General features: G+C 55.2%; 1 protein-coding gene and 1 pseudogene across 1 annotated transcript; one reads left to right on the top strand and one right to left on the bottom strand.

The window, feature by feature from the left end:
* Positions 1–29,503: 29,503 nt before the first annotated feature.
* On the bottom strand, positions 29,504–57,653 carry Eif4e3 (eukaryotic translation initiation factor 4E family member 3). Its single transcript, XM_047534820.1, has 7 exons — positions 57,448–57,653; positions 47,330–47,402; positions 39,665–39,759; positions 38,800–38,860; positions 36,529–36,595; positions 33,746–33,901; positions 29,504–29,762 (listed from the first exon to the last, which is right to left on the bottom strand). The coding sequence occupies exons 1-7, from the start codon at positions 57,618–57,620 to the stop codon at positions 29,716–29,718; spliced, it is 672 nt and encodes a 223-aa protein (XP_047390776.1). The 5' UTR covers positions 57,621–57,653; the 3' UTR covers positions 29,504–29,715.
* Positions 57,654–59,269: 1,616 nt separating this feature from the next.
* On the top strand, positions 59,270–59,962 carry LOC124970982 (60S ribosomal protein L29-like; annotated as a pseudogene).
* Positions 59,963–70,364: the final 10,402 nt, after the last annotated feature.

Here is a 70,364-nt window from a genome sequence, read left to right as displayed (position 1 = left end):
CGAATTTTAAAACGCACTGGCAACTTCTCTCGCAGCTTTCGGAAATAATGCTTGACTCCCGATCTGCCTGGGGACGGCAGTGCCAAGACCCAGCACCACTCCACACTGCGCACGGCTACATACACAGGACGGGAGAGACATGACCGGACGTGGTGTGTCACCGCCAGGCTCCATCAGCACGAGAAACGGGGGAGAAGGTTCTGCCTCAAGCCGGGCGTCAGGAGGGTGCTCTGAATCGCCAGCCTATCATTCAGATCCACACGGTGGTGTCCGGAGAAGAACGGGGTTTCGGGAGGAGGTGAAGTCACAGCCACCAAGATGAGATTCAGACGGCGATTTATCTTCCACCTGCAAAGGTTTTCTACACAGGAGGGTCTGTGTGCCAGATCCCAACGATCTCAGCTTAGTGATCTCAGGTCTGTAGGAGCGGCAGGTCCTGAGTGGCAGCCTCCTGGGGCGTGTTTGTGTGGGCAGGACCCCCGGGCACATCTGACACATGTGGCCGTGTGCAGGCACGGGGAGTTTTCTTTGGGGATAACATTGCACTGTGTATCTCCAGCCACCAGGCCACCGACACGGAAATCTGGGGACGGGAACTTGCTTGGGAAGACCCACAAGTCTCCGCCGTGCATCACTTTCTCCCGACACCTGCCTCCCATGGTGCCTCATGTGCCACAGGTCTGTTCCACAGGGGCCATGAACACAGCCCTAGGTCCAGCCGAAATGGCCTCCAGTATAATGAGAGACCACGGAGCGCAACACAGAGAGGCGGGAGGTGGGTGGGCCGGTCCTCCCGGACCCCGGTCTCCACGGTTCACCGGAAGTGAGACCTGCTGGCGTCTCAGTCCACCTGTTGCCTGTTGCTGGTGGAGGCTACAGTATCTGAGTGTGTCCTCAGCACAACTTCTAGAGACCCAATCGTTTCCACAGAGCACATGAGAATTCCCACTGACTTGAGTTGGAAGTTAAACTTGGGAAGCTAAAAGATATTCGCCCACTTCAAAAAAAAGTTGAAAAGCTTGATAGGGTGGTGATCCAAGGGAGAGGTGAATCCACCTCCTGCCCCAAATGTCATCAATGGGTGGGGAACATCCTTTTAAAATCAGAGAGAAAAGGCCCAGTCTCTCTCTACTCCATTCATTAATATCGCAAAATATATTCAGGATGGATTCCATGAACTGCTTTCGTAACCTGGTGCCAAGTCGTTACCCACATCCAGATCTGACTTTCTTGGGGTGTGTGGGCCTCCGGCCATTTCCAAACATGGCAGGGAAAAAAAAAACGACTCTTATTACTGTTGCATTAGGAAAAGACTTAGACAAAAATACGTGGTAAAACTACCTGCTTCTGGGTGTCGGCAAGATGCACAGGATTTTCACTTCTGACAGTCAATCAAGAAAACGAACGTGGCCCTGGTGAGGTACCAACAGCTTTCTCCACTGATTTCCACTTAGAAACTGAGAGTCGGAAATCTTTTCTAACAGACAAAATAATTTCACTTGCCCTGAGGTTTTTGAAGGAACCATATATTTGATGTAACACCATATTTCGGTAATGTGTCTGATTTTTAAACCTGTTTTTAGGTGATCATGGCCCTATTAAGCACTGCAGATGGCCACTATTAGTGGGATATTAACCCTTGGCGTCACCCGCCACGGGGCTGGCTCTATATCACAGTCCATTATCAACTGGCCCCTCTCGGCCACACGAGTTACTTTTAGTTGGCCAAGTCACACAGCTTCTTAGGGTTTTCTCAGGAAATAATGCAATAACAAGGTTTTGAATATATTTCAAGGCCACGAACTCTGCCCCCATTTTGTTTTTGAGAGTTCATACAAGGCGAAGAAGGTTCAAGAGATCCACGTTGCATGTCGCTATCCAGGACCTGGTCAGACTTTGGAAACTGTACCTTGGCCTCTGGGCATTCCAGCAAACTTTCAGTTTAGATGACAAAAGGAGGAACACAGGTCCTTCCTCAAGTGACGGGAGCGTCCAGTTTATCAGACGTCCAGTGCGCACGGCGTGTGGGGCGGAACCTGAGACATGGTGGGCCAGGGCTAGGTGGCCTGGTAAGAACAACCAGGTTCACCTGGAAGGCCACGCGGGACCACTGACCAACCAGCGTGGCCACTGCTGGCTTTAGAATCTCATTCCTGGGAAGACCCGAGGGACGGGAGCCCTAGAGATGGTGGCACGGCTGGGACGGGGTTCTGTGCAGACCCTGACAGTGGTCACAGGAGTGGAGCGTGGAGAAGGAGGAGACTGAGCCAGCACCCAGCGAGAGGAACGGGACTGTGGCTGCTGAGCAGGTGGAGATGAAGGAGGAGGCCCAGGTGTGGCGAAGGAGCAAGTCGGTTCACGAGGAGGAACCCGGAAGGAGTCTGTCGGCTCGGTAGTCACGAGTGTGGCTTATTCCCCAGGGTCAGACTAGGAGTCAGAGCAGAGGACAATATCCAGAGGACCCAGCACTCCTGACTCTTCCGAGAGATGGGCGGGAAATGACAGAGGGCCTCCGGGACAGCGAGGGGCATCCTGGGACGGGCCTGATAGGAAGGGAGCAGAAGGGCAGGCGCGGGCGGGGCCAGGGCCTGGGGTTTTGCTGCACGCAGTGCGCAGCTGGAACCCTGGTCACGGGCGTCAGGCTGAGTGGGGATGCCGTGGAAGCCACACGGAGAAGGCAGAGGCTGCCAGGCCGGGGCAACAAGGCTGCTTTGGGTTGGTGAGGAGGATGAGCCACGCGTACGGCGGTTCTGTTTGCTTGGGTGTTTGGGGCCATATATACCAGAACCACAACCACAGGTGAGATGTTCTCCATGGGACTTTTCAAACACTGACTTTGAAAATACTTCATTTGAAAATCGTTCTTCCTAGCTGGGTGCAGTGGCACACGCCTGTAATCCCAGTGGCTTGAGAGGCCGGGGCAGGAGGATGCCAGTTCAAAGCCAGCCTCAGCAACTTAGCGAGGCCTAAGCAACTTTGTGAGAGCCTCTTACAAAATAAAAAGTAAACAGGGCCGGGGATGTGGCTCAGTGGTTACGTGCCCTCGGGGTTAATCCCTGGTACCAAAAAAAAAAAAAAAAGTTCTTTGATTATCCTTGATCAACAACATGACCCGGGGCGCTTTCCACTTGGCAGCCATTGGCAGGCTCCTCTGGATGGAGCAGGTGCTCTCTCCGCCCCGGTCCTCACACCCAGCACGCACAGGTGCCCACGTCCTCCGAGTCTAACTCTGCACTTCGCAGCCTCTGAGGCACCAGGCCTGCTCACTAGAGGTAAGCTCTGTCTTACCCAGGGAGGCCTGGGTGGTGGGGGCTCTTTCTAGAGTTCACGGACCTCCTTTGCTGCAGAACAGGAAAGCATCAGTTACAGGGAACACAAGACAGGGTGCCCCCCACCACAGCACCTTTGTACAATCCCCCATCCTAGGTTCTAGCACCGAGAGTTTGGGCAGGAGGTAGGAGCCTCAGATACCAACTTTCACGTGCTCATGGACCAAGACTCAACTGGCTCCATCCGAGAGAAGCTAGGGTGCCGCGGGCGAGGGAGGCCTGAAGCACTATCTCAAGAGGCGTTCCCGAAGACCACTGATGATGCAGGGGTGTTGGGCCCCCCATGTAAGTAGCTGGGACCCACGTGTGCTCACAGAAGGCAGAAGGCACGGGGCGTCTCTCTTCCGGCTCCCCAGGCACCCGGCTCTCCACGGTCCTTGCACACTCGAGGTAGGCTTCTCCACGCCGGGGCTCCTCCCGGCCCTGCTGGGCTCCCACGGTCCCCTCCACTCCGCACTGCACAGACTCTCAGCAGGGGGCTTGCCGGGCCACCCAGTCAGCCTGTCTTCTCCAACACTGCGCTGACCTCACCCGAGGGCTGCCCTCTGGCGTCTGCATCCATGGGAAGTCCAGCTCTGCGGGCTTCTGAGACCACGTGGCCCTGCAAGGGCTTTCTGGATGGTGACACCCTGGTACAGCTCTGGTGGGACTTGGACCCCAGTCTTCAGTTTCTTGAAATTCCCTTTATTCTCTGGACTAGCTTGGCGGGAGGAACATCCTCAGGACGGGGAGACTGGTAAAGCTCAGGCATAAAGCCAGGCCCCAGGCGACCTCCTCTTAGCCAGCTGCGGTTTCGCTGCTCTCGGGGACCGAGCACTTCAGAAAGCCACCTCCCGTTCCAGCAGCATCCCGGCCCTCCCGCCCGAGCACGTGCTATTGAACAGGGCCCAGATACCTGCTTGCTAAGCACAGGAAAGCACGCACCTGGTTCTCTGCCAAGCCAGAGAGAGTACCCGCTTGGTATCACAATAGCCCCAGATCTCCAAGAATCTGTGATTTTTTTAAAAAAGCTTTTCTGTGAAGCCAGAGAATGTGCTGGCAAGCTTGCCGCCCTCCACGCACCTGAAGCTGTGGAGCCCCTACAAAGGAATCTGGATGAGGTTTTCCTTCCCTTTTTTGCTCTTTAATCTCTAAGGAATCGCCACCAAACTAGGGTCACATGGGCAGCAAGGCTGATTCCTTCTGAGACCAACCAGTGGGGACAAAAGACACCTGGCTCTGCCAGTGTCCCTGAACATATACACATATTTTAAATCCCCCAATGCCCATCTGTAAAGGGCACTGCTTGCTTTGTGACAAACCAGAGGACAGATGCTGGCCCGCCACAGCCAGGCCCTGCAGGGTGGACAATTTACTGAGAATCTACACGTCCCCTGTCCCGATAGCCGAGCCAGGAAGAAGAGGACAGCACACAGCTCCGGCCGGGCCCCAGCTCTCCTGTGCCTGAGATGGAAGGAGAGTGGAAACACCTTCCATGTTTCCACCTGGGGTAGGATTTCTCTTTTCCTTATTATTTTAAAGATCTTTCCTTTCAGGTTACATTTGAATTCCTTTTTCTCTGAAAAATAGTCAAAGGGCTGGCCTGCACCAGATTCCCGGCCAGCAGCTCCCTGGTTTAAGTGCAGCGAGGATACAGGTGGTCACAACAGATCTGCCACCTCCGGGGACATCATCCTGAACGCTCACCTGCAAACCCGGGACACAGCACAGCTCATCCACTCGGTCCTCAGACCAGGGCTGACTGTCCCCATAATTTATGTTACAGTGCCATCTTATGGTAGTTTATGACCACGGTTTATGGATGGCAAAACTCTTCCATGTTTTAAAGAAATATATGTCTTTAAAAAATCATCGTTAATGGATCCCACCAGATAAAGGTGTCAGAAGGGTGGTCTGTAAAGCGGGAAGCTGTTTTAACGGGTTCCCTGAAGGCCACGCACTGCAGAATACGTGCCGTGGTCCCGCCAGCCTTAGAGACCCTGAGGAATTTCTAAAAAGGCATTAGGTTCTCGTTCTGTGACTATCACCGTACAATCCGACATTTCAGAAGCAGGGCTCTGACGTATCTGGGAAGAGTATCAGAGGGAAAGTCGGTTTTAAGTCGGGAATTGGTGGCCGGGAATCTTCGGCTCTGGGTTCTCTTTGTGCCTCATTTCTCCCTCGTCATCTCCAGAGAAGCTCCCCACACAACTCCCAGGGGCCACGTCGAGGAAACCCGGCCCCACTCCCAGGCCCCAGCCTTTGCAAGTGTATTTTGGTCCTAGGCTTACTTCTAGAAGAGTCCTTGGAGGAGCTGTCTTCCGGAAGTCTGCCTGCCAATTTTTGGAGGGTTTAAGGCTTAGTTCCTCTCTCCTCCAGCTTTCTCTCCACCCACAAAGTCAACGTGCATCTCGAAAGGGCCTGAATTTAATTCCTCCGTCCGAACTCGCCAGTTCTGTGGCTGCAACGCCCGTCACTCCCAGGAGCGCACAGGGGAAGATGATTTCAGGGGCGGGTCTGTCTGGGGGCGTCGGGTAAGTGGAAACGAGTTTGTGGGACAGAGATCTGGGAAGGGCTGCGGTGTCAGCAGGGGTTCGTGAGCAGGAAGGCCCTGTCCACCTGGGGACGGCACAGGCGGGCGGGAGCGCCGCCCCTTTCCGCCCCGAGTCCCCAGCCCCGCTCCTGAGCACCAGGGTGAAAAGGCTGCAGGAACCAACCGTGGGAGCTGGGGAGGGCACCTGCAGCCGGCAGGCTACAGGCCCCCCTTTTCTCTCCCTGCAGAAGAGGCAGAACAGGGTGATTCATTTTGAAGGCAGAAAAATTAATATGCATTTAACCAGATGCAAAAGAAGAACTTTGGAACAGAGGCGGTTTTTAAAAAGGCATTTGAATGTCAGATTCTCTCGGGTGCCTCCTGCCCTGGCACAACGGCCATGCTTTCCTTTCTAACTGCCCCGTCTTCAGTAAGCGGAGGCCTCTCCATTCCCAGCGGAACGCCCCCAGGGATCCTCTGGGCTTTGGTGCCGTGCTTCCTGCCGCTGGTCCCCTCCTCCAGCCCCTTTCCCACCCCCACCTCCCGCCCGCCCGAGGCTCCGTCAGTCACCCGCTTACCTCTGCTGGCCTGTCCCCCGCCTGCTCGGGGCTGTTCCCGCTGCTGTCCCTACACTTAGACTCTTCCCTCCGGCACCGTCACCCCCACACCAGCAGGGTGTGCCAGGTGCCCACATCTCCCCATCTTGGGTTGAGAGTGTCTTAGTGTCTGCTCGTCCCCCCGCCTTTAATCAGAAGGAAACCATCAGAGACTCCAAGACGCGGCTCTGTGGGGGACCTGCCTGCGCCCTGAGGACTTCTCACCGTGCGGAGCACTGCACTCCTCGGGGTCTCTTGACAGACACGCAGGTGAAATCGGGGGTCGCCCGCCCCACCCCAGCCCTCCTCCCCACGCGCCTGGGTTTTCACTGCTGCTCTGATTTAGATTTGTTTACCACCCAAAAGGAACGACTTTTCTAATATCCACCCTGCAAACTCCATCTGGGATCCCCCAAACAAGCTGTGCTCCTCTGCAAGTCTTCCAGGGGAACAGGAGGGAGGTCAGACCTGGGTCCTGAACCATGAGGGTTTCCATGCTTGGAAACTCACGGGCGAGATGCCAAGGAAGAGAGACACGTGCCCTGCCCCGCCAGCCTGCCGATGGGCTGCGGCGCACCTTGGGAAAGCCCAGGGACAGTCCCCAAGACAGCAGAAGTGGGGACAGCTACTCGCATCACAATTATCCTACGATGCTCCTGCCTCACAGGATTACTATCCTTCCAAGCTCGGCCCCGTGTCTTGTGTGAACAGAGAGCCAGATGGGAGTTTTGGGGGCTAAAATGGATACACGGGTTATTTATAGATCCGGACTGAAAACCACATGACCTGCCTTCTGCGGAGTTCCATCTTCCGAGAACAGACTGGAAATAGACAGAGCTGCGGAAAGTCTCGGGATCCTTCAGAAGGATCCTGAAATGGTGGAGTTGAGCCCCAAGAACGCAGACGCCCCTTCCGAAAGGAAGGCGGAGCTGGAGAACCAGCTTTTGGGAATCTCTAGACTATGACCACGGGTCCGACTTCATGTCCTGTTAAGATTCCCCGACGTGCTCCCCCCGTTGGGAAGACCTATACAACCCAACACTGTCACACTGATGCGTCGCCAGCTTTGGGGTGGAGGAACCCGTCCCTGGTGCCTTGGATTTGATGAGCATTTATGGGCAGGATGAGGGAAATAAGAAGGACCTTTGTTATGAGTTCTGAACAGGTGGCTTTGTGTTGTGGGAGTTTTCTTAAGGTCTCCGTTTTCTCTTTCTGACCTTGACATGTAAGCGGGTGTCTAGGAGCCTTGGGCCGGGGGTGAGGGAAGGGCGGCCTCTCTGTGAGGACTCATCAGCTAATGCACTCAACACTCGCGTTGCTTCATCTCATTCTCTCACAACCAGAAATCGCTTCCCTTTTCCTGTGGAATCAGAACCTGGCTGAGAGCGGTGACCCAGCTTGCCTGTGCCCCGCGGCTCCCAAACACTGCCTGCCGGGTCACCATGCAGAACCAAGAAACTCACCTCCTACCAGTGCTCAAAATCTACACATCAGACGGGGGAAATATGGAGAACAGCTGAAGACCTAAAATGTTCCAGGATGCTTGCAATTTCATAAGCAAAAGCCCCCAAACCAAACCAAACAAACAATAAAATCCCACCTTTTCTTCAACACATGGAATCTTCTAGAAAACATGAACGAGGGTCACACGCTAGCTGCAAACTGCCCTCTGCAGGCTTGCCTCTCTATGAACAAACTCATTTGGTCCCACAGCTCCCTAAGAAGCTTAGACTAGAAGGAAAATTGAGAAATGAACTAGACGTGGTGATACCAACACCTGAGTCATGATACTAACTATAGAATTATTTTTTTACTGGTGTCAATTTTCTTTGGGGGGAGTACTAATGATTGAACCCAGGAGCTCTCTGCCACTGAGCTACAACCCCAGCCCTTTTTATTCAGAGACAGGCTCTTGCTAGGTTGCCCAGGCTGGCCTTGAACTTGCGATCCTCCTGCCTCAGCCTCCTGAGTGGCGGGCATGACAGATGTGAGCCATGACACCCAGCGCCGGCATAAATGTGAACACATGTAATTTCACCAAGCAGGTGGGAACTTCATAACTAATTAGCATCCACTCTCTACTTGGAAAAAGTCTTCATTTATCAGAAAGTGACTATTATTTCCACGTCATCAAACTTGCCTGGAATCAAAACAAACGTTTACGTTTTCCTGATTAACCGTCATTCTCAGAAAAGAAAGCGCTCCATATCCCAGCTGGGAAGGGGACACTGGTGTTCCGGCCACCCTCCTGTCCGGGACACACGTAGGTGTCACCTGGGCAGTGCACAGAGAGCGTGAGGATTGACAGACTTTGGGTGTTCTGCTCCGTGGGCTCTGCAGACTGCCAGTGAGGACGGTCGCATTTTCTAGAGTTACCACCAAGCACGCGCCCAGTCACCAATGCTCCTCCCGGGGCCCCTTCCGTCAGTCACCTACAGTTAGAAGCCCGTTTTTACGATGCCCAGGAAAGTGCAGATGTGGAAACACAACCTTCCTGAGTTTTAAACCCCGGAGCCACCATCTGTGCCACAGTGCCCGGGACGTGTGTGCTCCGCCTGCTCCCTGTTCTCCAGGTGAGCCCGCCTCCCATCATCCCGGGCAGGAGAGCAGTCTGCCTCCAGCGGGCTGCATAATGGATGGGCTCCATTGTGCTCTCTTGTTTAGGAAGATAAATCACCCTGGAAACTTCTACCTTCCATGTAAAATGGAGGCCATCAGTGCCTGTTCTGCTTTGCCCTCCTGAGTCGGTTTGGCAGGGTGCCTGAGGCTGGGAAGAACGGCCAGGGGTTGCCAAGCAAGGGCTGTTTGGTTCTGCGCCCGTTCCTGGGGGAGGTAAGTATCCTGCCCGGGAACCCCCACCCACCCGGAGCTCCGGGACCGCGGTGCACACGTGAGCTGGGCGGGCTGGAAACCAGGAGTCACCGCGCCTGCGGCCCCCGTGGGCACCAGGGAGACGGAGCCCATGGTGAGCCGCCCTGAACCAAGGAGGAGCCCCTGTGCAGAAGTCGGGCGCAGAGCAGGGCGAAGGAGCCCGGGAGTGACCGGCACCGCATGGCTCTGCAGAGCCACGCCGAGTAGTGCTCCTCGGAGGTCGAGGCCACGGGCTCCAATGAGGCACTGGGCCCCAGCGCGGGCGGGCAGGCTGGGAGGCCTTGGGCAGCTGGCTTCACAGGCCGGGTGGGGATGGAGCAGTTAGAGGTCTGGAATGATCTCACGCCGCATGGGCAGCAGCAGGCGCCTGCGTCCTGAGGGTCACCCCCGCACCGTCCTGGCTGGCCCAGCCCCTCTGCATGAGCCACCCCATCTCCGTGGACCACTCCAGGACCAGGAACAGAGGAAGGGCCTCCAGGGTCCACCCGGTGTGAGAGCCGTTTGCTCTCCTTGTTGGGCCCCCTGTAACACCACTGCTGGCCAGTTGTGAGGACTGTCCCACACAGGCAGGTGGAGTCTAGACCCATCATGTGACAGGTCCCGAAGCAGCCACCTCAGTCATGCCCTTGTACCGGTGGGCAGAGCGAGGCCAACCTGAGTCAGAGAGAATCCGAGTGCCTTGGACTCAGGAGCTCGAGTCTGCCAACCTGGATGCAATGGGAGAACCACATAGCCCGCTTCACAGCGGCAAGAAGGGCTTCCCTCCCGGTGGAACCTCTGCACCAAATAGCCTTCAGCCGCCCAGCTCCGCTTTGCCGTCGCTCTTGAGGTTTCGTCAAAAGGCATCCAGGATCCTGCGCGGCCGGGCACGCCTGTCATCCCAGCAGCTCAGGAGGCTGAAGCAGGAGGATTGCGAGTTCAAAGCCAGCCTCAGCAACGTAGCAAGGTCCTAAGCAACTCAGTGAGACCCTGTTTCTAAATAAAATATAAAAAGAGGGCTGGCAATGTGGTTCAGGGGTTAAGCACCCCAGGTTCACTCCCCAGTACCAAAAAAAAAAAAAAAAAAGGCAAGCAGGCCCCAGTGGCTGGCTGATGGGAAAGCGGGCGTCACACTCACCACAGGGAAATCCTTTTCCTGATTCTGAATGGAGCAGTCCGGTCTCAGCCCAGGGGTGCAGTTTGGCAGGGCACGGTTTGCCCACGGGAGCCTAAGCTGACGTGATGCTCTGCCCGGGTGCTGAGCTGTACCTCTGAGGTCCTGTGACCTCGGGGGGCCGGAGGAGAAGGACACGCAGGAGAAGAGTCACCTCACTTCACGTGGCCACCACCGCTGTCTCTTTAAGAGCTTGTCCAGGCAGAGCATGCCAGGAGGACCCACTGGAAACCACAGTGGCCCGGCCAGCAGCCAGGTGAGCCTCACGCCATCGCAACACAGATCTACACCCCGATCCCTCCGCAGACTTCCGAGCGCATAGCCTGCCTCTCCATCCACTGTGAGCACTTAGTCTGAAATCCTCACCGGGGAGAGGGGAGGAGGCAGTTCCCTAAGGGAACTAGGAAGAGGAAGGACCTGACTTCAGGCGGCCAGAGGGTAGGTCATTTCAAGGGTGATCTGGGACCGTGCTGTTTGATGTGGGCTTACAGACCAACGGCACCCCTGCAACCTGTCAGAGCAGAATCCGAGGCCCAGCCGGCCCTGCGCATCCTCATCTCTGTTCTAACCAGATGCCCCGGCCGTCAGAGAAGCTCTGCTCCCACTCCGGGTGGGAGTGGGTGGGGTGGCGGGAGCAGGCGACGAGGTCCTCGGAGCGGGGAGGGTGCCCTAGTGCTCGCCCAGAGGTCCTGCTGTGCCCAGAGGTCCTGCTGTCTGCTCCGGACACTGCGCAGGCAGCTGCAGTTGGGCAGAGCATGAGGACCATCTGCGTATGAAAAGGGAGCTTGAGAAAAGCAGCAGCCAGCAGCCAGCAGCCCGCAGCCCCGTGCAGGAGAGGCCGAGCCAGCCAGGTGTGGAAGCGGGAAGGCCTCAAGATCAAAGGCAAGCCGACTGTGGAAGAAGGACATCTTACCCGCCCAGCCGGCCGCGGGCTCTGGAGCCTGGACCACCGCTGGGCAGACGCCTGTTCCATAGGCAGATGCCGAAGGAGCCCTTGCGGGCACCCTGCAGGGGCCGAGGGGCACTTCTGTCCCCTGGTGAACGGGCAGCAAGTCACTGTAGCACAGACACCGTGGCCCCAGAGTGGGTTCTCTCCTGCAATGGCCCAGCACGGAGCTCAAAGAGAGCCGGGCCAGCAGGCCCTTGGCGCTGACCAGTCCAGGGCGGTGACAAGGGCCACCTCCTGCAGGCCTGACCCTGGTGGGCAGGTCAGTTTGCAGAGAGGACAGGTGGCCCCAGCGGCCAGCCCCCACCCCCACGTCGCCCGCCAGCACCCAGAGCCGCCGGGCACGGCGTCCCAGCTGCATGTGAGGTCTGCACGCACAGCTGGTCCTCTAATTGCCCCCACAGAGATTTCCATTGATACTTTAAATATAATAATTATTATTGTTATTTTCTTTGTTCTCCCAGCTGCCTCTGTTCCTCCAAGCAGCTCAAAGAGCTGTTCCGAAATCGTCCAATTAGTCGCCATGAAATTCCTGCGAAGGTGGGTGGGAGCCCCCAAGTTCCCAAAGGAGGGGGGGAAAGAGCGGGGTCGGAGGACCACAGAAAGACGGGAACGGTCCCTGGAGGGAACCAGGACCCGTGCGCCCCGTTGGCTCTGGGGGACCAAGCTCATCCTCGTTCAGAGCGCGAGCCCATTCAGACCTGGGCAGCTCCTCTTGGTGAGACGCGGGACGCCATGCAGGCCACACAGCCTCCCCGGGCCTCGGTTTCCCCCATCTGTCAAAAGTTGGAGCCACCCCAGGGAGCTGGGGCGAAGAAAGGGCCCCTCAGAGCAAGGCTCCCTGTTGGGTGGCACGGCCTCTGGAATCCATTCCCCAACGGGCTCCTTTGGAATTTAAGCCCTGGGCAGATTTACACAGAGCAAGTGGCCATTCTGGCATGACAGTCCAAGAACAGGCTGGGAAGATGGGCAGCCTGGTCAGAGGAGGGCTCAAACACCTCCTCAGTCCCGGGCCTCGGCCAGGACACTCCACCACTCTGAGCCTCTGTTTCCTCCTCTATAAAATGGGGATGGCAGTGATCTAATGAGACGGTGCATGAAAAGGGTCTAGTATCATGTAGATGCTCAGTGTACACAGACGGTGCTCATAAAGGGGGACCCTGGAGCCAGCCTGTCTGTTCTCAAATCCCAGTTCACTGCTCTCTGGCTAAGTCGCCGTGGGCAAGTCAACGGGCCTCAATGGGTTTCCTAGCAGAATTGAGCGCGCTAACACCTCTGACAGACACAGGGTGCGGCACGGAGTCCATGCCTGATAAATGTGATTATTAATTGTATTTTAATCATTGCTTCATTTCTTGCTTCTCTTTTGTCGCGTGGACCATGCGTCCAGCACGTGCCCCATGCAAGGGGTTATTCTGCAGGGTAAGGTCAATGGCAGGGCGTCCTGGCAATCGGGAAGGAGAGTCTCCAGCTCTCCCTCGGGAGGCAGAGGCTGTGGCCGGCCACCTCCACACAGTGGCCTGCAGTGCGGTGGTCACCAGCCAGCGGGGACCTGTGCAGGGATGCACTGTCTTGGGTGGGAGTCTGCACGTGCTGACAGCACGGTGAACCCCGACCTGCGTCGTTTGAACAGGCGGGGACGCCGTACTTTTTCTTACATGGGCTTCTATTTTTTGTTCCTTTGAATCACGAAGGGAAACAAACTTTAAAAGCTCTCGTCTCAGGTAGGAGCCAAAGCAAAGGCATCATAATTTCCGGCAGTGCCAGCATGTGGGGGCTTTGCCACCAACTGCTGTAAAACCAAACCAAACACAGAAGGAAGACATCACCCGCCCCAGGCGACTCCCAGTCACTCCCGAGCGCCCTCCGGGGAGTCTCCCATGGCCCTTGGAGGCCGGGAGGCTCTGCAGAGGCCCTGGTGCAGAAACAAACACGTGGGGAAGACTCAACAGAGGCCGCGGCCCCCGGAAGAGGAGTTGGGGGCAGAAAGAGGAGGAGGATGGGGGCAAGCCGAGCCCCGAGCAGAGCCTGGCCATCTCCCACTTGCTGCCCGGCCCCTCTCGGCTGCTCTCCAGCTTTGCCTCCAGGGCAGCTCCCGGGGTATAGCCCAGGAACACTCAAAAGCAAACTCGAGAGGGAGGAGGGGGGAAGGAGAGATGCCAGGGACCAGAGTGGAGCCGATTATATTTCATCTGCACGATTATGACTATGTCAAATGAACCCCAAAATGATGCATAACCATAATGCACTAATTAGTCCCCCAAAGTGAACTCGACTGAACAAATGCTATGAACCCTTCATTTCTGGTCCCGCAAACTGCTACGTCCATCACAAGGTAAGTGCAGGACCCTGCTCCTCCTTGGGGTAGAATGGGGTGAGCAGAGATGGATCCAACTACTCGTTTCCAAATGTGTATTTCTTTTACATTTTTTTTTTCTTGGACTGGAGATGGAACCACAAGGATGCCTTACCACAGAGCTACATTCTTTACTTTTTGTTTTGAGAAAGGTTCTCACGAGGCTGCTGAAGCGACTGGCCTCGAACTTGCAATCCCCCTGGCTCGGCCTCCAGCGTCTCAGGTATTAAAGGGGCAGCCGCTGCGCCAGTTCTTTCACATTTTGATTCTCCTCCCGAAGCAAATCTCCCTAAAGATGTAGTCAGGGAAATTTTTACCTTGAACATCTTCAAAGCTCTAACACAAATCTTTGCTTTGAGCAAAGTCCATTTGCGGATTGAAATTCTGCTTCTTTGAACCAAGAACCAGCTCATACTTTTGAAATAAGAATTTACTTCAGAACGGAACACTGTCCATGGAACCACAGACAGGAGGGGCAGGCGCCGTGCAGCTGGCAAAACACCCACGCCCACGCCAGAAGCCAGGCCTTGGGGTTTCCCTGGGTGGTGGAGACAGTGCTGGGTCAGCCACCTGTGCCCAGCACTCTTGCCCTGGGCATCTGCAGGGTGCTGGGTGAGGACGCAGCTACTGGACAGAGGGAGCCCTTGCATCCACTGGTCCCCAAGCCCTCTGGTCAAGCAGGCTTCTCCCTGGGGACCTGCCCTTGGGAATTCTTCACGGTCTCCTGTGGAAAAGACCCTGGGCCACTTGCTGAGAGCCTGCAGCCCCGTGGCCAGTAACTCGGGCTCTGCTGACCAAGTCCACTGGGGGGAGTCTGCGCTGTGCCGCCCTTAAGAGGGGAGGGACCTGCAGAGAACAGAGGAGGGGCACCTGGGGGCCGGGGGAGGTGCGGCAGGGAGGGGAGGGCAGGAGGAGACCCTGCCAGAGGCAGAGTGGCTGGGACCCCCCCCAGGAGGCTGCTCACCTGCATGGCGCAGCGGAGGGGGGTGGAGACCCGGGCACAGTTCACGGATGCAGGACAGCCATCTAGAGCGGGTGACACCCACCTGAGGGCTCAATGGGACCAGAGAGGCGGGGGGCCGGTGAGAGGGCCCATTCTCTCTCTTTGGGACTTAGAACTGGGAGGATGTAGGACCAGAGCTGGAGAATAACATGAAGTCAACACAGAAGAACCGAGAAGGGGTCTCCTGGATCAAACGGTGCCTGAAGCCACCCCTCCACAACTTTCTACTGACGTCCCACACAATTTGCTGCCTCTTTGATCACTTGCAGAGAAGCCGTCCTACAGCAGCAGCGCCAAGGGTGTCTCTCCTACTTGACCTCTAATGTCATAAGCTGCTAAGATGGATTTGGTGTTTCATTAAATTCCTGTTTTTTAAAAAACGCATCCCGGTGAACATCTCAAGCATGGAATGAGCTGAGTTTTGAAAATTAAAGCAGAGCAGGAACCCCAGGCACCTGCTGGGTGTGCTTCAGACCCGAGGGACACGTCGCAGGTGTGTGGGGACCTGCGGGTCGGCTGGGCACCCAGCCCTGCACCAGGTCCTGAGCTGCATGGACTGAGCAACGTCCCTCTCTGGGCCGCAGGACCCGAAGGGACCTCAGCTCCTTCCAGGCCACATCCAAGCGTCAGAAGGCGGCTCCTCCCGACTCACTCCCTGGGGGCGAGTGCACTCCTGTCCAGAGCTGCAGAGGCCCAGGGAGGCTCACATGGTGGCATGGGGACTCCCGGGGGTCAGCGGGGCTGGGTCTTGGACCAGGGTGGTGGACAGAGAAGGAAGGTGCGGCCTGGAGTGAGCGAGCCCTGCTGTCCTCAAGGGACACACCTCACCGCCCCAGGGAGCGGACACTCCCGGTCACTCAGTCACCACAGCGCCCCTGACACGTGTGCCCAGGGCACGGCTGGTCCTGGCTGCCCCCTGAAGACTCCAGCCAGGGCCCTGGAAGGTGGCCGGGGCTCCCTGCACGCCACGCTGCTCGGTTCCAGGACGCTGGCGGGTGGTGCACGGCATGGCGGCGTGACTCTGCAGACCCTGGAGCGAGCGGCTGATTTACCTGCGTGGCTACAAGCCAGTCTGGGGGTCCCTGCAACCCTCAGGAGCAGACACCTCCGCGTAGTGGGCCTCTTACAGAGGAGGTGGCGCTGAGGACCAGAGACAGGAAGCCTGGCTCCTAACAGGGTCTCTGTGATGGACACAGGGACACAGTCTGTCCTCGATGCGTCCCTCTTTGAACTAATTAGGTTTTTTTTTTTTTTGGTCTGCAACCTGTGCGACTCTGAGTTGTCTAAATGAGACGCACGGGGCTGGGCTGGGCTCAGCGGCAGAGCGCTCGCCTGGCACACGTGAGGCCCTGGGTTCCATCCTCGGCACCGCGTAAAAACAAGTAACAGATCCATCGACAACCGAACAAACGCGAATCTATAAAAACCCAAACGCACGCAGAGCGACTGAGGCTCGCGCGGTGAGGACGCGTCAGAATCGGCGGTCACGGGCCTTCCCGTGGCGGAACCCAGCTCCCGGCCTTGGGAACACCAACTCGGAGTCCCGGGACCTGATGACGCCTCTGCCTCCCCCGCTGTCCCCTTCCGAGTGGCACTGAGGCAGCTCTGAGGCCTCCACATGGACAGACAGGACAGAGGCTTCGTGCGACAGGATGGCCGGGTGGCGAGAGCCTGGCTCACGCTTAGAGCCCAGCACGCCCACCCGCGGGGGCCTTCAGCTGGGCACAGGTCCCGTCCTGGAAGCTGCATGGCGCGGGTGGCTGGGGTGACCCACGCTGCCACAGATGGAAAGCCACCGACCTCCACGTGGCTGCTTCAGGGCCACGTCTGCCCGCGGGTGTGACGGTAAGGATGCCGCCAGCCGAGGGGCCCTGAGTCGCCCGGGGGCAAGAGGCTCCCCTCCCCTCCCCTCCCTTCCCTGAGGCGGGGTCTCGCCGGTACCCAGGCCGCCGCAGCCTCCCCAGGCGCGGGCACTGCCCACCAGCTGCCCTGCCCGGCTACGCCCGTGGGAAGTCCCTGCCCTCTCCGTTTTACCTGGTGGCACAGCCCCCGCTGCCCGCAGCCACTGCAGAGCCCAGGGACCCTCCAGGTCCCCCACAGGAAGCAGCCGGCGGGGACAGGTGCTGCTCATGAGCTCCTTGCCGGGTGCACCTGAGGGCAGGAGGCTCCTCCCCACAGGCCGACCCTCCTCCTCCGCCTCCTCTCATGGCAGCCCCTGGTCCCCGCCTCGGTCCTCCAGCCAACAGCTCGGTCTTCGTCCCTGCCTCTGGAGTGCCAGGACCTACCTGTGAATGTCATTTAGGATGTTTTCTAGAGTATTTTCTTAGCCAGGCGCGGCAGTGCACACCGTAATCCCAGCTGCTAGGGAGGCTGAGGCAGGAGGCTGGAAAGTCCCGGTCAGTCTGGGCAACTTATTAAGACCCCATCGCAAGAGAAAATAAGAAGGCTGGGGGTGGAGCCACCAGTGGGACACCTGCCCTGAAAAAAAGTGCTTTTCCACTCCTGCTATCAGGTGGGTGAGCTGAACCTCAGCACAGCCGGGCAGGCACCACGGGTCACAAGCTGGGGTGTGCTGCTGGCGGCGGCTGCTCTCAGCCGCAGCGTGGGCCCCGCGTGACACTCCCGGGGCAGTGGGCCTCTTAAGGTGGGAGCTCCCCACAGCTTGTGCAGAAGTTGCTTCCGAGTTCACCCGACAGCCCCGCCTCTGTGAGGGCAGTGTGCAGGGTGAAACGGGAAAAGGCCAGGAACTCTCGGTTTAAGGTCACACTTAGAAATGGCCACATGCTTAGGTAGGAGTCAAGGGCCACAGGGAGGCCACGGGGAACTCCAGGGTCCCCTCCGCTGCAAGGAAGAAGGGTGCTCCTCTGGAGCAGGGGCCTGCGCCAGGCTCACAGCCCCCCGAGGAGGCCCCAGGCCCCTGGGGCTGGGCTGCGTGGAGAGGGGGGCAGCTCGCAGGGGCACCTGCCCACCCGGGCATCACTGGAATCTCACAGCTCTGAGTCAGGAGGCACCGGGCAGCGCCGCTCGCCTTCACAACTGCCAGCCAGGATCGGAAAGACACCTGGAGGAAGAACCGCCAAACCAAGCATCTGAAAGGAGAGACGGGTCCCTGGGAGTCCTCTGTGGTGGGGGGGGGACGACACATCAGCGTGCACAGAAGTGGCCCCCCAAGGAATAACGCAGAGCCCCACGGTTTGCAGACTGGTGCACTCTGTCCCCCTGGGAGACGCCCATAAGACCTTCCTTCCAACGCAGTGCCCTGGAGGTCTGCGCCCTTCATGTCTTTGAAGACCTTTGGGGAAGGACATAAAGCGCCCCCAGAGCAATCGAGTGCACAGAGCGATCCCAAGGAGGAGGCAGGTGCCGCCGGGGATGCTCCCAGGAGCAGGCGAGGAGAAGCCGCCGGAAGGACCCGTGTTGGAGCCCCGCACGCCCGCTTTAGCAGAAGGCAGCCTCGGCGCCCTCACGGGTGGACACACCCCGGCGGCTGGCCGCGGCGCCTCTGGCTGCCCCTCGCCCTGGCCTGCCGTACAGGTTCATAAATTCCCTGGGCTCAGGTAGGTCCTTTTCTTACCCCGCGGAAGTCAATTTCCTTATTCAAGCTCAGGCCGTCTCTTCCATTTGCCTGACAGCACGGGCTGGTTTCTTTTCTCTTTTCAAGTCCTCTTCACAGCAGAAACTTGAAAGGGACGCTCTATAAACATTTCAGATCCATAATATACTACTTCCTCCAGGTTCTTCGGAGCGGAAGCTTTGCTCTGGAGAAGCGGTGGCGTGGAGGAGAGCCTTGCTCTGTCAGGAGGGCTCGCCTGCACTTGGTCGCAGCTGAAACGTGTTTGCATCAGGCCCCTCTCCTTTACAAGCCGCGCTGCCTGCAGTCCCCCGCCGCAGCAGGAGCGGGAAGATGGCTCTGGGCCATCCTCTTGTCACCTTAATCAGAGCCAGAAGGGCCCTATTGACTTTCGGGCCTGGGGGAGTTGTAGTTCTTTGGTATCCATCTCATTCAAGAAATCAGGTTTGATTAATTTGTCATGGAGGAGATCGTGTGATCCGGGAGCCAGCCCTTTGAAGTGAAGGGTGGCCTTGGACTTGGAAGCCCAGGTCAGCGGGCGGGACGGCGGTGGTGCCCGTGCACCAGGCTCCTCTCCCAGAGCTGCCGCCTCTCCTTGAAAACCCTTCTTTTCTTCTTTCGACCTTTCCTCTGGGGTTGGCCCCGCCTGGCCCGGGTCCTCCTTTTGTTTCCTTTAATTGTTAAGAGAGAGTCATGGGGCGGCAGAACCAGAAAACACAAAGCTGCAGGACTTGACCTCCCGCGGGTCTTGAAAGACCTCTGGAGCGGGAGAGGCCTGCGCTTCTGGAATGGATCGTGGAAGGGGCTCCCGCTGGGTCACGGGACAGATGCTCATTTACGATGTCCTGGTCCTGTTAACCTGCACTTAGCGGAGCCCCCAGCTGCTGCAGTCGCGGGAGGCGGCGGCCCCGAGATATGATTTAAGCCTGGATCCGGTGTCATATTCCTCGTTCAGATACTACATGTGCTTTAGAAGGAGTCACAGGGCTTTGAAAAACTGACAGAGTGAGCGATCTTTACCCGTTCCACAGCGTAAGCGTCCCCACAGTCGACAGGCCAGCGCCCCGGCTTCTGACCACAGTCGCCCGGCAGGTAGACACAGAGAGCAGAAGTCAAGAGCTCGCTGGGTTTTCAAAGATGCTTGAAAAGCGCCCACCAATTATAAACAGCCGTTGCAGTTGCGGAATTCAGCGTCTGAACTATTGGTAGAGCGTTTTAACATAATGAGATTAGTGAAACACTCGGCTTTAGAAACCGAAGGACATTTTGACTTCAAAAACAAAACTAAGCCCGAGCTGCTCACAACAAATCCACACGTTTCTTCCTCCAACGTGAGTTGGGTGCTGCTGCAGGCCTTGGGCGTGGGGCTCAGAGACGCTCAACACACACCTCCTGCCCTTCCCAGACACCTCCTGCCCTGCGTACGGTCTGATGCTTCAGTGTTAATGGTCTTTCTTAACCTGTAAATGGCAGGCTCCATGAAGTGGACCCGACGTCTTGTTTGTTTTCGTAGCTGCAAACCGAGCACGTCACAGTAGTTCAATAAGTGCTGGCTGGGCAGTGGAGTCCGTCTCACACGTGGTCCTTATCCCAGCTCTGTCGAGGCCTATCGACTGTCCTCTAAGGTGTCCATGACGAAAATAACCCATGCATCATGCAGGCAACTCTTGGAGCTTCGCATCACCACCCGCCACGGCGAGCTTGGGCATCTGCCATCCACAGTGGACAATGGGAGGCTTCAAGCGGAATGTGTTCAGGCTGGGAAACGTTTCCATCCACCGGGTTTCCTTCTTAGAGTCCTGAAAAAAGATGCTGTCCTTGGAAAAGCATGAATCAGAAAGTCCACCCAGGTTTCCGGCGGACTCTGAAGTCAGGGAGACAGAACTTGGTAAAAGGCATGACCGTTTCTCCCGTATGGTGCCTTCAGGAGATTCGGCCAGAGGATGGCCATCAGAGACTCGCGGGGCCTTGGGGCAGGCTGGACCCGCACCCTGAGGGCGAATGAGTGTGCCCATCTGACTTGCTCGGCTTCTTCCCCCTAACGCGGAGGAGACTGTGACTCAGAAGGTGAGTCACTTGCTCAAGGCACAACCTAATAGGATCCCAACCCAGTAAGCAAATCCCACACTCAGCTCCTCACTTCCATGTCCATCGGGTCAGGCTGCTCCCTCGACCTTCACGTCCAGGGTCAGGCTGGGCACCCGAGTCTTTCTGGAGCCTGACATGGTTGTGCTACTGAACATTCACCAGGACACCTCAGACTCTGGTCCAGAAGCCAGATTCCACCTTCCCTGCACTTCTCCTCTCCAATCTCCGGCAGAAGCATTCACAAATACAAATAGTTAAAGGCGAGTGGTGAGAAGCGGAAGAGGGGTTTTTGCGCCATCCGTTTGTGCTGGGATAATCCAGAACTGGCTGTGAAGACGTCGAGGGCCTACACACTACACGGGTGATTCTTTTTCACCTGCCGTCCACACCAGTCAAATGTGTTATTCTTGTACATTTTTCAGAGAAGAGTGTTAGGCATGTGTGCCTACAGATTGGGCTCTCAATAAGGGAGACAGAACAGCAAGCTTCAGATATGAATTTTTAATTCCCAGTTCAACTTTGAGAAAATGAGCCAGGAGATGGTGCGGCCTAGCTGCAAGCTAGTCTCAGGGCAGATCTGCTCCCGCGCCGCTGAGGCGCAGAGGCAGGTTGGAAAGCGCGTACTCTGCCCACATGACCGACAGAATTAGGAACCATCACCGATTCTCACCGCCAGGAGACTCGCAGATTCAGGTGCAACTTTGCCACCAACCGTTGGTGTGATCTGAAATAAAATCCTTAATCCTGGGTCATTTCTTCATTTGTAAAATGAAGCGTATAAACAGGCCAGGGATTTTTTTCCCCCATCTCTTTTCTTGTAGCTAAAGAACCTTTGCTGCAAAAACTAACCCTTGTTAGAATCTCAGATTTCTTGTGCAGCTATGTGCTTAGAGGGCATGGCACTTGATATGTGAGCACTTGATATGTGACGGATGCTGTGACCAGGCACAGGCCACTGCTGCAGAAACGCAGGGGATCTGCCGGCTCACTAACTGACAGGGACACATGCCTACGATGCAGAGGGGGGTAGTTAGCATTCAAAGGACCTGTGCATGACTTCTGTAGGTAGAGAAGACTCACACGTAAAACAATAAAACTGATGCTTAACACTGTGACAAAGTCACAGAGAAGCACAGGTGCTAGCATGGGTAGGGAGAGGGAGGGTCCTATGTCTTGACCTGCTGTTTAAGAGTCCCCTCCCCCTCCCCCTTCCCTCTCCCTCCTCCTCCTTCCCCTCCTCTCCCTCATTCCCCCACTCCTCCTCCTCCTCCTCTTCTTCTTTTTTTGGTGCTAGGGATTGAACCCAGCAGCACTTAACCGCTGAGCCACATCCCTTTTACATTCTACTTAGAGACAGAGTCTGGCTGAGTTGCTCAGGGCCTCACTAAGCTGCTGAGGCTGGCTTTGAGCTCGCAATCCTCCTGCCTCAGCCTCCTGAGCTGCTGGGATTCCAGACAAGAGTCTTCTTTTAACAGCTAAGTGACACAGTCATTTTGTGTGGTTTTCTGTACTTCTGTTTTTATAAGAAAAAGTTCTTAAAAAGTGATGATCCGTAAGATCAATATGTACCTAAAGGATGCTTCCTGGCTCCCAAAATGTTGAAATGTTATCATGCAATGCACATCGGTGTGGGTGCATTATTATTTATCTTAAAACATACTTTAAAAATGTGTCTTACAAGAAGAGCTTTGTTTGAAGTACGTGAAGATATTCCTGCGGAAGCAGTCTCCTAGGGAAGGCTCTTTGAAGCTGAACAGCCTCTGTCAAAGTTTGATCTGATTCAAAGATGTTTGTTTTTTAAAAAGACACATTCAGAAAACCAGTCTTGTCCTTCACACCTGGATGACCTTCGTGACACGTCACTTACTTTTGCTGGGACGGGGAACACGGCCCTAGCCTGCGCTCTGTCTCCGTGTTGCCCCAGGAAGGGAGCATCACAGAGCCTGAACGTGCCTCAGCCCTGAAGCCTCCCTCCAGATGCACACTTTATAGACCCCCACACACGCAAAAACCAAACGACGGGGGCCTCCTGCGCTGGAGAGGAAGCTGGGGACTCAGGCCTGCCCACATGGACACCGGGGGAGGAGCACAGAGACCTGGGGGCACATCTGTACAAACCTTGGAGCCCAACAAGCTCACGATCACAAAGCCTGGTGATTTATGCCCACTAGTTAAGCATGCTTATGATTTAAACTTATTTTCTCTGGCAAGAAATAAGCTAGTCAGCACTACAGCCCAGCCAGATGATGGGAAGTAGGAATATATTTCAGTGATACATATTTGAACTTGCTGAGCCTTGTAAACGCTACTGTTTTCTTTTCTTCCTATAACAAAAGGCCTATCATCCTGTAAGAGTCCAGAGATTTTTTTTAAAACACATTCATTAGCGAAAAGCAGCTAAAAGTTTTTGCAACAGCAATTATTGCACTTGAAGGATCCCATGGAAAGAAAAGGCAGGCAGGGTCTTGGCCTCCCACACACTGTGCGTCGGGGGAAGCGAGGCCTTTGCCAAGAAAGCCACCAGGAACTCCATCCAAAGAATGCATGGGGACCCCCAGGTGACAAAGTCACGGAGAATGCAGGGTGGAGGTAACCGGACTCAAATGTGGCAAGGAGGTATCACGAAATTTTAAAGCCTGCAGTGCCCAATGCCCTGGCCCTTGAAGATCTCATGAAATTTGTTGTGTTAGAGTTAATTGGGCATCACACACATACTCTCAAGGTGCTCGCTTCCACAGCACAAGACAGGACAGTCTGCAGATGGATGGAAGAAATTAGAGTCTGCGAGGATTTGTGTTGTTTTTAAAGCAAGGTATCGGGCAGACGAAAAGGAAGAGTAAATTCACTTTGCTTGGCTAACTGGGGGACCACTGAGTCACGTGGGTGAATTGCAACACAAAAAGAGAGAGTAATGGACTCATTCTAAAAGAAAACCATTCTGAGTTAAAGGGCAAAGAAAATAATTAAATCAACTGGACGTGTTTTTTTAAGAGAGAACCATGAGCCCCCTGGCCGACTGTTCCACAGGCGTGTGCACCATAGGCACAGAGGCTTCCACCAGAGTACCAGGCACTGTGCAAGCAGCCTCAAACACAGGAGCACAGAGGGTGGAAAGTTCCAGCATGTGGGGACCAACAGGGGCATGGTGATCACCACACACACACTTGGCACCTAATTAAGATTACACAGGGTGGTTGATAAAGCTGCATGGAATTTTAAACCTGCTGGATAAAAAAGACATTCCTACAGGACGAGAACCAAAAGACAGAGTGGGGAATCAGTGGTGAAGGATTAGGAAAGATCTCAAAATAAAGTTCTGCAAACTAATAACCCTCAAGCACGCTCTGTAAAATTTTAACTCGAAAGAGGAAGGAGCACAAATTCATAGCGATCGAGTCCCAAATTAGAACGCTGCAAGAACTTTGGCATGAATAAACATTTGCGCTAAACACATAAATCACTGCATTTCCAAGTTAGAAGAGGACAGACTAATCTTACCTTATTGCTGCAAAAGGCTGGAATAAAAATTACTGGCTCATAGAAGCAACTTTCACATGTATCCGAACATCAAACACCACACACAGTATAAAATCAAAAATAACTAGAACAGAAAACTTTTCAGTCTGACCTTAAAAATACTGAGCAAATCACTAGATGAAACCAGATCAAAAGGAAGGGCATTACACCAGCTTGTAGCCAGATGTGAAAGGGTCCCCCACAGCCCAGGGCACAGATGGTATAAATGGGGGTGGGGGCACCGGGAGATCCAAAACATGAGGCCAGCAAACCTGGTTCAGCTTATGCAGGTAGGAGGCTACAAAGGATGAATGCCTTTCAAGGCGACTGATAAGATTTTAAATTCGGGGCAAATGATGCTAGCCATTTCAAGCTGCAGTGTGCTCATTAGTTCAAATTTCTAATTCTTCTGAGCAATAATTCAAATGAAACAAAACTGTGCAAAGTTAGAGTGACTCATTATAAACCAATATGAAGAAGACAACATTCATGCATTTTAAGTAAACTTAACAATGTTGGAAAGCCACCTTACCTGATTAAGGTCTGTGAAATTTGGGAAGAATTTAAGATAGGCTTCCAAAATTAAAAGAGTCCATTTGAAAACACAGACCCTGTAAGTTTACTGAATTGTTCAAAGTGCTTTAATATTCCCTGTTGTTTATATCATGAAAAGTGCCAGAACTAAAAATCTCACCTTAAACTTTTATTTCAAACTGCATGTTTGTATGTAAAAAGACAATAGGTGCCATTTGTGTTCAATAGAGAACTCAGACACACACATATTTACTCTATGCTCATTTCTCTAATGCAACGTTGCCAGTTTAATGAATCCCAAATAATCTCTTGTTCCAAAATAGGAGTTCAAGAAAAATCCTGACTTCACTATCACATGTCGAAATTGAACTCTTCATTTCATTCTATGAGTTTATAACTTTCTCAGGCAGCAACTCAAACGAAACACTTAACACAGATTCCTTCCACCTTGTGATTTCAGAGACACAATAGAATATCCAAAGGCTGTCTCATTGGATATTCTAAGGCACATTCAACACACACATAAAAGATGGCACTCTAAATTTCAGAAGCAATGAAGAACAAAAAAATATTGACTTCACAATGACTTTTACTTATCATTCGCAGGGTTTGGGGACCCTCATTGGATTTTCTGAGACTTCCATGTATTAAAGAATTCCTTCAGTTTAGTAACAGCTTTGCTAAGCTACATTTAGAAAGTGACAATTAATTTTAGTGGAAATTCATTCCCAGGCTACTTTGATAGTCATCTGCACAGTTTTGCGTTATTTTACATGCAATTTTATAGCTCCATAACATTCATTTAATCTTGTTCAATGATGCTGAACCCCAGATGCTATAAGACATTATAGAAAAGTAGTTACTGCGCATATGGAGTAGCTACTTTTTCTGAACGTTAATTCCTTTTCTCTTAACAGGCTGAAATGGTATTTATAAAAGAGAAAAGCCAGCACTCTGCATGTAAGGTTTTATATTATGGACTTGCAGAGATGGGCTACTGAGGAGAGCTGTGGTCCTGGCCATAAAGTTCTTATTTACGAGCATCATCTACTCAAGTCTTGGTAATAATGGTTTTCTGTAACTTTCACAAGATTGTTGGTGTTGGAGGTCTGAATGAGGACCTCGGGGTTTGAGAGGGCTTGGGGGTGGGTTTTCTCACCTGTCATATGCAGAGGTTGGGTAAGATCAGGCATTCTCGAGTGAGGACCCTGAGCACTAGGGTCACTGAGGTGCCAGCTGAAAATGCAGATGTCCAGCCCCCCCGAACTCCAGGGGAGCTGGAGACAGCCCCAGGCCAGTGAGCACCTGGGATTCTTTTGTAGTCCTCAGGAGCCAGAAGCCCTGGAAGATGATCTCAAAGGTCCCTTCTGCTCTCAAATTCTAAGAACCCCTGAGTTTTCTTTTTAAATATGGAGCCAGGTCAGTACCATGAAATCAGGGACTTGTGGGTTCAATGTGTTAACAAAAAAAGGTCTTAGATTTTGATGCATTATGTAAAAGATAACAGAAAACAAGCCCAGAGCAGTTCCACTGGATAAGTAGGGAATCTACGGGGCTTTTTTCTTTCTGAAAGAAGTGGAGGGAAACCCGCCTAACTGCTCCCCAAGAACTCACTCGGGGGCTCTTCTCCACAGCCCATCTGTTTCCCCTTCACCCTCTGACTCCTCGTTGTCAACGAGACAATTACCCAGGTTTTTGACAGTCCTGAGCCACTAAACTCCAGAATAATTTTAATTAGCCTCAATCTATTAAGAAACTTCCACAGTGCACAGGCAGCCCACTTTCTTTGGAAAGAGTGAAATCTTCCAGAAATGCAAAATACAGGAAAGGTGTGTGTGTGTGTTGGGGAGTTTACATGTTCTATTCAGCAAGTTAAAAACCAAATCCTATCTTTTTGTCTTCAGGCAGACTGACAAAATGCTTCCTGCATCTCTTATTTGTAGGTTTATTTTCCTATCTTCGTGACTGACTATAGGGGGCCCTGAGAACTTTGGATGCGAGGTTTCTTTAAAGCGTGTTTGGAGAGTTCTCTCTTTGACGCGTTTTTATTGGTGTACAAGAACTAAATGTCGACCACCAAGAGTGACTTTTACACCTTCTAATCTGGTTTGTACAAAAGCCTAAGAGCAACATGCAGCAGGATCTTACAACAGTCCCACAAACATGGCCGGGCAGCTCTGCTGCGGGTGGGGTCCTGTTGGCTGGGAGACAGCGCCACCAAGTGACCAATGCAGGTGCTGTCAGCTCTGGGTCACGGCGGGGAGGAGCCTGCAGAGTACAGCCCAGAGGGCAAAGGCCACCTCCTGTTGCAGCAGTCACCTGGGACTCCAGCCCAGGGTGAGCCAGAGAGGATGAGGAGCTATTTACAATTGGCATCCATGTCTGTGCTGACCAGAGGACACTAGGCCTCACAAGGAGGCCAGAGCCAGGAGGCAGCTGGCTCAGACTGCAGCACCCAGCTCTGGTCTGCTGGCCCTATGCCCGGGGCAGGTGGTCAGTGGGCTGGATATTGTGTCTGCAGCACCCCACTGTATCTAAGGGTCCTCCCGACGGTGACATCCTGTGACTACGTGTATGGGTAGACAAGAGCTCATGGAGGAGAGGCCGGGGCAAGAGTGGACTTCACCTCACAGTCACTAGGACCCCGCCTTCCCTTCCTGCTCTTTCCTCCACAGAGCCGGCCGCGGATCTAGAGTAACACCATCTAGGTTTGCTGTGAACTCCCCTCATTTCAAACGCAAGGGGAGGCGGGGTGGAGGAGAAAACCTCAAAGGCGAGGAAGCCAGCCCTTTAGAGAGAGCTTCCACAGGAGAAGCCACACGCCAGGCTCTAAGGGGACTAGGTCTACCCTCCTAAGGGGAGCAAGCGCCCACAGCCTGGCCACCAGGGACACGTATCAGCTTCGATCCCATTTCCCGGCTCTGCCCCACAGACCCTGAGGAACCACCGGAAGGGGAAGCAGAGCCTGGGGCCCGAGGCGCTCATCCTAGCCTAGAAGGCCCGCCGTGGCCACAGGACCAAGATCCACCCCAGCCCTGCGAGAGGGGCAAACTGCCTGCCACAGAAGTCACATGCCCTGCAAAGGACTTCCTTCTCCCTCAGAAGAGTATTAGCTTCTTTAATCTAAGAAGGTAATGAGAGGTTTTTAAACTGATTAAATCAGCTTAGTTCATACGAGGTCTATTATGACTAAATATTCAATTAAAAGAATTTCCAAAGCAAAATCTGACAAAATCCACTCTTGCAGTCATTTAGATGATAGGTTCTTAACATCAGGCAAATTAAATCCTCCTCATGGTTGGTGTTTTCCAAAGGGTCAGAAATAGTGGCACAAGTTCATTGGGACAAAAATCTACTTTTCGGACTTGTCAGGTTCCAAGATCATAAACGATAGAAACTGGAAAGCATTAACATGAGCCTAACATTCCTATTTTTATTTTATTTTTACTCCAAAGGCTTCATACAGGCAAAAGTTAAACACGTCATCACAAATGCTTTAAATAAAGTCCAAAAATAAAAATTCCTCAAAATCCATTTACTTATGGAAATATATATGACAATTACCCCGAAGTCAATTTTAGCCTCTTTTCTAATCAATCAGAAAAATACGTATATTCTAAAAAAGAATTTCACATCCAGAATAACTTTTTAAAAAAAAAAAATCCTCAAGGAATAATTTTAAAATCAGCTGAATGATTCAGAGAAACGTACATCGTTTGGAGAGAGAAGTCCCAGACTTTCGCTAAATGGACTCAGTATTCTTATGCCTCATATTGAAACTGCTGAAGAAACTCGAGTTTTAGAAAAAAGCACTTGTAAAAACTACGACTGAGGATCATCGTGGCTGATGTGCTCAGGGACGGAGTGAGGGGGACGGAGTGTTCACACACGGGCCACAGAGAGTCCGCTGTCCCAGGGCGAGTCTTACTCAGGAATGGGAGCTAGCCGCCTCTCTTGGCCACAGGAACTGGGAGTCCCAGGCCTCCAGCAAGCAGGAGGGAGCGGCCCCTCCCACACCTGCCCTCGCCCAGGTGGAAGCCCCCAGCGGGGCCAAGTTGGGAGAGGGGACTGGGATGTTCTGAGCGGGCCTCTGTGTTCCCCACGAGGCCACTTCCTTCGCGGTATTTCTTTGGTAGTGATTACAAGGTATTCAACGATCCCAATAATTAATAAGGGCAGGATGCGTGCAAGCTCAGCTCTAGGAATGCTCGCGTGTGTCCTGGCAACGGATCTCAGCTCCTTGTCCTAGGTGATGGTGGAGGGAGGCTGCTAGGCCAGAGGCCGGGGAGGATCGGAAACCACCCCCCGGGCGAGCGGGGCCGGGGCCTTTCAACAAAACGTGACAGAGGTGATTTGGAAAGTCCTAAATGGGGCGACACACCAGAACTTTGGAAGAAGCTTCTTTCAAACCATTAAAAAAATACCAACTGCCCTTTACGTGAGAAATAGCAGGTTTGCCACCGGGAGAAACCCCGGGCTGCTGCTCTGAGCTGTCGGTGGGAAAGGCCCAGTTGAAATGCTGGTTAGACACATTTCCACCGAGGGTCCAAAGACCTGGAGTGTGATTTCTACTCTGCCAGTGAAACGTGCTTACAGTTTTCATGTTAGGCAAACTGTTATTTTCCTTTTACTGCTTAAAAAAATTTTTAAAATGGGAAATAAGAGATGCGTGTGAGCTCAGTGGAAAATCAGTTTAAGTATGGTTTTTCTTTTCCCTGGGACAGAAAAAACAATGGCCAGCTCATGGTTCCCAGGAATGTGTCACAGCAACAACCAGGAGCCAGGCTCCCCCTAGCTAGTGCTCCTACTAGCTAGCAAGCGAGGCGTCCAGGGCAGCTATGCAGAGTCTCATTAACTAGGGGTTTTCTACATGGAGTGTAGAAAACAATAATTAGCCCGAATAAAGAATTTTAAAGGGCCAAAAAAACCCCCCAAAACAAACAAAAAAAACCCAAATAAACAAACAAACAAAAATACCCAGAGTGAAAAGAACAGAATTTAAAAATCTAAAAAAAATTTTCAAAAAAAAAAAAAAAGCAGGTAATCTGGTAGCCACCACCCCCTCCCCACCCCACCGCTGCTCTTTGACACTGTGAGTCCTAATTGCCACTCTGCAAGGACAGAAACCCACTCTAAAGTGACCAGCATCGGGCTTCGGCAGGTCTTCTCTTCACTCTCCCTCCTGTTAAGACCGTTTCCAAAACCAATCAGCAAAGGACAAAGAATTCTCTAGAGTGCAATTAGTGTTTTCCACGTCCACCTTCAAAAGCATGATGCTCTTCATGGGCTAAAGGACAGAAAAAAACAAAAAAAGAAAAAAAGGAAAGAAAACTTTAAGCAAAGGATGGGCCAACCCTCCTCCAGGCATCTCATTCAGCTTCCCCAAATCCTGGCCAGCGCTCAAATACCTCTTTTTGCCAGTAACTGCTAGCTAGGGCGTGCACTTCCCGGGAAGCGTAATCATGGAGATTAAAACGGATCCGCAAGCAAGGGGCGTGCTGCCTGTCTCTTCTTGCTGGGCCTCGGGGTGACGCATCCCAGCGCTGATGAGGGCCAGACGTGGGGCTGCGGGTAAAGGGCTCAGAAGACGCACGGGCGCGGCCTGCCCTACCCGGCCACTCAGGAGCCCAGCCCAGCCGAGGGCACAGGGGCACCAAAGTGAAGCAGCACAAGAAGCACACGCCAGGCGGCACGAGGGCCCTCTGCCCCCTGCCTAGACTTGCATGGGACGGCGGGGTCTCCTCTCTCCCCATCTTGCCCACCCACACTGGATATTCAGCCCTATGGCCTGGCTTCAAAATGAGTCCTGATAATGGAGTAAAAAAAAAAATCATGCTACCAGAAATATTTTCAGAGACTTTTACAGCGGAAGACAGGAGAGAGGAGACCTACGGGAGACCTAGGGGTAGCAGGTCCTCCAGGGCGAAGGCCACGCTTCAGAACCTGCCTTTGGACTTGGCTAGTGGTCACTGTGGAGCAGGTTATAATGGAGCCAGACAGATTCAGGATCCTGTGTACACTGTCCCCCCCACCCCCGCGGTCCCCTCTGGCCCTGTGTCCTAGGGAGGCACAGGTGGGCTGACACCTTACTTCTGAGGGCCCTCCCCTGTTCCTCAAACTCTGTTCTCCAGACGATTGCTGGGGAGGAAGCAGGCAGGGCTATAGTGGTTCAGGACCAGCTTGACATTCTCCTCAATTCCATAACACAGGGGAGACGTGCTGCCTGGCTCCCGGGGTTACCTGGGGTCGGTCAAAATCCTAGGAGTGGCCTGAAATCTGACGAATTTAGCACTTCTCATGGCTATGGCTTTACAAATATTTCCCTGAGCTTGCTTTTTTTTTTCTTTTTAAGAACGATGTTTTAGGGCAGACAATAAAGGCAGCCTGGCGTGGCCTGCAATGAAACATCTGCTGCTGCTATCAGAGAAGCCACAGAAGAACCGCGATGCTGGTCTACACATGATAAGACCAGAGACACAGACCATCCAGAGACTCTGATGGCTTCCAGGAGTGAGGGACAGCCTGGGCTGACCTTAACAGAAATGCTGAAAGGTGCACAAAACTTATAGCCATATCCAACAGTGTACTGAGAGGGGGTCCCGGAGGGCACTGTGGGAGGGGAACAGACTGCTGCTCTCCAAGCCCGAGGCCAGTGAACTTTTCCTGAAAGTAGCACTTCCTGTTGCATTAAAACAGCTCTAGACACCAAGGATACAAGTGGGCACTTGTATAAGCCAACGAAACTATGGACTCTGAAATTTGAAAGCCATAGAATTTTCATGTTTCACAAAATTTAATTCTTTTGACTCTTTTCCAACTATTTAAAACTGTAAAAAACTAACCTCTGTAGCACCCACACAAAAGCCAGTGAGGAGGGAAGGAGAGGGAAGCAGGGGGAGACCTGGATCCGGTTGCTGGTTTGCCTGGGCCTGTGTTCAGAGAGGACCTCTGTCACGCCCGTGGTAAATGTGTGTTTGTGTGTCTGTGTTGGGGGTATCTGTACACTGTGAGTTTCTTTCTTTCTTTCTTTTTTCTTTTTGGTTGGGAATTGAACCCAGGGGCGCTTAACCACTGCACCACATCCCCAGTCCTTTTTATGGTTTGAGACAGGGTCTTGCTAAATTGCTTAGGGCCTTGCTCAGCTGCTGAGGCTGGCCTCAACCTTGTGGTCCTCCTGCCTCAGCCTCTCAAATGGCTGAGATTCCAGGCTTGCCCCACGGAGTCTGTTGCACATCGCATTTCTCACTCCCTCAATCCATCTGTGTTGACCTCCCATAGCAATGGCTCAGTCCTCACCACCTGCAAGAGGCCATGACAGAACATGCTGGTGTCCTTCCTGCACAGAAGCTCCACTGTCACCCAGCTGCCACACTCAAGTCGGAGGAAAGGCCGGGAGGCTCTTTCTACCCCAGGTTGGCTGGGACTACTTCTGGGGCTGTGGATCTGGTTCTTGGGAAGCCTGCAGGGCCCCTGCTGAGCCAGGACTGCCTTCTCCACATTCCACATTCTGAGGGTGAGGTGAGGTTTAAATGCTCACCGGTGCCCCTGGGGTCTGGGTTTCGCTGAGACCACTGCCCCATCTGCACTGCTCCCGGCCTGACCTACCTTGACCCCTACCCCCAGGCTCCAAATGCCATGATCAGCTGGCTGGGTGGATGTGCCTTCCCTGTGTGGCTGTCCTCTGCCCCACTTGCTGCCACACAGGCAGCAGGCGATGTGTCCTCCTGCCCTGCCCCAGCTCCCTGGTCACTGCCGTGGCCCCACTGACCAGCCTAAGCACGCTGCGGCCTGGTCACCTCATAAACACGCTCCTGCTGCTGACCGTGGCTTCCGGTTCTTAGGATTTGAAGAAGAAGGGACCTTGGCGATCACCTACCGACAACCTCCGTTGTCCTGCCCAGGGTAAACGGCCAGGAAGCCCACTCCCGTTTGAGTTTCTTGTGGAATAGAAAAGAGCCTTGGAGGCCCTTAACCTCTGAGGACGATGCTATCAATGTGACCCTACAGACTGAAGATGGCGTCGAGAGAGTTGGACCCTCCACGCTGCACAGCCAATAAACACCTTCCGCAGGGTCGCCTTTTTTATTTAACCTTCCATTTAAAACTCAAAGGATCGGGCCTCCCAAGCACCTGCAGCGCCTGTCGGTCGCCCCAGGCGAAGCCCGAGCTGTCTGCACCTGCCTGGACAAGTCCCTACCTGGGCCTTGGCTTCCTACCAGCTATTGTACCAGGATGATCACTAGCAAAATTTGCTATTTTATTCTTTTTGACAAGGAGTTGGAAAACGCAAGATGACGATGATGTGTATTTCAGCAATTCCAAGATGCTCCCACCCCACCCACCCCTGTGTATCTGGAATCGACAGTGTGTTCAGAGTTTCACGGAAAATCTTTTTTTAAAAAAAATTTTTCCTCTTTTTTTTTTTTTTTTTTTTTGCTTAGTCGTATTAAAAAAAAATGGAACCTCTCATCATCAAGAGCATCTTAGATTTGATGAAATACAGTAGTTTAAAAAACAAAAACAAAACAAAACATGGGTTCGTGACTCTGGGGACAGTTTGGGACACAGGAAATTTATCGCATCTCTAGGGCCATCGGCTCGTTCTTCTGACTGATGGCTAAACGTGTAACCTGCAGCTTGGTCTACCAAACACCGGCTCGGCAGCCTTCAGCAAAGATGACTTTTCCAAAAGAACACACGACAGCGGTGCACGTGGGTCATGATGGAGACAAGGGGCCACACAGATCTGCACACCGCTAACATCCAGCACTGTGCGCAGAGTCCTGCTCCTCCGGGTCCCAGCCAGCATCGCGAGAGAGCGTGGGCCCTGGAGTGGAGGAGTCAGTCACGCCTGCTCAGGAGGCTGGCCTCCGCCAGCACAGACGCCGTGCGTCATACATCCTGCTTACGAGGGATGATTGACTCTCTACCTGCCGGCTCACATAATGACATTTTTTTGTTATTGCTGTTTCCAATGGAGTGTAATTTGTTCTTTTTTTTTCCTGAGAAGGACAAATTCGAGTTTGGATTTGAATTTTTTGAAATCGCACACACCATGCGTCTTTCCTCCTTGGAGTCACGCAGTCAGGCAGGGATAGAACCCCCTTTTCGTGTCGGAGACTCAACTGGCTTATTTACAAAAACACATGCTGAACTGCCCGAATGACAGGATTTCGGGTGGCTCTGCTTCCGCCTCCTCGGCAACAGTGTCTGCCTTTGAAAGGATGCTCGAATGAGTTGCAAAGTCAAAACTGGAAATGAACCACTTACGTTTATAAAAGACGGCCTTAAAAGATATGTGCGGCAGAAGTTCGTGGATCTTCTCTAAAACGGTCGCTTCGCCCACTAAGGAGGCGTCTACATTCCATACTTGGACGACATCTTCCCGGTCCCGCACACTGACGCTGACCCCTATGACCTCGTCATCTGCGGGGAAGGAGGGGGAGAACAGAACTGAGACGGTGCAAGCCTGTGGGATCACCGTGAAGCACCTCCTCTGCAAGTCAGGGATGGGGTGGGGAAGCGGGCTGCCCGAGGCCTTGTGAGGATCGGCTTAGTGGGGCTTCGTGGGGACGGTGGTGTGCACAGCACAGTGGTCTTGTTCCCCCCAGGACTCAGATGAACAAAGTTTCCCGGCCAAACGCCCGTCCAGATAAGTAATTTACCCTCTGGACGTGTTACCAAAGCCGTCTGTCTCTTGCCCTGTGCTGAGACTTTCTCAACCACGGTTGCACAACCCCTGCCCTCTGAAAGCCAGGTGCGCTCCGACCTCTCCCTGGTTCCTTGCCTCTTAGCTGAGAACAGCAAGAACGCCCCATCCTCCTGCTGGAGGCCCGCGGGGCCTGGGCCCGGGTGTGTGTGTATCTGCCGCCCCGCTCCTGCCCTGTGAGCCCTTCCCGCCCTCTGGTGCCTCCCTGGGGTCCCTCCGGGGGTCCTGAAGGGTGGGCTGAGAACCAGGGCCCATCTGTTGGTGTGTTCGTGGAGCTGGAGGGAAGCTCCCGAGGCTCGGCTGGTTCCGTCCCTGGTCCCTCTGTGGATGGCAGGGACATTTTAAAAATACAGTTGCTGGAGCTCAAGAATACATTTCATGTACAAATAAAGGGGGGGCTGGGCCACGTTCCACCCTCAGGAGAGGCCACAGGCTGCTAGACCAGTGCTCTGGGGAAATCTGCTCCTCCCGGACTCGGGACGAACTTTTCTGCACCACTGGCCAGCAGGAGAGGTGACGGGTGGGTCCCGAACAGGCTGACCCGTCTGTGTTTCGGCTGGGCTCGGCCTTGGTGACCTGGAGTAGCTAGGAGCACAGGCCCTTCCGGAGTGGGGTCAAATGGCCCAGCTCACACTGGCCCACCAGAAAACATGCACGAGGCGTACGGGAAATCAACCAGCAGCACGGGACAGCACAGCCAGGAGGAGCCACTGTCCCAAGGTGACAGACGTGGCACAGAAGGACTCGCCGGCTGGCTTCCCGGGGCAGAGCAAGCTGGAGGAAAAGCAGAAGGGTCCCCGCCCTGGGACAGCTGGCCTTCCTCACCAGGTGCGGGACATTGAGCACTTAGACTTTTCCTGGTTCTGGAAACGGGGCAATTGCTACACAACTTCCTTTCCCAGGGGTCCATGTGCTCATGGTCACACAGGATGCCCGGTAAACTTGCCAACACCCCCTGCTGACCCAGAAGGAATCGAGGCTTTGAGGACACTCTTACCTTGACCTAAGCTTTGCCTAAGTGGACAAAAAGCAGTGGAAGAAGAAAGTGCAACGAGGTGGGATCTCTGGGGCTGTGGGGGAGCAGCGGGGAGGGACTGGCGAGGGGTCTCGGGCGCACGACACCCTCTGAGGAGTCGGAGGCCACTGTGCAAGCCCTCCAGCAGGAACAGTGGGAACAATGTAAACAAGGTCAACTGAAGGCCTAACAGGAAGCTGGGCAGAAGAGCTGCCATCCTAAGGTCTGCCTCCCGAGCCTTCAGACTGTCCAAGAGGGAAACGGAACTCCACCCGAGCGGCTGCCGGCTCCTGCGTGGGACTGGGATGGGCGCAGAGCAAAGCTGAGGAGTTTGCAGAGAGGCTGGTGCGGGGTCGGGGGGAGGGAAGCTTCAGCTCAGCATGCACGAGGCCCCTGGTTCTGTCCAGCGCCAAAAGGAGAGAGGTGCTCACTCAGGACCCTGGGGGTGACCCCTGCCCCAGGAAAGTCCTCTCTGAACAAAGGTCACAAAGAATAAAAGAAAGGAAGGGGCAGGGACTGAGCGGGATGGAGGGTCCCTGCCTCGCTACAAACCCCACTGGACACCAAGGCACCTACCCCTTCTAGAAGACATGGAGGAGGGGAGGAGACCAGCACCAGCCTTCAGGGCCTCTGATGGCAGTGTGTCTTTCCTTTCTGCCTGTTTGTTTTGCATAGATGGTTGTAGATTCTACAAAGTTGAGTTATGTATGGACATACATATAGGCTTGTGCGTGCGTGTGTGTGTGTGTGTGTGTGTGTGTGTATACACACCTGCATGCATGGATATAATGTACACTCACTCCTTGGTATCTGCAGGGGATTGGTTTAGGACCCCCACACTAAAATCTGTGGATGCCCAATTCCCTCCTATCAACGGTGCAGTATTTGCATATAACCCTCTTGTCTCTTAAATCCTCTTGAGGTCCCTTATATTACGTAGCAACTTATATTCATGTTACTTAGCAACATCAATGCCATGCAAATAGTTATGCTGCACCGTTTCAAGAATAAGCACATGGAAAAACGGATGTGTGTGTTTAATCCAGGCACGGTTTATCTTTTCCAATATCTCTGATCTGTGACTGAGTGAATCTGTGGGTGCAGAACCCCAGGACGACCGTACACATACGGAAATATGCACATGTACACGGACATCCATGCCTAACACTGAACCCTGCAACCACATGAAAAATAACAACACGTCAATACCTTCACAGTTCCCGAGTCAGTGCCTTCCAAACACACGGCAAGAGCAACACAGAGGTGGCCCTGTGCGGGCGGCACCTGGGCAGAGCTCGCGGGGCGGGGACAGAGAGGCGACTCCCTTACCTGCTGCTGCACAGCCGGTGAACTGTTCCCCGATGGTGGCCAACAGCAGCTCTTTCCAAACCGTGGGCTGAAGCGGGAAGACGACAGACAGACAAGAAGAATACACACAGTGAGAGGCCGTGCTGCTCGGCCGGTGACCACGCTTCAGCCTCTGCCTCACACACCTCCTGGCCACACCTGCAGCCTGGTGGGGCCAAGGCCCACCAGGGGCGCGTGGCGGCCGGCTTATGAACAGCTCTCCCAGGTGGACAAGAGTGGTCAAGGTCCCAGAGCAGCCGAGGGCTGGAGAATGGCAGGGGCAGGCACGCCTTCCAAGGGGGTCACCTCTCCCTGATGGGAAGCGACGGCATTTGAGGGCCACCGCCAAATCCTTCTCCTCTTTTCTTGCATGTGATAAAGTACATCAGAGGTCACCCAGGGAGAGGACGCTGATGGACAGTCCACCTTCACTGAAGCCTAGACACACACAGGGCTCCATTCTCTCCGCACAGAACGTGGGTGCCGAGCAGGGGTACGTGTGACGGTGTGCGGGTTCCCTGGAAGGGCTCGGCCTCGTGCTGCCTGCCTCCTGGCCATGGGAAACTCCGGAGCTGACCACCACATCCACGCCGCGCCGCACCCACTGACGCGGTCTGACATCTGCTCAGGACCTGGGGCTACCAGTCCTCTTCCTCCCTCTCCTGGGTCCTTGCCACGGCTCACAGACTCTCTGGTCTCCCCAAACCGCATCCTCAGAGACTGCAGGGGCTGACCCCTGGGATGGAGAGAGTGGCCCCGGTCAGTGGTCCCATAAACAGCTGCAGGTGTGCTCTGGGCCAGGCACTGAGCGCACAGTCCCTCTGTGTGACGGCAGTGTGTCATTAGTCCCTGAGGGGTTACAGCAGCGCTCTGACCGGGGCCACAGCAGTGCACCAGGGAGCAGAAGGGCGGCCACCCTCCAGGAGGCTTCTCCTTTTCCTGGACCCCCTTTCTCATCCACAGGTCTCCCCCTGAAGTCCTCCCGTCCACCTCTTATCTGTGCGACTCTGGACCTGTGCTGTGTCAGTGAGGAGGCTGGGTGGGTGGCCATGTCCAGGGCGGGAGAGCCCGCGCCGTGCTCCTGTTCTGCTCGCAGGCAGGCCGGGTCCCCAGACTTCCACGTGGGGGGAGGACGCGCAGGCCCAGCCTTTCGGGCTCGGGGGACGGTGCCAACGGGAAACCTTCCTGGGACTGGGTGTGACCAAGGGGCTAGCAAGGACAGAGGGGAGACCTCCTCTCAGCCCCTTTCCCGTGGACGCAGCCAGCAGGACGGCTAACTGCAGAATTCAAGGTCGAGGGTGCATCGACAGCACAGAAAGGCAGAGAGAATTCTTGGTGGACTCTAAGAACAAACCTGAGGTCCCGTCCTTGCTTTGCCGTCTCTGCTGTCTCTCTGAGGTGGGGACGGGGGGTCCAGGCCTTGCCTGGTGTGGTGTTTGTTGTCCTGATATTTTAATCAGGTGACCAAGTGACGCATCTCGGCGCTGTGCACCTTGCGTGACGGTGGGTACCCCTGACAGATGAGTCGGTCCTGTGGTTGAGTCTGCGTTCACGGGGAAATCGCTCCAGCTCAGACGGATGGGTTCCCGGAGGCGCTTCAGTCCGACAGTGTCTGATCCCCGTGAGGGAAGCCATTAAAAAGGTGAGGCGGGCAGCACTTGCCTCTCATTCATTCAGGGTGAAGCTCTGTGGCTTCCTGGGGCTGGAGACGGTCACTTCTAGTCCTCACGTTCACACTGAGGAACCGCAGCCCACGCCCAGTCCTGGAAACTCTGGACTTCTGAGCGTGGCCTCTGCAAACCAGCATCCCACCAGGCCTCTGGGAGAGGCTGGGGACAGCCTCCCACGAAACCCAAAGAAGCTGAAGACACACAGCTTGTTCTGCAGGCCCTGGCCATTCTCAGCAGCACCCAGCCGGGGGGCGATGAGCCCCTGAGGGAGGGAGGGATCCTCTATGGAAAACCACCTTCCGCGCGTCAGTTACTGCAGGACAGGAAGGAGGGCCACAGAGACGACCTGCCTCCTGCAAAGTGGGCAGAGAGAATTGCCCCCTACGCCTTTCCACACAGAGGCACCATGCGTCTCAAGGCGGCAGTGTGAAGCAGAACATCTACGGGTGGAAATGAATCTCTCACCCCCAGCCTGTCGGGAGACCCGCAGGCAGGCTATCTGCAAAGTGCCCTCCGAGCCCAGCATGCAGCCGCGGCCACCCCGAGCTCAGCGGGCTCTGGGAGGTGAGGGGGGCAGACCTACCGTGCTGTCCTTGGGGACTTTCATCTTCCAGACGCCGCCCTTGGCATTACTGTCCTCTTCCCTGGATCAGAGAGCAAGGCACACAGTTACACCCAAGGGCGCGCAGCTGAGCCCTGCTTAGAAAAGGTGTTCCTGCCTGGTTCCGCTTTCACCAGAGACGGCCTCAGAAACAGACAGCAGGCGCTTCTCCACATGCCCCCCAGCCCCGGAGCTGCAGGGCTGGGGTGGAGAGGGCAGAAAGCGAGTCCCAGCAGGGAGGCTGTGGGAACAGGGCCTCCATCTCCAGGAGGTGGTGCCAGGCTCCCTGGGCCCTCTGGGGCTGGAGGCTGAACACACGGCTCCACCGTCCATTCCAAGTCCAGTTCCTAGGGAGCTCCTGGAGCCCATTTGGCACCACAAAGAGGAGGCTGCCTGGAAACTCAACCAACCAGGAAAGCTCCGGGGAGAGTCTGAGGGCGGATCAGCCTCAGGCCTGGACCTGAACCTCTCGGATAATCACTACCAGGAGCCTGGGTTACAGGTTCCAGAAAAATATGCTTTGGACTCAGTTTAGGTTTCTGTGGTTTGCTACTAAGTGAGCTGAGGATCATTTTCATTTTAATCATAGTAGCCAACTGGATGAAGGACTGAGAGAGGACTTGCTGCTGACTGAGACTCTGACCTGGGCAAACTCAGAGTCCAAACCCCTGGTCCTGGCACCAAGCTATTAAGGAAGAAGGGCACCTGCCCTCAGATCCTGGGCCTCAGCCAGTATCTCAGGCTTGCTACAGGTCCACAGGAGAGAGGCACAGGTGAAGAGATCCCCCCTGAGGTCCCCAACCTTCTGCCTCCCACGGTGACCCTGAGTCACAGGTTGGACACTTACCAAAGCGGTCTCCTCTCTCCTCTCATCAAATGGTAACTACATCTCAAAGGCAGGCTGGTCACAGGGGGGATGTTATTGTACACACTCCAGAACACCTTTAGAAGAGAAAACGCTTTGTTGAGCAGACCCAGGAGCGACCCACTAAGCCGGCAGATTATAAAATTAATGCATTAAGGAAAAAAATCGACCCACGTTAAATCCTATCCATTCGAAATACATTTTCCTCAGTATCCCTTCTAATTTTCTGCAGGAAAGTGCAATATAACCCTAAAGTGTGGGGCCTGATCTGTGTGTCAGGAAGTATGTATCGGTGAGCACTCCCAGGTAGCTTGTCCACAAGGGAGACAGGCAGGGCCGAAGCTACCAGACGGCACGGGGTTTTCCTGGAGCAAGTGGCTTTTATCTGCACTTGTGATGACATATGTAACCCTGACGTAGGTGTTCATCTGGTTGGTTTCAGTCACCATGCCCTCTCTGTAGGAATTTTACAACATAAAGCCATAAAACTCTCAAACATATGCAAAAAAAAATTATAAAAAAGAAGTTATCAACTGATGCAGGGGAAAAAAATGTTTTCCCCCTAGTGCAAAACAAGTATGTCCAGCTAACTTTAATTTCTATGGCAATTAGATCTTTTATACTTTTGAAGACTTGACTTGAAAAATTAGAAGGAGGGTGTTTGACTATATTTAGGTATGCTTTATTATATATTTTATATGCATATAATATGTATAATATATGCATATATAATTTATATATATTATATGTATGCACATATATGATTTTTATATATATATTTATTTATTTATTTTTTTCATACAGAAAGATCCACAATAGGTACAGCTTTGTGGTCAGGTGCATTCTGTTAAAAACAAATTGACTTTGTCCTAAAATTAACAAGACACACCAAGGAAGGGACCTTGCTGGTGGTCTTCTCACAGGAGGCCTGGGGCACAGCTGGAGGTGCGTGGCCATGACAGTAGACCCTCACACAGACACGCCCCGGTCAAGGAATCTCTCCCACCGGAGCCCAAGACACGGCACCCTCATATCCACCAGACCACATCTCCTCAAGCCAGACTCTCAGATAGGAGCCCTTGAGGCCTGGGCTTGGGACTGAGCCGGGAAGGAGCACTGGAGCGTGCTCTGACCCCTGCTGGAAGGAGCAGGAAGCGGCTCGCGGCCAAGGCAAGGAACTGCCCGCCATGCTGGGTGCATGGGCTGCCCACCGGCACCCTCCCCAAATTCTCAGGACAGAGGTGCTGCATGAGGGCAGGAGGGTGCTTATGCAGGCAGGGAGCCCCTCGCTCCCCCACATGAGGACGCAGGACGCAGCCGGCCACCTGAGAACCCGGGCAGGCCCTCACCAGACCCTGACCAGGCTGGCACCTGACCTGGACGCCAGCCTCCAGAACCGCGAGAAACCCTGGTTGGTGTCCAAGTCCCCCACCCCGTGGTCCCTGTCATGGTAGCTGGAGAGGCTGAGACAGCTGGCTGTAAACAGAAACAGCTGGATAACAATCAAGTGGCCATCGCAGTGCGTACTGTAGCCGTAACAGCTATGATCCGGGATGCTGGTGGTCTCGGCGGGGCCTCCGTCTGAGAACTGTTCCATGTTCATGTGACGTGTTCTAATGACACCTCACTGGGATTACTGTCCTCGTTTCAGTTACGGAAACCGAGGCACAGAGGCCCGGTGCATCGCAACTTAGTATGGAAGTTGGGGGCTGCAGAGAAGGGTGCGCGCCCTAGTCTGAGCACACTGAATCCTGCGCATAGAATTACGTGCAAAGGGGAAAGAGTCGTGCACGGTGTCCAGGCCTAGGAGGACACCGAGCCCCAGGGCCTCGGAACGGAGAGCCCTCAGTGGACTTGATCCACCTGAATGATAATCCTGGCGGGTCGTTCAAGCCTGGTTCATGTTAAAAAAAAGAAAAAAGCAGCTGAATTAATTGTGAAGGTGGTGACGATGACCTGTAAGAAAACCGAAGGCGGAACGTCACTGGTGGTGGAGGGTGTGGGGGAGAGACCCCCTCGGGCTCCTCCTGCTGAAACGCACTCCCTGGGGAGCAGCTCAAAGTGGGTGGTCGTGAGGGCAGACCCTCGCAGACGTGTGCCCCTGTCAACGCTTTGCTGGTCTAAGTGACAAATGACGCCGACCTTTCCGTTTCTGTCTGTGGAGTGTGAGTGGGTCGAGATGGAATTTGAACCCTGGCACCGACTCCAGACCCCTCTGTTCTGACCCACTCGGCTCTTCCCTCCCAGATCCTGCTGTATGCTTGAGGCGTTTCCTTCCCCAGACTCGGAAGCCACGGGCAGATCATGGAGTCCCAGGGAGGGACGCACATGGAAGCTGTTTCCCACCCTGAGATGCCCTTAACCTCCTGCGCGTGAGCCCAGGGATGGTCTTCCTCCAGCCCGAGACCCCTGCTCCGGTGAGCCAGCGAGCACCGTAGGATTTACAGGCCAGACCAGGCTAAAACGAAGACCCTGCTAAGGAAGGACCGGCAGGACCCTGGGGCTGGTGGCCTACAACTCCAGGAGGCATCCCTGGCCCAAGCTCCTGCGCCCCACCAAAGGTCGCCAGGCCTGACTTCTTACCCAGCGTGTGAGGCACCCTGGGAAAGACACACAGGACAGAATGCTTCCCTCGTCCCCAACTTCAGCAGAACCCCACGGATCCCACTACGGGTGGTAGCCCTGGAAGCTTCTCTTGAAAACAAAACCAAAACCAGACAAGTGTTCTGTTTCTCTTGGCAAATCTGACCAGTTACGAACGGTGCGGCTCAACATGACTGGACGTGTCTATGGGGCTCGTGTCTGCACCTTGGCCATGGATGCAAAAGTGAGGCCAAAGATCCCGTGACACCGTGGAAAGGGGCCCGGCCAGGAAGCACGGGCCCCGAACGGGTCTGCTCCCTGTGGCCAGCCTCCTCCCACGCACGCCCGGACCACCACTGAGGCACGTCGATGGGGAAGGAGCTGGAGGGGTCCAGCCTCACTTGGCCTGTGGAGCCTTCTCCCCCGACCCGACCCCGAGGAAGAGAAAGTGCAGTCACAGGTGCGTCTTGATGCGTGATTACACTCTCGGAAATACGTTTGGGGAAGAAACAGAAACCGAAAATCCCACCGCGGCTCAAAGCCTGCAAACAGATCTCGAAAGCCAGCCGCTTATACTCGGTTCTCTGGCCCACACAGGGAAGACGGCCGTGAAGGTGACACCGGGCACCGCGTTTATTAGTGGCAACGAAGAGCTTTTGTTCGGACACTCTAGTGAGCGCCAGGACCAGCCGGGGCGTGAAAGCCGAGGGCATCACTCGGGAAGTGCTAGTGGGCACAGCTGGGGGCCCTGTGCTGGTCCCAGCAGAGGTGGACGTGGGCTCCCCTCGCTTGGGCCGAAGTTCTCCAGCCCCGTGTGGGGGCCCCTCCCCGAGCGGAAGCTCTAATGTCTGCACCACGCACAGGAGCGGGCTGCAGCTCTCCGCCCAGGGGAGCCAAGGACCAAACGCACAGAGCAAGCACTCGGGAGGCCGAGGGAGGAGCTGGGTGTGGACAGGCCATCGGCAGTGACCAGACACCCCCGCCTCCGGGTTCTGCAGCGGTCACACCCCATCCGACAACCTTCTGACAGACAGGCGAACGGGCTTTACCAGGAGACTGGCAAATTTCCTCCTCAAATTTCTACTAGAATCTTCTAAAGAAAAAGGAGAGAAAGAACACACTTGAAAATCCTAGAAAAGAAAAGATGTCACGTTCTGCCTGGAAACAAGGTGATACGTTTGTTTTATAAAATAAAACTACCCAGAAAAACAAACAAACAAACCCAAACCAGGTTTCCTTCCCAGGGGTGCGGCACCGACAGAGAAGGTGTTGGTGAGATACTAAGCTCACTGGGCACCTGTGCTGGCCGGGGCCTCCTGGCACCTGCAGGGACAGTATGTGTGGAGGGCAGCCAGGGCCCGGGAGAGAGGGGCGCCCAAGAGCTGGTGGGCGTTTGACTCTCGGACCGGCCAAGAGCACAGTGCTGAGCTGCAGGTGCCAAGCGGCCGAGAGAGAAAGGGCTTCTGCTCGGGATTCCAGAAGACTGCGCTTATCTGGAGAGGGAAGCATGGGGTCAAGCCTCCCAGGGTGGCCGGAGCCCCTCCCTGAGCAAAGCATGGGACCCGGTGCAGCGCACGTGTGCCCTGCTCCCTGGAGGCCACAAGACTCCTAGGAGACCCGCACGCCACAGGCGCAGGCAAGGAGAGCTGGAGGGCCCGCCTCAGCCTCAGCAGGCCCTGCTCCCAAGGGCCAGGCGGCCAGCATTTCCCGACTCCAGCACCTGGAGCCTGACGGCAGGAAGGCCTGGTCTGGAGGTGGGCGGGAGCAGGGAGCAGAAGAGGGAGGACACTGCCCCCCAGAGAGACCTGATGTGGAAGGGAAGAGCCTGCAGTTGGTGACTCGCGACTTCCCATTTGGAGGACGAAACCTCACTCACCCTCCCGCTCCCGCCCCATGGCGCCCTCCCTGCCCTGCGGAAGCGACGGGATCGTGGGCAGTTTGACAAGAGCTCTGCTTCTGCGTGACCAGGTGGTGTCCACGGGTGTGGATCCCCTCACGCACACGAGCCAGCTGCATGACGGACACAGGCCCGCTGGGCGTTGAGCTGGCCACGGGGCCTCTCTCTCCCCAGCGTGAGTCCCCTCTCCCCCTTCCCTGGGTCCCCCCCCACCATGTGAGTCACCCTGGTCCTCTGTCACAGGATGGCAGCCTCCGTGGCCTGCGTGCTGCGTCCAGGGAGTGGGCCCTCCGAACCAACCTTTCCCTCACCCTCCGTCAGCGCTGGGAAGCCTGTGCAGCCCCAACCTGATGGCCCCTGGCATCAGGTCTTGATGTCACCGGCAGCACACAGGACGAGTCTGTCCTCCCCATTTTAACAGCCTGGACAGATTGTTTAGGGAGCCTTTCTGGTTATGATAAATGATGCTGAGATTCCATCAAGAGAAGAAATAGAAGTTTCCGTGCTACGTAAATTCAAGGAAAGGGTCCATTTGTGAGGAATTGCAGGCAAACCCAGGGCACGTGGGACAGGTGGGGCCAGGCTTGGAGGCACAGGGCCCGGGTGGTTGCAGGGCGTGGGCAGGAGCGTGTTCAGGGTGGGCTTCTCAGTCTTGCGGGGAGGAGGGAGCCCTTCCTGCCAATCTCAGCCAGCAGGAGACTGCCTTGTGCCACAGGGAAGCCGGGGCACGTCTGGAAGTCACGTTCTGCCCTGTGCTGCGCCCACCAAGGACGCAAAGCCACCGGAGCAACGTGGAAAACGTACACGTGCTCAAAGGAGAAAACAGAATCCAAGGTGCCCGGAAAACACACCTGCACAGAAAATGGAACTTTCCAAGAAAGACGGGGAAGTCAAATAAATTTAACTCCAGGTGGGCAGAAGCTGCTGGCTGCAGCGGGCGTGTCCTTAGCAGGGGGTTGTGGGTCCTCTGAGGCCACCACTCAGTCAGGAGGAGTGAAAGAGAACTGAGCTGGGCGGGGGAGTCCAGCCCCTCAGGCACGGTGTGGCCGGCCGCCTCCCTCTGGACATCTGGGCCCCTGACCACCCAGCCTCCGTCTCCGCAGTGACAAACGGGCACGAGAACATCTCCCTCACCCCCCTCACCCCTGGGTGGCAGAAGGGCCTCAGAGCACAGAGATGGGCCACGTCTCCACGGGAAGAGTCATCAGTCACCTGATTCTGAAACTTCGTGCACACGTCCGGGGAACAGATGGGACGAGGCAGGCAGACGGTCAGTGTCCACAGCAGAAAAGGACAGGGGTCGAGGGGGGTCTGCAGGTGACTCTAGAGTCAGTGCCCACCTGGCTCCTAAGCACCTGCGACACTCCTGGGACCTTAAGGACACTGGTGGCTCAACCCCCAGAACCGCGGTGAGTCAGAGGTGCTTTTACAAAGCCGGGCTGGGCCGGGTGCACTCGGAGCATCACCGCCCGAGACGGACCGCCCCGGGGCAGCGGCACATGCTTCTCTCAAGCGTGACAGGTCCGCAGCAGGAGACAGGCGGAGCACTGGGGTTTCAAGGAAGACCTGGCTGCGGCCCAGACGTTCCGTCTCCCTCTGGCCTGTTCTCACTCTGGTTTCCCCTTCTGGCTTCCTGGAGGCAACCAGCCCATGCTGGGAGCAGAAACTGACCCCGCGCTTGGGCACCAACCGGACACGGGGACCTGCAAGTCCTTCCCTGTATGACCCCGGAGCTGTGGCCAGAACCCAGAGTGTTCTTAGGAGGACGCTGGACCAGCTGTCACCCTGGCCTGGCCATGCTGAAATAAGCTGCTTCCTGCTTCACCACCCTCTCTCTGCTCACTGGACTGTCCTGGTGGTGTGTGGCCCTAGATGGACAGATACCTTTTCTTGTTTTTTGTTTTTTTTGATACTGGGGATTGAACCCAGGGGTGCTTAACCACAGAGTCACATCCCCAGCCCTTTTTTATTTTTTACTTAGAGACACGGTCTTGCTAAGTTGCTTAGGGCCTCCCTATGTTGCTGAGGCTGGCCTCCAACTTGTGATCCTCCTGCCTCAGCCTCCCAAGTTGTTGGGATTACAAGCGTGCACCACTAGGCTCAGCGGATGGAGAGATCTTTATGGGAACAACCTCTTGTGGCCCTGGAAAGTGGTTCATTTATGGGGTTCTCATTCATTCCTTCCATCTCTTGACATCTACCGGGTGTGAGCAGGCACAGCACAGCACCCTGCATCCCACACAGGGTCGGGAAAACCGGGCCCATCCTCACCTGCCTTCACCAACACTGCCCTGGAGTCCAGCACCCGCTCTGTGGCCTGGCAGTGGGAGAAGCCTAGAGTCCCTCGAGGGAGCATCAGGACCCAGCAGCTGCCAGGCGAGGACGGGCCTGGACAGCGGGCGCTCTGAGGCTCACAGGCGGCCACTGCGGAGGGGTGAAGGGGGACGGGGCCTCCCAGGCCACGAGGGCACGTGCTTCTGCAGACGGGCCTGTGCTAACCGGGACGCTGCCCTTCCCTGGCACCCGGCAACTGTTTACAGTGACACTGTCCTTTGCTTCCCAGGAGCTTGTCACTTTCCCAAGTAGAAAAGCAATGGCCAGAGGCTGGGACTGTCCTTGCAGCGGCCATGGGGAGGCGCCCACGGGAACCACCCTGACGCCAACCTGCTGGGATTTCCAAGGCCCTGTGAGGCTCAGGGGCCCAGCAGGAGCCCCTGTCTATCCCCTGTGCCTTCTAGAAAATCCGGGGCCCGTGGTCAGCACGGTGTGAAGCAAGCGGCCTGCGGAGACCTATCCACCCCCAGCAGCAGCGGCACCAGGAGAGGAGAGAAGCTGAGAGGATCTGCTCGTGAAGAAACTAGAAATGGATCCACTCGACGATCAGGCCTTCAGGGCCGGACAGAACCCACAGAACCAGGAACGCGCTGAGCGCCGCTGGGCCCTGGGATCTGCCGGGCCGGCAGGAACACTACCTCCCTCCCCGTCTGGGGAGCTGTGGAGGAACCAGGGCCCGTGCCTGTGGGCAGGTGCGCCACCACCAGCCACGCCCCGGCCCAGGAGCACCCTCTCCCGCACCCCGCACGGCACCCGGGGAGTGGCCGCCCCTGGCAGGACTGTGTCCCTGTGAGTGTCCGCGGTCGCCCCACACGCCCCTCTCTGGCTCTTACCTGCACCGTCGGCACCGTGTAGATCTTCTTCAGATTCGAGGCGCACTCCGCGGCTGTGGCACCCGGGAGGGACCTAAGCAAACAGCAGCAGAGGAACAGAGCCGGTCAGCCTCACCCGACCGCCCACGACGCCGCTTTGCAGGTCTTAATAAGGAGCGGTCTCAACACCACAGGACCGGGCATCCCGGGGGTGCTAGGCAGAATTCAGAGGCGGCGTTTCTTCTTTGTGAAGACCTGTGTGCTTCTAAAACTTATTCTGGGGACATTTAACACAGCAAACAGGGAAAGCAAGGAGAAAGGTATTGGAAACCTTACAAACGTGTTTTGGAAAGACACTTTTAAAATAACCCGGTAACACCCAGCATTCCCCGGGGGGGGCTTCAGAGCAGAAACTGCCCCTCCGGCAGGCAGCAGGGGTGGCCGCCTCCCCTCGTGGCCTCGGCAGACCATGGTAGCACCACACGTGCTTGAGAAACCAAAGGGCCACGCGCCTCTCTAAGAAATGTCCCTCCACACCAGCTCGCCTTCCCTGAGCTTGCAGGTGTCCGCCACGCCTGCCTGGAGAGGGGGCTCAGCTGTGCCCGCAGCTGCTGTGCCGGGCCGCGTGGCCAGGCTGCTCCTCTTCAGCTGCGCAATGTTCCACTAGATGGCAACATTCTACAGGTTTAGTCGCCGGAACGGCTCTGCCCGGGCTGGGGTGCAGGAGGAGGTCTCAGGGATCTCAGGTGCTCAGGATCTTGAACACTGGCACCATTTCTGGTTCCCACGCTAAGCTGGCATTCACGCTAGAGCCGGGTCCAGGCCAGAGGCCAGACCTCACGCCACGCACCGGGTCCCAAGTCCACGCCGGCCAGAAGGAGAAGCACCCTGCCCAAGGCGGACCCCTGGGACCTCCTGATCCACGTCTCCGCACGAGGAACCAGCCACCGACCCCCGAGACACGTCCCCCAGGACCCCAACACGCCGCACTTTGGACAATTGTTAACCGCAGCACACGAGAGGCGTGCTCGGCAGTCACGCTCGCTCAGATGCAAGACGATGGCCAAGGGCGGCCCGGGTGGGGTGGGCATGGCAGGCTACAGGGACGCGTTCCTGGAAGTAAGGACTAGTGTCCGGAGGTCAGAAATAAGGACTCCTCGCCCAGAGTCACCAAGGCAGCATGATAACGGGCCAGTCCGGGGCACAAGGGACCCCATGGGGCAGGGAGGCCTGCTGGGGACTCCACCCTAAGGCACTGGGTTTATAATACTCTCCTCTGTTGTGATTATACCTGCCTGATTTTGTTTTTAAAAACCAAATCCACTATAACCATCACGACAGTATTTTTCCATCAGACCTAACCCTGAAACAACCACACCACGGGGTGAAGAGCGAGGTACCTAGTCCCTGGCGACCGAGCAGGGCCCGGGTGAAATTCAGCAGCTGCAGGAAAGAAGGGCTGTTCTGCTGAGGCCCCGAGTTGGGTAGAAAACGCTTGGCGATTCAGTGTGAATTTTTAGCTTTTTTGGTTTATGTTATGAAAGATCACAGGGAAAAAAATGAAAATGGTCCCCAAATTTCTTCTGAATAGATTGCTACATGAAGGCTCTATGGCTTTGACACGAAATCTCTTGGCATTTATTCCAATACGAGTTTTTCTTACTTTTAAAAGTCTGGCTGGACTGCTCTACCAAATATTCCTCCCCTCAGCATACAGCAGGACGCCTTCCCTCGCTGCACACAGGGTGGGGGACTTAGACCCCAAGGACAGGATTATATTTTGCACTTTTTCATTTTAGAGATTATGTAGTTCAAATCCTTACCAACTTTTAAAGTCATGCTTCAGTTAGGAAGTTAGAATGAGTATAATGTGAGTATATTCCTCATACAGGATTGTGTCCATTTCAACGAGGATTCACGCGAGGATGTTGCCATTTAACTTAAAAAATTATCAACGAACAGATGCTTTTTCGGTGCCTCTTTGTAAGTGGCTCTGTCTCCACAGTCGGGTCTTTGACTCCTATTCCGGGACAGGAGAAAATTGCTCAGAGGAATTAGGTTTGCTTAGTTATACTGTTTGTGAAGAAATGAAATTTCCAGAGCCCAAGAGAAACGTGTGGAATGAAACCCCATTCAAAGCTCACTAATGCAACCACGCCACCAGCTAATTCATACGTGCTAAGTTCTTTTTTTTTTTTTAAATACTGCTGGGACTCGAACCCGGGGCCACGTGCATGCCAGGCAAGTGCACTACCCCGTGGCCTGTGCACCCTGGCCCTGTTTGTGCTGGGTTCTGGCCAGTGTGCTAAGCCTCTGACCTCGACTAGCACTGATCCCTGCGATTCTGCTCACGCAGTCGTCCGTGTTCTCCTTGACCATTTTGCAGGTGAGCCAGCTGGGGTTAGAGGTGTGGCCCAGGGCGCACAAGCTGGTCTGAATACAGGTCACTGTGATTTTCTGCGCCCACCCCATGCCGCCCAGCTGCCCCGTCATGTCGCAGAGACACTTGCGTTTTGGTGCTGACTGAACCAGGGTCTTGCGCACGCTAACCACATGTCCACGCTGAGCTTGGGCCCAGCCCCACGCCTGGACTTGTTAGGTGTTCTGTGGTGGATTCTGGGCATGTTCTCACCAAAGCCTCTATTTTTGCCGAATCCCATTCTTAATACAAGATGGCGTCCGTATGATTTTCTTGGAGGAAATGATATTAACAGTCTTTCCCATACAGCAGGGTGGGGGAAGGTCCTCACGGAGGGCAGCGGATCACACCCAGCAACGGCTTCATGTTGACAGATGAACACCTTGTAATGGTGCAGTGCTGGGGTTTGGAAGGGCACACGTCAGACTTCTAGAAACTCAGTTTCCTAATTTCTTCATGGAGGATCCTGGGCTCCATGATCTTAAAGGCTCCTCCCAGCTGCTGGAAGCTTTATGAATACCCAGGTGGCACAGAACCAGGACGATGATGTCAGAAACCACCCACATCCGTACACCTCAGGCCCAAGCCTCCGACTTCTTTAACAAGGAAAACGGGCCACAGCTCCTAGATCCATTTGAGAGGGGCAGGCGATCCCTGAGTCTTAAACCACCCGCCCAGTACACAGGTTGTCTGTCCTGGGCTTGCTGAATGGTAGTGGAAGCCATTTCTGCTTTCTAAGGTGCTGGTCGTGGGTGGTGGGGACACAGCCTTGGGGCAAGCAGCCACACCCTCTCTCGGGCCTCTCTACCAGACAAGGGTTTCTGACAGACGTCAGTGAACGGGACGGTCTTACTGCTATCACACACACACAGGATATTCTCTTCTCTCGAACAGAACCCAATCAGAACCCTTTCTGCCACGTAGGCCTGGCTGACCAGGGGTGGCACCTGGGAGTGACGCTGGCAAAGGAATCTTTGGCCGCACCTGGAAACACCTGGTGGAGGACAAGCCAGGGAAGCTGCGGACCTCCCCAAAGGACAGGACAGGACACAAAGCCCTACAACGATGGTCTGAAAGTTCCTCAGTGCCCAGGCCAAGAGCCACCCTGCCCACGGCAGACGCGTAACAGTCTCAGGGCTTAACATTTACTTAAGACCAGAGCTCCCAGCTCCAGTTTGAAATTACTGGTCTCCCCAACTTAACGGAACCTTAGGAAATGCATCTTAAGACCTACGTGAGACGGGTGGGACTCCTTCTCATTTGGAGAGACAGGAGAAGGCAGGAAGTCCAACAGGGCTGGACCAACTGTTCCTGGAGTGGTTTCCAGGCACCTAAGCCCCATTTACACACAAGACTACAACGAGCTGCCGACAAATCCTGTGCGCTCCTCATTAAAGCCGGTCCCTGCACGCAGTCTCGATGGAACCCTTAGCTTAAGTTAAGTCTCCAAGGCCTGAACCCATTCTCTTGCTTTTTATCTACCAAGTGCTGAGCCCCAGTAAACAAGAGGAGCGCTCATCCTGCTGCTGTGCGGACACCGTCTCATCCAAACCCCACTTTACAGGTAAGGAAACCAAGCCTGAGGGTAGACTGGAAACGGGCCCGGATGTGGAGTCACAGAAGCAGAGATAGGCCTTGACTCAGGTGGCTCAGCAACAAGTCACCCTGGACACGTCCCCTGGGGCCACCAACACATTCTGCACCCCCCCTACCCTGCCTAACCCCTCAGCCCCGGCTTTAGAGAACAAGGGGGCTGAGTAAGCCCCTGGTCCCCTGCAGAGGCCGTGGCTCCACTCAGCAGCCAGCTGGAAACCTGGTGGGCACCGAGCAGGCTTCCTCACACCTACCTGGCTCTCTGTCACCTAGGGTGTGATCAGCCACCACGCAGCGTCACCTGGGAGCTCGTTAGAGACGCAGTCTCCAGGCCCCGCCCGAGAGAGCTGCTGACCGAATCCCGGGGATTCAGCAAAGCTAGAGATGCGCTGGCCAGTGTGGGCCACGGCAAGGTCGCAAGAACCGAACCCAGCCAGAGGAAGACCCGCGAGTGACGGCAGCCTTCGCTGCCTCCTGGGTGCACCTGGTGTCTCCTGGACACCCCAGGACAGGAGCACCACTGGACCTGCAGAGTCCTGCCCAGGGACTTCCATGTCGGTTTCCAGGCAGGCTCTCTTCTCTGCAAATTGTGAAACAGGGGGTCCCTGGGCTTAATTGTCTTCCATGACACTGGCCCTTGGTCTCCCCACTTGTGAAATTAAGTGGCAGACCCTGATCACCTCCAGGTCCTGCCCAGTTCCCACGTGTTGGGCTGTGGGAGAATTATGCTCCATTCATGGTTCATAGTCACGGAAGGGGTCGGGGACACTAGGGCCTGGTTCACACAGACCCTAATCCCACGTCTGTTTCTGATCTTCTTACTGCTGTGTGACCTCAGGCAAGTTACTTCCAGGGTCCCTTCTTCCTCTCAGGAATGCTGTGGAGTCCTCCAGTTTCAACGTGACGAGGGTTTTGAGGCTAATTCTGCCGAACATGCAGGAGTGAAGTGCACTTCCTGAGCGAACTGGAAAAAGACACTTAGGAGCGCACGTAGCCCGCTGAGCTGACTCTGGACACGTGCCCCCCGGTGCGTGCACACACTATTTTGTGAAAAAAAAAAAAAAAAAATGAATGATGAAAATATTCCACCTCGGATGGGAGGTGATTTCCTTTCAGCCAAGAGAACCAAACTCACCGGGGAAGACCTCGAAGGCAGGCTGGTGGGGGACCACCCCCCAGCCCAGCTCTGCCGGCTGCCTGACTAAGCACGCCCTCGGCTATCACTCACTCCATTGGACGAGCTGCCATCACAACCACGTTAGATAGACTGCGGTGGCTTGCGGCTACACGGGCTTCCTGTTTGAGAGCCAGGCACATACAGACTTGGGCCAAGCCACTACTGACAGCTAATAATGCATCTGTTGAGACCACCCACATAATCTGAGGGTCTGGTTCTGCATGCTGATTCAGCTCTGGTTTCTCCATCTCCTGTCACTCCTAGGTCATCACACAGTCCTCGACAGTAGCTGCTGAAGTTCTTCCCACCTTGATAAACGACTCGCCCCTCTGTACACAGCCTGCGTGGGAGAGGAGTAGCAGAGATGGAGAAAAGAAAAAACGAATAAACATGCAGATTTTCAAATCAGCCAAAGGAGGCCAGCTCTTGCAGCATCCCGAGCCACGGCCTCGGGTTCGAGATAGTAAGTGGCACCTTGTGGTAGTCACCTTTGCCTTCTCCTGACCTACCACAGTGACTGCCACCAATATGTTCAATTAATATGATCAATACACAGAGCAGCGACTCTCCAGTTTGGAGGCACGAGACTCTGGCTGTGAATCCATCTGCCTCCCGGGAGGTGGGACTGAGCAGGTCTGTGGTTGCATTTTAACCAGCCCGGCCTGGTGGCCCTGACACTCGGAGATGCATGTACCCTGTGCAGCAAAACCTGGTGAGGCAGGATTGGTGGCGTACGTGATGGCTCACCTTTGGGACCCAAAACGGAAGCCTGCACAACCTCGCTGAGCACCTGCTGTGTGCGAGGCAATGTGCACTCCCAGAGTCGCAGACACGGCCAGCAGAGAGTCTTGAGTCAAAAGAGAGGGACAGAGGGGACAGTGACCCTCCACGGCACAAGTATTAGCCTATAAAAACGCTGTGGGAAAGCCAGAGGGGAACAGCGGCCGCAAGGATCATCGCGGGGGGCCAGCAGGCTGGTGGAGGAGGCAGGCAGGTTCTTTCTCAGGAAGACAAGGGGGAGAGAGGCACCCCAGGCAGCAGGAACCTCAGGAGTCGAACTTTCCAGCTGCCACGTGCTCATCTGAGAAAAGGGCCAGGGGTCTGCTGTGGGCTCCGCCTGCATGCGGGACTGGTGAGGGACCGGCTTGCAGGTTTAAAACAGCAACATATGTGAATTTCCACCATGATCTGTAAGTCCGTGATTTTTCCGAAAAGAAAAAAATCCTACCACTGCTCAGAGCTGTTCTGGGAGAGTCCAGGAACCCTTTCCCCTCCACCACCTGGACCACAACCTGCAACAGACACACCTCAGGGGGCCAGAGGCACAGTTAGACTCCAGCGTGTGGCAGGGAGAGGAGGTGTGGGCAAGAGCAGGAGCATGGCAGAAGGCCAGCAGGCCAGCCTGGGCGGGGGCACCCGATGGGGGAAGAGCGGGGAGCAGGCGGGTAGCCACGCAGGCTGTGGGCAGCTAGGGCTGGGATGACCAGGGCCTGCACGCAGGGGGACGCAGAGGAGGGGATGGCTTTGATCCGGGCAAGGTTTCAAAGGGTCGGACACAGCTCGGAGCAGGACGCCCAGGACAGAAGATCCGAGGACCACATGGAAATCCCAACTTGGGAAGACAGAGGGTGTGGTGGGACTTTGCCATACGGTGGCAGGACAGGAAGGGGGTGGAGAGAATCCCGCTCAGTTACTGATGTCAGGACAGCGTTGCAAGTGTCTGTGGACCTCCTTGGCTCTGGGAAGTGTCCAGAACTGAGAAGGGAGCCAAGGGCCAGAGGCGGAGCCGTGCCAATCATCACCAGGGGGCCATGAGCCCCGTCACTGCACCTGGGAAGGGCAGCGCTGCCGGGGTGGCATCCAACACCCCGAGAACTGCTGGCTGACCTGTGCCGGGCTGGGGGCTGAGGAGTGAGCAACAGGTGCCGAGCTCAGGTGACCTCCAGCTGACGTCCCAGTGACAGATGACCAGCAAATGGTGGGGATGCCACAGACAAAATGCAACAGGTGGGGCTGGGCATGCACGTCCGGGAAGGCCTCGCGGAGAAGAGACGCGTGAGCAGAGGGACCCAGGCGAGGACTGGGGGGAGGCCAAGGCCACGGGGATGGTGGGAGAGAGCAGGGTCCTGGTGAAGGGGAGGAGGCGGGGAAACAGGAGCGGGGGGGAGAGCAGAGTCCTGGGGCTACGGGAGCCCTTCCGGCTTCTGCTCTGGGGTCAGGGTCCCAGACGACCCCAGGTCTGGGGTGGAGCCGCCAGAGGCTGGAGGTGTTGCTCTCTGCTCCTGCCTGAGCTCAGAGGGACAGGAGCGGCCCGTGCAGGAGGTGTTCCCACAAGGGTTGGGCTGGATAGTACCAGACTCCTTCACAGGACAAGCAGGAGGAGCTGGATCCACAAGGACCAGCTTCAGCTGGACTGGAAGCCCCGAGGCGGGCTGAGCGCTCTAGGGACAGCCTGCCAGCGGCATCCTCATAGTGGGTCTCATAGTGGGGGGCACAAGGTGCCCGGGAAACCCGGGGAAGCAGAGTGGCCTCCAGGACTGAGACAGGGCAGGGCTATAGATATCAGGAACGGGGGAGAAAGCTCATCCTCTGCCCCAACCCCAAATGCTTCATCTCTCCCTTTAGAAAAACAAACAAACAAAAAAACCCAAGAGTTTGCTGGAGTGGACTCCTGAACATGCACAGGACTTCAACGAAGCCTTCACCAATTCACCCAGCGCCGGGAGTGAACTGAGGAACTTAGGCGGCTGCTGAATTCACCCAGTTGCTCCCGAGCCTGCAGCGGGGGCGTGGGAGGACCTGGTGACTCTGGAGCCTGTCAAGAACGAGGTCAGAGTTAAAACTTGTGAGCACTTCCTCCGAGCCAGGCGCCTGTGGGGTTTGCAGTCACGGCCCTCCCCGGACCCTCAGAAGCGCCCTCTGAGCTGTACCCACCCCATTCCTGCTCAGTTCACGGACGGCGGGGGGAGGCCCGGGGCTTGCTCGTCACCACGCAGCAGGCTGGAAAGCAGGCCAGGCCAGCAGGCAGCACAGGGGAGTGGTAGGGAGCAGAAGGCCTCTGGATGCTGCGGAATCAGAGCTGAGGTCATCCGGGGTTAACGGGGCTGGGCTGCTGTGAGGACGGCCCAGGCAGGCTCTCCTGAGACCTTCCAGGCTCCACAGCGGGACTTCTAGGGGGTTACAAATGAACTCCCGAAACATGGTGTGTCCACAATCCTCCGGGGGACGGGGGCAGCTGATATAAACACAATGCATTCCCAGGGAAGTCAAAAAAGCTCGATAAAAATTACGAGATGATTGATTAGGCAAAATGAATTCATACGCATGACGTGGAAACTAATTATGACTTCTAAATGAAAATGGCCATTCCTATTAAAGACTGGACATGGGGCAGTAATACTTCACTTGGTGATTGACTTCAGAGGAAAAAATGTGCAATCGGCAGTAGGAAAGACCCCATTAGGGTCCTCACTAAAGTTACATGTTCTTATCTCAAAAGATACGAAATATTCCTTAAAAGTGTGGGTTGTCATATAATACTGAAATCTTAGGCCATTCCTACAAGGTGTTGTTCTGTTATGTAGACTGAATTTTTTTCTTTCTTTCTTTTTTTTTTGGGGGGGAGGGGGGTACCAGGAATTGAACTCGACCACTGAGCCACGTCCCCAGCCCTTTTTTGTATTTTATTTAGAGACAGGGTCTCACTGAGTTGCTTAGTGCCTCGCTATTGGTGAGGCTGATTTTGAACTGGAGATCCTCCTGCCTCAGCCTCTGGAGGTGCTGGGATTACAGGTGTGCACCGCCTCGTCCGGCTAGACTGAATTTCCACCTGCTTAAAAAGAAACTTCCTTCCTACTGTTTCCCTGGGTCCCCAGCATCCACGATTTGGAACACGGGTGGAGGTTTAGTGGGTTGAAAGCAGACACCCACCTAACAGCAGCCTGAATAGGCAGAGCTTTGAACATAAAGGCACACGATGTGATTCTGCGACCGCTTGCCCAGAGCACTCTCGCCATGGCAGAGGCTCCCCCATCCCATAACGAAAGTGAAAACAGTTCAAAAACCAGACTCCCTCCACTTCCCGCAGCCCCAACTTATTTGGGTCCCCAGAAAAAAAACTGGCTCTGCGTGTCAACTCTCACAGGTGGGTGCTACTCCAGCAGGCAGAAGGGACTCTGCTGGTCTTCACTTTAAAACATGCCACTTTCTAAAACATCTTGCGGTATTTCCTGTAAGGCTCTTTAAAACCGGAGCTGTCTTCTAAGTAAGTTTCTCAGAAAATCGCTGCGTACATTCCCTCTAACCACCACCCTGGTAGCCGGACTTCCACCAGAGTTTCCGCAAGTCTTTGGGGTCACCCTGAGGTGGCCTCAGGGCCCCGGGGGCCCAAGGGAGGGCTGTGCACCCCGAGTCTATTCCCTCCTCAACTCTGCCTGGGTCCCTACGTGTCAGGCACAGTTCTAGGTCCTGGGATTTTGCAAGTGTCCAGAAAAAGCGCTGCGCTGTGATCCTGCGCCAAGGGGAGGTGTCCAGGACCCGGGAGGCAGGCTGGCAATACACAAGTTCACCTTTGCCAAATGCCCCGCTGAGCGCCCTGAAGGGAACCAAGCAGGGCAGGTGGGCGCGGGAGGCCGCGGAGGAGAGGCGCGTGGCCGCGGGGACCCGGGGCGGTCCTGCCTTCCTGGCCAGGGCGCCAGGACCCGCTGAATGCCCAGCGGCACCGGTTCTCAGGAGGAGGGAGGCGGCTCAGCCGCGCCCCCGGGCTGCCAGCTGCGCGCACGGCTGTCACGGCTCAGGGGCGCCTGGGCAGCCCGGGAGCCCGCAGGCAGCAGAACAGCGCGACCCGCCGGGGACGCTCCGCCCGGCCGCCCGGCCCGCGGCTGCCCCAGGGCGCGGAGCGGCGGCCGGGCCCCCTCGGCCGAGACCAAGCGGCGGCGCCCGCGCCCTCACCTGTCCAGCCAGAAGGTCCAGGGCGAGTGCAGCGGCACCCCGCCCGGCTCGGGCCGCAGCGCCGACGGCGGGGCCAGCCCCGGGGACCGGGCGGCGGGGGCTTGGGGCTCCGGCTCCGGCTCCGGCGGCTCCCGGGCCCCGGCGGGGGGCGCGGCGGCCGCGGGCAGCGCCATCTTCTCCGCCCCGCGCGACCGAGCGCCGCTGAGTCACCCGGGCGCCCGCCCCGCCCCGCCCCGCCCCGCCCCGCCGCCCGGACGGCCAGGGCTCGGCCGCCGGCTGCGGAGGACCAGGGCGGGGCGCCACCGCCGCCGCAGCCCGGCCAGCGCACGGCCACCAGACCCGGCGGCACCGAGCCCGCGCCAGGGCACCGGCCGCCGGGCGCCCTACAGAGCAGGCCCGCTGGGGGCAGGCGAGGCTGCTTAGGCTCCCCGCAGCCCCAGCGACGGGGCGGCCAGGCACTGGCGGGGCTCAGAGGGCTGAGGGGACAGAAGACGGCCAGGGGAGGGCTCTGCAGCCCGCAGGAGGTCAGCAGGATGGAACAGAGGCCACAACAGATGGAGGCGCGGATGGAGGGGTGGGCGGAGGCTGAGACTCACATGGTGCAGAGGAGGAGGGACAGAGACGTACCGGCAGTCTAAAGGAGGGACGGGAAGGCTGGCAGATGGCTGGAGGGAGGAAGGAGGGATGGCCGCATGGAAGGGCAGATGGAAGCACAGTCGGATGTGACAGAGAGATGGAGAGCGGGCACCAACGGCCAAATGGATAGGGACTCCAGTGCCCAAGATGGCAGACAAAGGGCCAGACAGACAGAGGGTGGACCAGACGGACCACTGACTCAGGCAGGAGGTGAGGCAGACCAGCATTGCACAGGGCGGCAGTGAGCTCCCTACTTCAGCTGACCTGAAGGGAGCAGAGCCTCCTCCCCAACTCTGCAGAGTCACCATGTGGCTCCGACCTGGCCCAGAGTGTGGCCACTTCCAAGGAGGGCCTGACCAGCCACGGTTCTGCAGGCCTGCCCATGCACGGCAAGAGGATTGAGAGGGCCATCCTGAGCAGAGCCCTGAGCCCGGGGAAGAGGCCCTCCTAGCACAGCCCTGCCCCAGGTCTGCCTCTCCCTTTCAGAGGAAAAGCAGGAGGGAGCCATATGAACACTGTGGAGGCCCGGACAGCCTCAGACCTTGCGCTTCTGCACAGTCCTCTCTGTCCTGGAGCCGAGAAGGAGGAGTTGCCTCCCTAGATTTTCTACCTGGCCCAGGGCACATTCTGCTCCTGACTTGAAGGTCGACTGGGAGGGGGTAGCAGAGAAACTTGGCAGGACAGGCTGTCCTGAGTCCAGGGCGGGTGCCCTTCCCAAAAGGACCCAAGGCGGCATAATATGGCAACAGAAACGGGACAATGCTTTGCCATCCCTGCTTCCAGTGGAACCTTCTAGCAACCTAAGATGCCAGAAGCAGCAACGTATTTTCTAAAGTCCTTCTGGAACAGAAATCATGGGCTCCCCTGGTTAGACACACTATTGTTGTTTAATCTCTCCTTTTTTTCCCAAGAAAACAGAAATATGGCATCCTTCAGGCTGTTCTGAGCACTTTACCCTCTAAATTTGTCTAATTACAACAATCCAATGAGGAAGGTATTAGTCACCCTTCTTACATATGAGAAACAGAGAGGTTAAGTTAACCTAAAGGTCACACAGCTGGTAAATGGTAGAGCTGGGATTTGAACACCGGTGTTCAGACTCCAGATTCTAGGCTTTCAATTTCTGGAAGCTAATACTTAGGTCATAAAAATGAGCCATGAGCAGTAGATCTCCCTTCCTCTCCAGATGATCAGTCTTCCTGCCCAGAGGAAAGTGCTATTAATAGGTTCCTTCCAGAGAAAGGTAAGTATGTACCTAAAAGCACATAAAATTGTACCTCTACAACCTTTTAGTATTAGAAATAAAATCATTCAATACCTACGGTGCCCCTTCTTCTCTTATTAAACATTCTTTGAAGATTTTCCATATCCAAACGCTGACGTTCTCTTAAGGGCTGCAAAGTTATTCACTGTACAGAAGTAACACAGCGGTGCCCACACGGCCAAGCCCAAGAACACGCCACGCACAACCAGTCCCGAATATGGCCCAGGAATGGCGTCAAGAAACCCCCATCACAGAGATATGGGTCTCTTAAGGGGCGGACCCCAAGTTCCTGAGAAATAGGCGTTCTGCCAAGAAGCACAAGAAGGGCCTGAAAAAGATGCAGGTAAACAACGCCAAGGCCCTGAGTGCACGTGCCAAGGCCCGGGGGCAGCGTGAGGAGGTCAAGCCCAAGATGCCAAAGGGCACCTGCCACAAGCTCAATCGCCTTGCCTCGCTTGCCCATCCCAAGCGCGGGAAGTGTGCTTGTGCCCACACAGGGCCAGTGAGCGCAGGCTCTGCCCGCCAAAGGCCACAGCCCAAGTCAAGACCCCGGCGGCAGCTCCAGCTCCGGTATCAGCCTCGGCTCCGGCTCAGGTCCCCGCGAAGGGTCCATAATAACACCCTCTACTGTGTGACCCCTGAGCCCTGTCTACGGGGACTGGTGCCCTCCTGTGCTGTGCTGTCTGTATAGACAGATGCAGAGGCAGGAAGAAAAGAAGAAGTACCAGAGCCCTTAACATTCACGCAGTTTCGTCCACTATCTTCTGCACAGTGTCGCCGTGAGCATGTTTATAGGAATGTCTTTCTTCACCAGAACAAACAGCTCAGGGTAATCGGAGAAGCAGAATTGCTGGCTGCGTTAGAATACTCGACACACACTGCCGCACTCCGCGCAAAGTGTGCACAAGTTCCCAGGCAGCTGATTCACAAATCGCGGTCGACTGTGACGGCTTATCCTGAGTGACGTTTATCCCATTTCTAAGGCACTGGCGAAGGAAGTTTTGCTTTCTGATGATGAAAAAACTAGTCAAATTGTCAAAGTTTTGTTCTTCCTCAGGCCCTTTAAGGATACACTCATCAAGGAAGGACCCTTTTAATTTCCTTTTCTCTGTGGGCTTCTAAAGAAGAAAGTGGGGACCCATGACACATTCTTTTCAGAGCTTAGAAATAGCAACAGTTGTATTGAAAAGCAGTTATATGTCTCCTGCAGATTTTGCTCTGGCTTCCAGGAGGCTCAAAATTCTATGGGCTGCTCAATCAGAGCATCAGGATTAACCATTAAAGACGCATCACTAGCTGGGCGTGGTGGCGCACGCCTGTGATCCCAGAGACTCGGGAGGCTGAGGCAGGAGGATCGCGAGTTCAAAGCCAGCCTCAGCAAAAGAAGCATCACTGTTTTGATGTCTATTCCTAATTCTATCAGAATCACCTAACTGTCTCTATGCACCTTCTACTGTGAAGCCCTGAAATCTCTTTGGGAAATTGATGGTACATAATTAAATAAAATATAAATGAGCTTAACATGAGTCACAGAGGTCAGACACCAGGGCTCAGCGGACAGGCCTGGGGGAACCAGGGGCCCGCTCTCGTTCCCTTCCTGCTTGGCATGATAGACGCTTGGAATTATTCAGGATCATTAAAAGAGAGCCAGTTGGGAAAATTCCCTCGCCTTCCCCTCTCTGCAAGTGGATGGCGGCAACGCGGGTTTCCGGGCAGGAGGGGTTGTGGAGACCGTCTCAGCAAACCTCCGTCTTCACGAGCAAGGAAACTGAGGCCAGGGCCGTGAGCTGACTTACCTGAGGCCACCGCTCTGGGAAGGGAGGCGGGCCTAGAAGGCGGGCTTGAGGTCCGGGCCCAGGCGCTGCCCCACTGCATAACCTGCCGGGCGGACGGCTTGGGGTGGCAGGAGAGAGGAGGAGGTGACCCCACAGCCCCTAGCAACGAAAACAACAGAGAGGACTTGAGGCACTCATAAATAATTAAGCAATTAGCTGCAGCAGCCCCTCCCCTCCCCTCCAGCACCAGTCACCAAGGCAACTTGGGCAGGGAGCCTGCTGGTTGCCTAGTAACAGTGTGGTCTGTTCCCCTGACATGCTCTCTAGGCATCCAAGGATTTGAGATCCGGGAGGAACCTGACACAGGGATCACTATTCCAACACCTTTATTTTCCAGCTGTGGACACGGAGGCCCAGAGAAGCTGGGTAACCTGTCCAAGGTCACACAGTGACTCGAAGGCACAGTCGGGTTCCATTTCCAGGTCCTCCATTGCACTAGGGCCGCCTTGGGCAGGGTACACGTGGAGGCGAGGAGGAGATGGCTCCACAGTTACTAGAAGGAGGAGAAAGTCAGAGCCAGTGAGCAAGCAAGCAGGAGACAGAGACCTTGAGAGCGCGTACGCAATTAGCAGGAGCTGGTAATCCCATCAGTGCAACTTTCATCATCACCATGGCAACGTGGGCGAGGCGGGCGCTGGTTGCCTAGTAACAAGTGGTCCTCTCTCTTCCACTCACATCCTGCTCCCTGGGATGCCTGAGGAACAGAAGGACGCTGGGGCGGGATGGGAAGCCTTCTCCTTCAAGCCACCAGGAGTCCGAGGTGCAGGGACACTGAGCCAGTCCATGGCCACAGAGCTGGCGAGTGACATTGCTCCATTGATGACCTGTCACAGCACTGCAAGAAGGGGACTTCGCCTCGGTTGTCAGACAGGCTTGGGACATGCTGGAGGCCTTGAGGGAGGTCCCCTCGTGTCTAACCGGGGGCACCGGGCGAGGTGACAGGAGCAGTTCCCGAACGCCCCGTCGCTGAGGCAGAAAACCCGAGGCAGAAGTCACTTCTCCCGAGCCTCGCAGGGTTCCTAGCTCTCTGTGCCTCAGTCTCCACACCTGAGGAACGGGCACCCCGACAGTCCAGAGCTCCAGAACCACCATCAAGATCGGAAGAGAAGCGTGGCTGGGCACGGCGGCCCACGCCTGTCATCTCGTACTCAGGAGGCTGAGGCAGGAGGATGGCAAGTTCAAGGCCAGCCTCAGTCATTTAGTGAGGTCCTGAGCAACTTGGTGAGACCCTGTCTCGAAAGAAAACATAATCAAGGGCCGAGGACGTAGCTCGGTGGTTAAGCAACCCGAGTTCAATCCCTTGTTTCACGGAAAAACACCGGGCACCTCAAGGCCCTGCGGCGAACACCACGCGTCACTGATTCCACACCCGGGAAACACGTGCTGCCCAGCGCGGGCTGGAGACTCACCGCGAGCATGACCGGCGTCCCAGGTGCGTGTGGCTGAGGGCCGGCTCACGGCGGGGCTCGCTGGCAGCGTGCTGCTTACGTCCCTGGGCCCCTTCCCTAAGCCCGAGGAGGTTCCTGTTTACAGGGTGCGATGCTATGAATACGCAGCTCTGGCTTCTCCCTGGGAACTCTGTTTTCCTTTCTGTTTAAAGGCTCAAGGAAAAAGGCGGCAGTGGCCACTAGATGGCGGAGCCCAGGCCCCTGTGGACAGCAGCGCCCGCGGGCACAGGCCCGGGCTTCCAGCAGCGTCGGAGGTGGTCAGCCTGGGCCAGGGCAGGGAGGCAGCCTGGGGACCCTGCGGCTCAGGGCGATCTCGGCTGAGACCCATCTCGGCTCCAGACAGGACCCTGCTGCGGGCAAGCTCGGTGACCCCAGGCGGTCATCGGCCAGCTCAGCTGCAGACTTCGTCGGGGACACGGTCTCTCCAGGAGCTCTCTTTGTGCAAGCTGCCGGGAGGCAGAGCTCAACCGGGTTGGCTGGGTCCTCAGGACCCCGGAGGTCTGGTCCAGACTCGAAGAGGAAGGGACGCGGTACAGGAAGTGACATGGTCAGCACCTGCAAGGAGGAAGCTGACCTGCAGGGTCACTGGGCGATGGGCCGGGGCCGGGCCCCGCTCGCTCTTCAGAGCTCCGTCCTCCTGGGCCAGCCTCCTTAGGATGGCCCTCCTTCTTGGTTCCTGAGCTCCAGCGTGGCCTGCATGGCCACGACGCCCTGCGGCCAAGCCGGCGCCCCTGCTCTGCTGCCACGCAGCTGCCCCGGCAACAGCACCCAGGCACCAGATCCACCAGCCCTGAAAAGTGCCACCCTGGCTTTTGACAGCTCCCAGGACCAGGCTGGAAGTCCCTCCAGTGCCCATAGGGTGTGGCACCTCCCAGACTGCTCTGGGGCCGCGGGCACCGCACTGGCTGCTGCCTCCCCTCCAGCGCAGGCTTGCCCTCTCCCACGCTGGCCTCTTGCTCATCTCTGCGCCCCCATGCCTGGCACAGGGTGGGTCGCACCGCTGGCACCAAGATGTGTTCGGGAGAAGATCTGGGCATCATTTGTTCAGTTATCCCACTCCTTGGTTTATACCCAAAGGACGTAAAATCAGCACACTACAGTGACACAGCCACACCCATGTTTATAGCAGCTCAACTCACAATAGCCAAGCTATGGAACCAACCTAGGTGCCCTTCGGCAGAGGAATGGATAAAGAAAATGTGGTACATATACATAATGGAATATTACTCAGCCATAAAGAATGAAATTAAGGCATTTATCAGTAAATGGACGGAGCTGGAGAATATCATGCTAAATGAAATAAACCAATCCAAATATTTCTGTCATCTTATTTCTGGGCTCACAGCTGGAGGTCTAAAATCTCCAGCCCAGCATGCAGAGTCCTTCACAGTTGGAGCCACCTTCACAGATACGCTACACGCATATTTCCAAATGTTTTGGCGCGTGCGCGCATGTGTGTGTGTGAAAGTATTATATACACATATTTACATGTACTTGCAAATACCTAAGTATATGTTAAATACATGTATTTGATAATGTGTGCATGGAAATACGCATCTATTTCCAAACAGATCTGCCCCGTCCCTGGGTGTGTCCTCCGCCTTGCCACCACAGGAGCTCCTGGGGGGCCTGGCTCGTCCCGCCCTGCGCAGCACCTGGCTCCCGGAGGACCAGCCCTGAGGCCGTCAGGACGCCGCAGCCCCCAGGTCCGCACACTGCTCGCCCATCCCCGCGTCCTGCCTGAGACCCTTCCCCTCTTCTCTGTGCGTCCACGTCCTCTGAGCTTCGCCAGGGGCCAAGGAACGACCCGTTGCAGGAGATTCATCTCCAACACGGGCCAGGAAAGGGACAGGAGAACCCCAGGGACCTGGAGCCACGGCCGAGCAGGCCTCCACACGCTGTCCCCAGGAACCCCTTTCCCTGGCAGAGGGAACCCGGAAAGTGACCGTGGTCGCCTCCCGTTGTTCACTTAGATTGCTGCCAGGGTCCACGTCCGTCACCTGCAGCTTCGACCAACACCCTCTGCCGGTCACGGGCTTTGGATCCAGCCGTGGTCACTGACGCCTGCGGACAGCCGAGCGAGCAGGTGCGGCAATCAGTGGGCGGGGGCCGGGGGCTGGCGGGCCTCAACGGGGTCTTCAGTAAGTCTCAAAAGACAGGAAGAGATGGACAGTAGGGAGGCAACGGGATCCGGGAACCGTCCACGCGGGGCAGCCGTCGGAATGGAGGAGTCCACCCTTGAGCCCCCTGCCCGGCTGCACCGCGGAACTGCAAGGTGCCCGCCCCACCCCGCGGGTGAGTCGGGACAGGACGCAAGGTGAGGCCAAAGGTCAGGCGCACCATGTCTCAGATGTTGGCTCCGCTTCCTTTCCACTCTTCCTGGCGGGGACAACCCTGCCTCTTCTCTGCTGCGAGAACCAGACTGTTACCCTTTGCCCAGCACGGCGAGGTCTGACCAGCTTGTTGAGTGCGCAGCATGAGCCACCATCCCGATTAGCCTTGCACTGTGCTGCTGCGACCACTGGAGACCCAGGTTCCAGTGCCAAGTTCAGGAAAACCCCTGAAACCTGGCGACCTAGAATGGCTGGTAGCCAGGAGCAGGTCTGCAGGGCACTGCCCGCCCCACGTCACGTGCCGATGTCCTGGTACAGGGGGACTGGGCCAGCACAAAACAGCAGAGCCCAGGGAGGGGCTCTCACCATTTTGAAGACTCAGTTTTAATACCTACGTCGATTTTGGGGACTGCACCACCATCAAGAACATCCCTCACAGCACGACCACATTCACTCCTGCAGCCTCCAGGGCCGAGGTCTACCAGGACCCCAACGAACAAGACAGAAACCCACCCAGAAGCACAAAGCCAAGAAGTCACATTCCAGGGCCCAGGGCTTTCTGCAGCCTTGGCTGTGCTAACGGCCCTTCTGTGAAATTAAAAACAAAAAACAGATTTCTCATCCAAGTATACCTTTTCCACCTGCTTTTTAAAACGAGAAGTAATCATAAAGCCGGGAGCAGTGATCCATGCCTGTAATCCCAGCGGCTCAGGAGGCTGAAGCAGGAGGATCGCAAGTTCAAAGCCAGCCTCAGCAAAAGCAAGGCCCTAAGCAACTCAGTGAGACCCTGTCTCTAAATAAAACATGAAATAGTACTGGGGAGGTGGCTCAGTGGTCAAGTGTCCCTGAGTTCATTCCCCAGTACCCGCCCTCTACAAGTAATCTTAAAAAGAGGAAATTTTAAGAAATTCACAGAAGAAATCCTCATGCAGAAACCCTCACCTGAAAACATCAGCTTCATCAACATACTCAGTAACAGTGTGGCCAGCTGCCCGTCTGTCCCTCTGCACGCCCAGCCTGAGCTCCTGGGGCGTAGCTGACCATGCAGGCCTGGGAGAATCTTATAAGCTGTGGTCACGCAGTGAATGCCCTTCCAGACCACGCTTCACCGAGGCCTGGGCCGGAACACCTCGTACACTGTTCATTTCTTAAGGCTAAAACGTGAGAAGCCACTGTCAACTGATGGGCCAATCAGAAAGGGAAATAGGGCTGGGGGAGACAGCTCAGTGGGTAGAGTGCTTACCTTGCAAGCACAAGGCCCTGGGTTCAATCCCCAGTACCAAAAAAAAAAAAAAAAAATAAGAAGAAGAAGAAGAAGAAGAAAAAGAAAAAGAAAAAGTCTTTGAAATGAAGCCACATTATTTGTTTTAAAACACATTGCATGAATTTTTCAGGACCCTTATCACTGCACAAAGTGCTACATTAGGAACCAAGAAGATACTTTACAAGTGTTTAGGGCAAAGACACCCCTGCAATTACAGAATCCCTGACCTATAATCAAGACTACAAGCAACAATAAATGCTGGTCAGGATGTAGGGAAAAGGTTCACTCATATGTTGCTGGTGGGACTGAAAATTGGCATCCATTATGGAAAGCAGTATGGAGATTTCCAAGAAAACTTGGAATGGACCCACCATTTGATCCAGCTATCCCACTCCTCAGTTTATTTCCAAAGGACGTAAAATCAGCACACTACAGTGACACAGCCACACCAATGTTTATAGCAGCTCAACTCACAATAGCCAAGCTATGGAACCAACCTAGGTAACCTTCGACAGAGGAATGGATAAAGAAAATGCAGTATATATACACAATGGAATATTACTGAGTCATAAAGAAGGATGAAATTATGGCATTTGTCAATAAATGGATGGAGCTGGAGAATATCATGCTAAGCAAAATAAACCAATCCAAAAAAAAAAAAAAAAAAACCCCAAAGGTTGCATGTCCTCTCTGTTATGTAGATGCTGACACATAATAAGGGGTGGGGGGGGGGGCGAACAGAAGTTAATTAGACAAGGGGAATAAAGGGAAGCAAGGTGGGATGAGAACAGGAAAGACAGCAGATCGAATTGGACAGAACTTTCCTGCGTTCATAATGTAAGACATGGAAAATGACAAATCCCAAAGCAGTGTGGCCGGGGAAGAGGGAGCGAGGAAGCAGACGACACCTCCTAAGACTGACCCTTTCCCAGGGGCAGGACCATCCATCAAGCCTCCAAGGGCCATCTCCAAGCACCCTTCCCCAAATAAATCCTTTCCCAGTGACGGTGCAATGGGCCCTGGGGGAAAGGGATAATGGGGAGCGCTGACCCCAGACCCTCCGTTCTCCTCCAGGTCAAAATATCGCCCAGTACAAGCAAATCTGGAGCAGAGTCCTGAGCGCCACCTGACGGGCTCTGTCGATACTCAGGCCGCCCTCGGCAGCCTGTGAGCACAGACCCCCTTCCTCAGCGGCTCACCCTCCACCAGGAGAGTGGGGCCATCTGACGAGGGATTCCATCGCGAAGAAAGCCTGCCCGGGCCTGTGACCCTGCACCCGATGGACATTCTGTGCTGACACATGAAGACCTGACCAGAGAAACTCCACAAGGAGGGGCCGTTGTCAGAGGAGCGACACTCCACGTGGGGCCAGAATACGCGAATCAGAACACGCCGCCATTCCTTCTCCCTCAGTCAGAAAGGCAGGTGTCAGATACAAGCACAGTACGTGCAGCAGGTGTCAGATACAAGCACGGTACGTGCAGCAGGTGTCAGATACAAGCACGGTACGTGCAGCAGGTGTCAGATACAAGCACGGTACGTGCAGGCCGGGACGTGGGAACAGGCGACCCACAGGGCTGTGCAGACTGCTGCCGGGCTCTGGAAGGCAGTGCGGGGACTCCTCAGAAAACCCGGACTGCACCCGCCATTGGACCCAGCCGTCCCACTCCACAGTTTATACCCAAGGGACCTAAAATCAGCACACTACAGTGACACAGCACGTCAATGTTCACAGCTGCTCAATGCACAAGAGCTAGATTGTGGAAACAACCTAGACGTCCTTCAACAGATGAATGGATAAGAAACTGTGGGGTGTGTGTGTGTGTGTGTGTGATTTTCCATGTCCCATCATATGGAAAATCACTCAGCTTTAAAGAAGAATGAAATTCTGGCATTTGCTGGTAAATGGATGGAGCTGGAAAACTCATGCTAAGCAAATTAAGCCAAACCCAAAAAACCAAAGGTCAAATGTTTTCTCTGATAGCAGAAGCTAATTCACAATGGGCGGGGCCTGGGGAAGAACAGAGTCACTCCACATTGGATGGAGGGGAGCGGAGGGCGGGAAGGGCGTGGGGGTGGGAAGGATGGTAGACCAAATCCCACAGGATGACCTCATGTACATGTGTGACTGTGTGAGCCGTGTGGTGCTACAGTGTGTGCAATCAGAAAAATGAGGGATTTACTCCATTTATGTATGTTCTATCAAAACACATAGACGCATTCTACTGTCGTGTATAACTAACCAGAACAAATAAAAAATTTTTAAAAAACATACTGTACTGCCATGTATATCTAAAAAGGATTTTTAAAAAAGAAGAAAAAAAAAATCCCCGTCCTTATAGGGTCTGACCCCCACCCCAGCCCCTGCCGGGACCACAGACGCCTCTTCTTGGCAGATTCTCAAAGATGCCGCAGAGATGACGGAAAGCAGTGGCTGTTTTGTTTTGTCATGGAACCAGGGACCTATGATTTTCCTTGAAGATCACCTGCCATATTCAAGTACTCAGAGCCACGCAAGAGAATCTCGCACACGGGGAGAGGAGGCAGGAGGTGGGGCAGGCGCACCTGTGGCCACAGGGACTCATTGTCTCAGGTCCCCCTGTGCCCGAGTGATCTTAATGAGAGACTCTGCCTGCGTCAATAAGCCAGCTATTTCCCAAACAAAACAATAAGGAAACAAAGCCCCACGTCCCCGTCCTGTCTCCACCAGCCGCAGCTGGACACCCCCACTACCCAACGGCGCCGAGTCCCCGGCTCCTCGTCTCTCTCGTGGTTCCGCCCGGCCGTGAGGTGCAGCTGCTCGCCAGGGTGTTTCCTTAGGAGTGACTTAGCCTCCGTGGTGCCGCAGCCTCTGATTGCCAGAGGCTCAACGTAGGCACACGCTGACATTCAAGTGCTCTTAGAAAACGCGGGCTCTAGCTGGGGTCGGGAGGAACGGGCCCGCGGTGACTCCAACTGGTGCCAGCAGTACTGACTGTGGTTGACCGTGGTCCTGGAGGTGGATGAGCACCGGTCACTCTGTCCTTTCAGAATCCAGCAGCGTCCTCAGAACTACACTCTGAGTTCTCCTAAGCGTGGCTGGCAGCCTGTTGTGGATGCGAGGTGTCCCCACGCTCCCGTGTCAATGCAGGAATGTGGGGGGAGATGGCCGGACTCCGAGCTGGGCCTCATCGGCCGTCCTATTTGAATGGACTCACTGGGTGGTGACTGGGGCAGGAGGGGCCTGGCTGGAGGAGGCTGGTCACGGGGCGAGTCCAGGAAGGAAGTGTCCCTTCCATCCCTCCCTGTCTGTTTCCCGGGCACCAGCGCCTGAGCAGATGTCCTCCTCCAGGCCCTTCGGCCACGATGCGCTTACTGAGGCCCAGAGTGATGGACTTGGCCAGCCATGGACTGAGCCTCTGAAGCCACGCGCCTAAGCAAACTTGGCCTCCTCTAACCGATTCTTGTTGGGTATTTCGGTCCCAGCCACAAAAAGCTGACTACCATACATCTCTAAATGCCCGACGTTCACATTTTCCTTATCTTATTGGACTAAACTATTTTGTGACATTAAATATAATCTTGTCAATAAAAGGCAATGCCATATTCTTCACATTTTGCAAAAGCACAGTTAATGATGCAAATAATTCTCTATTTTTCATTCTGACTGAAAATCATTAATAAAACCAGACTCCTTGCAAGAATTGGAATTTAGCTGTGTGAGAGGGCAAACCACCCATGAAGGCCAGGTGTGAATTACCGGTAAAGACACCAGCCTACGGGCCAGCGCAGTCCAGACGGGGAAGAGCAACGGATTCACGCTTAGCAGGGTCGCACAGCATCTGAATAAGCTGCTGCGGGGTCTCTGCCCATTTCATTCAGCCAGAGGACACCAGAAAAGATCGCGACTTGCAGAGGCGCCTCCATTTATTTCCTGTGCTCAGGAGCAGGAGACCTGGGAGTCCTCTTTTTATTCTGAAGGACTGACCGCTAGAATGGGCTTTAGGTTTCTAACTCTCCAAAGCAGCCCACGTTAAAAGAAAAAGAAAATATCCCCAAACTGAAACTGAATCATCGGAATTAAAAAACCAGAGCCCCAGTGTTTGGTCAAGTCTTCTATCAAAGAAAGAATCCGAACCCTTCTTTCACCAGGCAAGC

The sequence above is a fragment of the Sciurus carolinensis genome, chromosome 19 (assembly GCF_902686445.1).
Source record: "Sciurus carolinensis chromosome 19, mSciCar1.2, whole genome shotgun sequence".
Classification (NCBI taxonomy): domain Eukaryota; kingdom Metazoa; phylum Chordata; class Mammalia; order Rodentia; family Sciuridae; genus Sciurus; species Sciurus carolinensis.
Note: the sequence above shows the minus strand (reverse complement) of the source record. Positions and strands in the feature narration are given on the sequence as shown.

Excerpts from the sequence above, each read along its gene's own strand:
- Eif4e3 (XM_047534820.1), bottom strand. The coding sequence starts at position 57,620 with ATGGCGCTGCCCGCGGCCGCCGCGCCCCCCGCCGGGGCCCGGGAGCCG. Across the intron at positions 39,760-47,329 it reads ACACGGTGCCGACGGTGCAG|GTGTTCTGGAGTGTGTACAA; the intron begins GTAAGAGCCAGA and ends TCTCTTCTAAAG. Across the intron at positions 38,861-39,664 it reads GGAGAGAGGAGACCGCTTTG|GGAAGAGGACAGTAATGCCA; the intron begins GTAAGTGTCCAA and ends TCTCTGATCCAG.